The following is a 72089-nucleotide window of genomic DNA, read 5'->3' as shown; positions in this document are numbered from 1 at the left end:
GCCTGAGTTTTAGGTCACATGAATTGGGTCAAAGGTCATTTAGGGTCAATGAACTTAGACCATGTTGAGGGAATCAACATCAAAATCTTAACCTAAGGTTAAGTTTTTGAAATGTCATCATAACTTAGAAAATATATGGACCTAGTTCATGAAACTTGGACATACGGTTAATCAAGAATTACTGAACATCCTGCTTGAGTTTCACATCACATGACCAAGGTCAAAGGTCATTTAGGGTCAATGAACTTTGGTCGAATTGGGGGTATCCGTTGAATTACCATCATAACTTCGAAAATGTATGAATCTGATTCTTGAAACTTGGACATAAGGGTAATCAAGTATCACTGAATACCCTGTGTGAGTTTTAGGTCACATGACCAAGGTCAAAGGTCATTTAAGGTCAATGAACTTTGGCCATGTTGGGGGTATTTGTTAAATTACCATCATATCTCTGTAAGTGTATTGGTCTAGTTCATAAAACTTGGACATCAAGAGTAATCAAGTATCACTGAACATCCTTTTGCGAGTTTCAAGTCACATGACCAAGGGGTCATTCCATGCCAATTCACCTAATGAATGTGCAATTTTGCACCCGACCCTCTCAGAATTCGTTGTAATTTGGTACACATAAAATTCACCATGGCCCACGCACAAAACAAAAAAAATTAGTCCAATCGGTCGGTCGGTTCTCGTGCTACGGCCCGCCCTTTTCTCATTGTTTTGACAAAAATGGGCGTGACCTTCAACTTTCAATGGCCATTGCGCCGTAACGTGTTGACCAATTTTCACGAAACTGGTACCATTCAAAGGAAATTCAGAGAGGAATCCAAAACATGCGTCAAATAATGTATTGGAGCAATTTATAAGGTCATGACCTTTGACTTTTACTTTGACCTTGAGTTTGACCCCCGGACAAATAATTTTTTTACTTGATTTTCGTGTATGTTTATCATTAGTATGATATGAACAAAATATATTAAAACCAATGATGATATTTTATTTCTTCACATTTTAAAACTCTTCCAAAGATACCAATTATCTCATCTGAAATTTCACTCTAGTCACACATACTGATATTCATGTTAGTAAAGTGTTTACCAGTCCCATGATATATGATTTCTTCCCATTTTAAGTTACAGTATGCAAACAGATGAAAAGAAATTAAGCTTATCAGTTGATAAATGAAACATTAAACATTTATGCTCATGAATAGGTATTTTGATATTGGGCAATATATAATATTGGGCAATATATAACATATTGGGCAATATATAATAACTCATTATCTCAACCCAGACAAAATACACGAGAGGCGAGTAAATGCAGTTTCCGTGGAGTTTAATAAAAATTGTTTCTGAAAAGCATCTTCCAAATGATGTATACCGAAATGTAAAATGATGTGTTGTCAAATAAAGCCAACATAATATAATGCAACAATCAAAACATAATAATATAAACGTAAAGCCTCCTGAGATGTGTCATATGCGAAAAATTAAAGTTATTAAACCTATCTCCACATTCATGACAAAGACACCAGTTTGTCATGTTGGCCAAATGTGGGCAACGTAAAATTCCATCTGCAAAGCTACGAAGCAAAGATTCCCGTTTGCAACACGAGCTTATGCAGGAAAACTTTTAAAACAGAAACTAGTGCTCAGAAGCCCCACCAACGGCCCTGAACTAGAATGTGAACGAGGCAACGTTAATGTTCGGTCCGAAATGGAATTCGCTGGTGGCCTCATCCAAATCGGGTGACGAACCAAGCCCCGTTCACATTATAACCTGAGGAGTGGAATATACGAAATTGGTCTAAATAAATGAAAAATATTATCTCAAGAAGCCCAAAATAAGTGAAGAATCATAATGTGTTGTGGCAAAAAATGGAATGCCGCCAAACGGGATGACTCATCGTCAGCCCGCCGCCACAACGCAATATGATGCCAATAGTTCAAACCATGCTGTATTCACAAGGTCCACGCTAAGAAGCTGGGAAAAGGGGGGGGGTGCATAAAACGAACAGGGACGCCCAATTAAACCATCTAGGAGGATTCATGCTCATTCAGTCCACTTGCGAAGAGCCCTAAGATAAAGGAGAGGCGGGGGGGGGGGGGGGGGGGCGGGGCTTAGTAACTAAATAGTGAAGTTTGTAGTAAGGACTTGAGATCTGATGATACCACGTGTGAGTTCTGGATAAGGTATTCAGGTCATAACATCTGCTCATAAAAAAGTTCCAACCGTTCGCGACGTCCGAGCCAGCGAGTGCTCGACGGAGGTAAAACAGCTGTTACTCTAGTGATTTCGCTCCGCGACAAAGAAATCAAGTGTCCTCCTGTTCGCGGATGTATTGAGTTTTAGGACCCGGCCACGTGCCGAGTAGTGAGGGCCCGCCCCCAACTAATGCGGGACTGCCCGCGTCAGCGAAACGTGAATTGTCCACTTCCTCTCGTACGATTCCGTGGAATGCTGACACAACCCACGTTGAGACTCCAAATAACTGCACATGGAAGAGAGAAAAGGAAAGAAACAGCGGCACCAATTGTACATTCTAAAGGGGGGGTACATAGTTACCATAAACACGATGAGTGTAGCAAAGACCACAATCTACTAACAGTGGGCGAGCAAGTCTGCCTGCGCCCATGGAACTATTAACGGGTAAGATAACCATCGCCGTCACCATGGCAACAAGCGAGAGAGAGAGAGAGACGAAAAAAGGCAGAGCCGACCGAGCTCCGCAGAGCGAGGTAATCATTTACAGCGCGAAGTGGGCATAAATACGAAACAACATTCTGTGGAATTAAAATCGTGCATCCACGTCCAGTTTGATCTGTTTTAGACTTCGCAATCACAATGCGCAATTTTGCTTGATTACCCATCCCTTGAATAATAACATCTTTTTCTGATAAAGGAACGGGTTCATGCCTAGATCGAGACGTGAACTCTCCTACTCGAAGAAAACCAAAGAAAGCGATTAGAAAGGCAGCCCGAAACAATGCCAAATCATACGTATTAACGCATGAATTTAGGATGGATTTGAGAATAGGCAGGGTTATGGGACACCGGGTATCACGGCGAGCATTTTTCCGCCTGCACCCGTCTACCAGCCGCCGGATTACAAACGCGTCAGTCACATCAGGCCAACCCAATGTTTGCATCGTAAAAGCCAGGCCTGATATATATGTATTTATTGTTGCCCCCGCATACCCATTCCAGGATAGATAAGCAATAAATTGAGCGACCTGCTCAATGTCAGGACGTATACATGTACTTATATCATAATGATATTGCAGCCGAAACTGCTTAAACACAGACCAAGCGTTCCTATAAGTATGATGAGTGCCGGGCGCCCGCGAAGAAAACAACAGATGCTCTCTCTCTCTATGAAGCTGCTCCAAAGATGGGCGGGAAGCTTGCTGCCAGCCAGATCTGCGCCTGGTGCTAACCTGTGAAACCTGTCCATCTGAAAACGAGAGAGGGCATCAGCCTTTTCATTGCGAGAGCCCGGCACGTAACGTGCTTTGAACATAATATTATGTTCCAAACAAAGAACTACAAGCAAACGAACAAGTTTCATTACACTAGGACATTTCGAAGTTAAGGAATTAACAACATGAACAACTGTTTGATTATCTGACCAAAATAAGACCTTAGAATTAGCTAGAAGAGCCCCCCACATACGTATACCGACTACTATTGGGAAAAGCTCTAGAAAAGCGATGGAATAATTTTTCTCCAGTATTTCAGCTGGCCATCTCCCTTGAGCCCACTTATCCTGGAAGGATATACCAAAGCCATTGCTACCCGCAGCGTCAGTAAAGAACTGAAAATAGTTACCCATGTTGAGTGTGAAAACATAACTGTGACAGAAACGTAAGCCAGGCCTGCATTGCATGTCCTCTTTCGCGCCACGTGAAAGCCTTATCCGGTGGTTTGGGGTGCGGACCCCTTTAGTAAGATCGATAAGTCTCCTTAGGAAGGCTCTTCCGGGAGCCACGGCTTTACACACGAAATCAAGGCTGCCAATTAGCGACTGCAACTGCCGCAACGAGAGCTTATCTTTCTTAAAATCAATGAGCATTGCCTGTAACACGTCTACTTTCTCCTTGGGTACCCGAACTCTCTGCTCAGCCGCGTCGATTTCAAGCCCTAAAAATATGATAGTGGGAACGGGCCCCTCAGTCTTCTCCTCCGCTATCGGGACGCCAAAAATCTCGCACATTGCCTTAAAATGATACATCAAGGAACGACATTCCTGCCGTGTTGCGCCAACGAAAAAGAAATCATCCAAATAATGCAAAATTTGCTCTGAATTCGCAATTTCACGGCAACATGACTCAAGAAAAGTGCTAAAACGCTCAAAATGGGCACATGAAATTGAGCAGCCCATTGGCAAGCATTTATCAAAGTAATACGCGCCATCAATGCAAAACCCCAGAAGGTCAAAATCGGAAGGATTCACTGGTAGTAAGCGAAAAGCGGATTTTATATCGGTTTTTCCCATGAGAGCACAAGCGAGCAACGAGATCAACCGCCTTGTTAAATGAAGTGTAATTCACGGAACATAAATCGGAATCAATGTGATCATTAACCGAAGCCCCCCGAGGAGAAGATAGATGCTGAATTAGACGGAATTCTCCCGGATTTTGCTTGGGGACGAGCCCTACCGGGGAGCAGCGAAAGTTATCGAAAGGCGGGTCTTGGAAAGGACCTGACATTCTCCCTAAACTAACTTCCTTACCAACTTTCTCCAACAGCATGTCCCTATGCTCCCGAGCAGATTTCAAATTACGCGAGAACACAGAGCGACGCTCGCCTGTGAAACCCAATGAAAAACCAAACCTAAAACCAGAAATCAGAAAAGCTGCATTATGTTGATTATGGTGCCGTCTAAGAAATGGGAGCATGCTGCCAAGTTTAATTGGAGTTGGAGCTAGGCTTCTGTTTGGCAATTGCAGCGGCAGAGTTGCAGGCGTGTGAGCCATGCGCTGCTGAGGAGCATTTTCCGCACCGGTGAGCATAACGGCAGGCGGTGCGTTGGCATGACCCAGCATTAAAGGCGAAACAGACTGGTGAGGAGCGGAATGGGGCAGGCGCGGCGCCAGGGGCCCGAATTGCCCCTTGTCTATTGGCATATCCTGAGGATGGGAAACTACCTCGCCGAAACGACCGGTCGTATGGCCGAAAGGGCTGGTTACCCCCAAAAGACGAAAACGCTGCTCGACCGGGCGTCGAAGCTACTGTCAGCCATAGCTCGGTGTCTATGACAGCCCAGGAACGATGTGGATGACGGGCCTGACGTTACCGAAATTGAATGTCATAGGCCCGCCAATTGAAACCCCCAAAACGCACAATAGAGCGAACGATATCCATATACTTGAGGAGCTCGCGCGCACGCATACAGTGTCGCTCCAAGTATATAGACGCGTAAATAAGGAACGCAGATGTCCACTGTTCTATGCTGGCGATCACCGGAGCCTTGCTTTGGGGGCGAAGCATTGAAGCGGACCCGGTGGCACAAAGGCTGAAGGCCTGCAACTGGGAACTTTCCTCACTTAAGCTTTCCCTTTTTAGTAATCCACCTAACTCTACAAATTCACCTTTCCAAATCTTCTCCTTAACACTGGAAGGCACCTCCCCACCCAAATCATCACACACGCAGCTAAGCATATCTGGCCCCTCAACTACAGGGGCAGGAGGGATAGAAGAGGGAGCTTGATATTGAATTTGGGGAATGACCTTGTGGAGAAGTCACAAGAGGCCAGGAGCCCCCCATTGTCCCGAACTCACCGTTGGTTGTCGACGCCGAACTTCCAGCAGCTGGGCTCTGCGTAGAACTAAAAACTTGGCCGACGTCTGTCTCGAGGTCGACAGGAGAAGGCTGGCTGGCGGCATCTCCGACCGAACGACGAGTAGACTTCCTCTGACTTAACTTTTTGCCTGGCTTAACCTTGGGCATGATTGAATAATGCAGGGGTGGCGAAATTGAAAAGTCCTTAGAGCAAACTATGACTCCTAACAGCTCAAAAGTCCAACAAACGGATATAAACACAAATATACAGGTATGTTCCCAGATAAAAAGAATAAATTCTCAACTGCGAAGCGTTCTTTAAGATATATGAATGGGTTAGAATGACAATTAGAAGGATCACAACTAAAGAGTTCAACGAACGGATAACAAAAATACAGGAAGTATGTTGCACAAGACAGGTGAATTGAGATGAAAGATGCTTTCCAATCGACTCCACGAAGAAGAATGCTAACTTGTTAGAAATTGGCTTTTGCCCCCTCCCGAAATTACCACGTCAGCTAAAGCGACATTTTTAGCCACGCCTCCTTGTAATGTCCGAAAAATTATTAGAAAACTGCTGGGAACTGCAATATCCTGCTTTCTAGTCAGCTGTACTCCCCCAAAGTGGATACATCCTTCAGATCCTTGAAGCATCATACATTCTTGATGATGATGGTGTTAGAGATGGATGATCGATTGGAGAGATAATATTGTTTCTAACTATCCAGCAGTTACATTTATCCATCTTTACACTGCACCCCTATGGAAAAACGCAGTGTCTGACTTTTTTTTCATTTTTTTTTCAGAAGAGTAGACAGTTAGCCACTTTTTTCACATGACACATCCAGTTTTCCTAATTGCTTTCTGAATAGCAACGTTTAAGTAATCGGCAAAATGCAGTATCTACATTTTGCACAAGATAAGATATTATTATTAACATTTTTATAAGTCACTGCATACTATTTTATTTCTCAATTATTCCTTTATCATCAAATTGTAGAATGCCTATTTCAGGCCAAACATACAAGTGTTGTCTTTATGATTTGAGATATTTGTGTAAATGTACATGTAGATTTGAAGCAAATACTCAGTTTCCCATGGAAAAATGCAGTACCCACAGATGAAGAACATGTTAATTAAACTCATTTTTATCAGGGTGCCCTCAGTGTGTCTAAGGTATTATTTTCCCCTTTAAATACACAATGACAAATTATTTCATGGTTAATGAAGCAAGTGATAATAAAACTGAATGGAATTTTGGTCCATCTGTAGATACATGTACTGCATCTTTCCATGGAGAAACCGAGCATTCGCTTCGACTTTCCAAGAGTAGGCCTATCTACGGTACATTTCTTCAATATCTAAAAAAAAAAAAAAAGGGAGCCTTAAATAGGCATATACTCAACAATTTGATGATTAAAGAATACTAAGAAATAAAATAGTATTGAGCAGCTTTGGAAAACACAAAATGCTTAATATCTCAACTTATGCAAAATGTAGATACTGTCTTTTTTTCAATGGGGAGGCAGTGAAAAAGGATACCTGCTGGGTAGCTAGATACAATACTATCTGTCCAATTGATCATCCATCTCTAGCATCATCATTATAACGAATGTATCCAATGCTGATGCTTCAAGGATCTCAAGGATGTTTTCACTTTGGGGAGTACAGCTGACTAGAAAGCAGGATATTGCAGTTCCCAGCAGATTTTGAGTTATTATATATTGCCTATATATATCAATATCAAAATACCTAAACAGGTACCTACATGTATTCATAAGCATAAATGTTTAATGTTTCATTTATCAACTGATAAGCTTAATTTCTTTTCATCTGTTTGCATACTGTAACTTAAGATTGGAAGAAATCATATATCATGGTACTGAAAACACTTTACTAACATGAATATCAGAATGTGGGACTAGAGTGAAATTTCAGATCAGATAATTGGTATCTTTGGAAGAGTTTTAAAATGTGAAGAAATAAAATATCATCATTGGTTTTAATATATTTTGTTAATATTACTAATGATTAACATACACGAAAATCAAGTATAAAAATTATTTGTCCGGGGGTCAAACTCAAGGTCAAAGTAAAGGTCAAAGGTCATGACCTTATAAATCGCTCCAATACATTATTTAACGCATGTTTTGGATTCCTCTCTGAATTTCCTTTTGAATGGTACCAGTTTCGTGAAAATTGGTCAACACGTTACGACGCAATGGCCATTGAAAGTTGAAGGTCGCGCCCATTTTTGTCAAAACAATGAGAAAAGGGCGGGCCGTAGCACGAAAACCGACGGACCGATTGAACTAATTTTTTTGTTTTATGCGTGGGCCATGGTGAATTTTATGTGTACCAATTTACAACAAAAACTGAAAGGGTCGGGTGCAACCACTGGGTGAATCCAGTTGGAATGACCCCAAGGTCAAAAGTAATTTGGGGTCAACAACAAAATCTTAACCAAGGTTAAGTTTTTGAAATATCATAACTTTGAAAGTATATGGATCTAGTTCATGAAACTTGGGACATAAGAGTAATCAAGTATCAGTAAACATCCTTCTGAGTTTTAGATCATGTTACTAAGGTCAAAGTTCATTTATGGTCAGTGAACTCTGGCCATGTTGAGGGAATTTTTTAATTGCCATCATTACTTGAACATTTATTGATCTAGTTCATGAAATGTGGATTCGAGTGTAATCAAATGTCACATCATCTTGCACAAGTCTTATGTCACATGATCAAGGTCAAATGAAATAATAATTCAATAGTTGTTTTCAAAGTCAGCACTGCTGCTATATTGAATCACTTGATGCAGGCCAGACTGCCAGAGGCGGTCAACTTGTGTATGACATAAAATAAATTGGTGATTCTTTCTCTGCACTGGCAGAAAGCAGCAGGGAATGAAGATGCTAGTCAGCTCCAACACCCACGGTCATCACAAGGCTTTCTAGATGATCCTCAACGATTTGGACCTGTACCACACCATGACCAACATGATAATAACAGAAGGAATCCAAGGAACTGGGGAGGACCTACTATGGATGATGTCAGATCTAACATTACAAGAAGTAGAGGCAGGCCTCCTAGGAGACAGCAGGTAAACAACCTATTTAGCTTTGGAAATAAACTAAAGCAATCAGTTAAACAACCTCTTTAGTATTGGAAATAAACTAGAGCAATCAGTTAATCAACCTCTGTAGCATTGGAAATGAACTAGAGCAATAAGTTAAACAACCTCTTCAGTATTGGAAATAAACTAAATCAATCAGTTAAGTGTAAGACAACAACAAGTAAACAACTTCTTTGGCATTGGAAATAAAAAAGAGCAATCACTTAAGTGTAATGAGACAAGTAAGCAACCTCTTGAGCATTGGAAATTAATTAAAGCAATCAGTTAAGTGTAAGGAGACAACAGGTAACATCTTTAGCATTGGAAATAGAATAGAGCAATCACTAAGTGTAAGGAGACAAGTATGCAACCTCTTGAGCATTGGAAATTAATTAAAGCAATCAGTTAAGTGTAAGGAGACAACAGGTAAACAACATCTTTAGCATTGGAAATAAAATAGAGCAATCACTTAAGTGTAAGGAGACAACAAGTAAACACCCTCTATAGAATTGGAAATAAGATAGAGCAATCAGTTAAGTGTAACGAGACAACAAATAAACATCCTCTTTAGAATTGGAAATAAAATAGAGCAATCACTTAAGTGTAAGGAGACAAGTAAGCAACCTCTTGAGCATTGGAAATTAATTAAAGCAATCAGTTAAGTGTAAGGAGACAACAGGTAAACAACATCTTTAGCATTGGAAATAAAATAGAGCAATCACTTAAGTGTAAGGAGACAACAAGTAAACACCCTCTTTAGAATGGAAATAAAATAGAGCAATCAGTTAAGTGTAACGAGACAACAAATAAACATCCTCTTTAGAATAGGAAATAAAATAGAGCAATCAGTTAAGTGTAACGAGACAACAAATAAACATCCTCTTTAGAATAGGAAATAAAATAGAGCAATCAGTTAAGTGTAACGAGACAAAAAAACATCCTCTTTAGAATTGGAATAAACTAGAGCAATCACTTAAGTGTGAGGAGACAAATAAAAACATGCTCTTTAGCATTGAAAATAAATTAAAGCAATCAGCAAGTGTATTTTCAAAGATATTAGAGGTTTACTTGGTAGTTTGCTTCGAAGGCCTTATAACATAAAGCTTTATAATTCTTGATCATAGCTTGATTAGATTGATCATTATATGTGATCATTTGCTCAGATTGTGTAACAAACACCACTTTAACATCGATTTGGAACATTTCCTTTCAATAGCAAAATATAAAATTGTATGTTCTGTTTCAATTTTTATTGCACTGATGGCGCATGTTTTTTTAAATACATAGATCCACACATTTGGTTTTCATGTTTGTGTACAGTGAGGAAGAAAAGTCATGTGTAGAATAGCTACCTATCACTAACAGAAACTATATCTACTTCGAAACTGACATGGAAGCAGAATGTATAATGTAATATCTGAAAAGTTTCTGACTCTTTTCAAGACTGCATTAATTTGTACAGGACTGGGAAACTGAAATGAGGAGAAAGAAAAAGCATCCTATCATGGCTCTTAATGTCATATTGAATGTTTGATGAATAATATACATGTACATTAGTTTCAATAAGAATAGAAGTTGGTTATTAGTGTATAGTTAGGTTATGCTATGGCTACACGAGTGTACAAAAAGTGTAATGTCCACAACGTTTCTCTTATATTACATTTTTGGATATTCAAAGTCGAAATTTGAAATGCAATGTTATTTATAGATCAGTTTTCGATTACAGACATAAATAATTATTTTTTCTTCCAGTAAAATAGAAAAATCAGTAATCTAAGAAAGTGCCAGTTTACACCTAAAAAATTCCTCAAATTGGCAATCCCTAAAATAGAAAATAAATCATAATGCTTTGGCAACATTTTTTTATGTGAATTATTTACAATTCAGGTAAAATGAATACAAAATATTTCCACTAACATGTGATCCCCACCACTTAAAGAAAGTGGACAAATTTGTCTGTAATGTCCGTAATGCTTTTTTTTTTAATTCCAACATGCCTGTCACTCATTAAAATATAATATCTAGGAAGAGGGAAGGGTTTGTGCATATAGTTCATAAAGATGTGCATAAATTTATAAATGATTCATACATGTATATGCAATGCCAAAATGCATGGTCAATAGTAATTCTGATTTTCAAAGAAGTATGACTGTCCTTCTGTTTGTGGAAAATACTTTGCTTTGCACTATCAGCTGCATTATGTTGATCAACATAATCATGATTAGATGTGATTTAAAATGAATTCGATAAACCCACCTGGCTTGATGTAACCCATCATTCATAAAGACATGCATAACTTTAACATAATTTTAATGAAACGATCCCTTGGTAGAATTGATTCTTTGACTGCACAAAATGCTACACTTCTTGAGTTAAAGCCAGTAGAAAAATATACTAAGTCTTTTGAAAAGGCAAAGGGCTATAGCTTAAAATATGATATTTGTTACATTAGAATGATATGTTGATGTAATTATATCTCCTTTTAAAATTTTTTTGTTCAGTATGGTCCGCCCAGAAGCAAAATGGAGATGTCAATGGCTATGTCCGGCAAGGAAAGGAGGGATTATGAAGTATGGAGGAAAGAGAGAGATGAAGTAGAACAGCAGAGGATGTCAAGACAGAAAGAATCATCTGGAGAATGGAGGAGAGAGTGGGATAGAGAGAAGATACCTGGGTAAGTACCACTAATACTATCAGAAGATGGAGGAGAGAGTAGGTTAGGGAGAATGTACTGGGATAAATACTACTGATACTATCAGAAGATGGAGGAGAGAGTGGGATAGAGAGAATGTACTGGGGTTAATACCACTGATACTATCAGAAGATGGAGGAGAGAGTGGGATAGAGAGAATGTACTGGGGTTAATACCACTGATACTATCAGAAGATGGAGGAGAGAGTGGGATAGAGAGAATGTACTGGGGTTAATACCACTGATACTATCAGAAGATGGAGGAGAGAGTGGGATAGAGAGAATGTACCTGGGTAAGTACCACTGATACTATCAGAAGATGGAGGAGAGAGTGGGATAGAGAGAAGGTACCTGGGTAAGTACCACTGATACTATCAGAAGATGGAGGAGAGAGTGGGATAGAGAGAATGTACTGGGGTTAATACCACTGATACTATCAGAAGATGGAGGAGAGAGTGGGATAGAGAGAAGGTACCTGGGTAAGTACCACTGATACTATCAGAAGATGGAGGAGAGAGTGGGATAGAGAGAATGTACTGGGGTTAATACCACTGATACTATCAGAAGATGGAGGAGAGAGTGGGATAGAGAGAATGTAATGGGGTTAATACCACTGATACTATCAGAAGATGGAGGAGAGAGTGGGATAGAGAGAAGGTACCTGGGTAAGTACATGTACCACTGATACTATCAGGAGATGGAGGAGAGAGTGGGATAGAGAGAATGTACTGGGGTTAAACTGTCAGAAGAATGGACGAGATAGTGGGATAGAGATAATGTACTGGGGTAAATACCACTGATACTATCAGAAGAATAGAGGAGGGAGTGGGATAGAGAGAATGCACTGGGGTTAATACCACCGACACTAACAGAAGAATGGAGGAGATAGTGGGATAGAGAGAAGGTACTGGGGTAAAAATTACTGATACTATCAGAAGAAAGAGGAGGGAGTGGGATAGAGAGAAGGTACTGGGGTAAATACCATTGATACTATCAGAAGAATGGAGGAGAGAGTGGGATAGAGAGAAGGTACTGGGGTAAATACTACTGATACTATCAGAAGAAAGAGGAGAGAGTGGGATAGAGAGAATGTACTGGGGTAAATACCATTGATACTATCAGAAGAATGGAGGAGAGAGTGGGATAGAGAGAAGGTACTGGGGGGCATTTTCACCACAGATGGACACAGAGGCAAAAAAACTCAAATAGATATTCATGTCAAATGCTTTATGTTTTTCAATAATACAAGACCCGAAACTCTGGCAGCCATTTTTTATTTCAAAATGGATACAAATTAGTGTTGAAAATGGTATATTGATACATATTTTGTTTTGACAGATTTTTAAGAACAGGTTTGATCATGATGTTTTCCCCTGTGATTTAGCTTGCTATTATGACACTTTATAAAATCCCGTAGAATGAAACACCATTCATTCAAAAAAATATTTCATTTAATTTCATTTCATTTATTCAATACTTTCATTAAAAAACATATAACAATGTAGATATATACACACATATAAAGGAGTATAAAGAAAACATATAAAACAAATAATACAAATGTACAAATGAAAGTATTAGGAGAGGCAGAAAGGCAGAGCCTTATATTAAAAGCCAATCTCCATACAGATCAGAAGATTTAAAAATTGAATTGTTGATTAAAAGTTGCAAAGTAAAATTAATTGAAAATAGTACATTTAAATCAAACACCCATACATCAACATCAACACACATACACCATTCGTAATCAAACACCCGCAAACACACAGACATACATTTCTTATTTAAAATATCAAACTGTTACATTTTAGAGGTACTTATGTAATAGTAAAGATTTCATTTTTCTTTTAAAAGTATTCAGCGTTGGACTCTGTCTTATTGTAATTGGTAATTTATTCCAAATTAATGGACCTTTATAAAAAATTGTATTTTGGTAGGTTGAAGTTTTTGTTAAAGGAAAGTGAAAATTATTGGAATGCCTAGTTTAATATTCATGAATATTTCTGTTCAGTTGGAAATATGAAATAATAGATGTTGGTAATAATTTGTGGATACATAAATACATGAATATTGCACATTGGTATACATATATATCAGGCATTTTCAGAGTCTTTAGGTTAAAGATTTTACGATGATACCCCTGCTCTTTGCCTTATCAGCTGGGGGTTTCCCTACACGGTGGCTGCGATCTATGTCACTTGCATCGAGATCTACTCCGATTTGTTGTGCAACATCACAAACAATTTTATCAGTATTCTCTCCATTCGTTTCCTTGACTCCAAAAATCCTCACACAATTTCGACGCGAATACTGTTCCAAAGAATTCATACTGCGTTTGAGGTCACCGACTTCCTGATTTCGGTTTTGAAGCTCTTTCTTCACATATTCAAGCTGCTGCTCCCGTTGGTCTCTACCATTCTGGACATCCATCATCTCACTTTCCATCTTATCAAATCTCGTTTCCAAATTACTCAGTTTCAACTCAAGGTCACGTATCTTGACATCCCTCACTTTACAACGCGATTCCAATTCAGCAATACAAGTTTCTTGTTGAGTAAGCCTGTCTAAAATAGTACCAAGTTTTTTCTCCACACCATCTGAGATTGCCTGGAAAAACTCTTCTTTTTCAAAAAGCTCAGCCATTACAGCCTTGACTGTTTTAGTAGACATAGTCAATTTGCAAGAAGAGGCAGTAATAGTAAGTTAATCAAGGTAAAACGAATCACGAATTGAGTTCTGGCATAGATCTAGGCCCCAGCCAGTTCATTCACACATAACCAGGCAAGCTCATAACATCAAATGGTATAGATGGGACTGTAGAAATCAAAGCACTTACTCACACAGAGCAATCATCTGTAATGTTGATTTTAAACACTTGAAAGCTGTCACATTTGGCTCCTAGTTCTGGCTGTTAGAATCTGAAGAAGTTACATATCAATAATATGCAGATCTATGCAGTTTCCAGAAAATGTCGTCAAAACAAATACGGTTTAATGCAGCTGGGGAAGAGTCCTGTACATCATTGTCTCGGCCAAATTCGCTGTTGTATGAAGTATGTGATATATATGGTATGTAACGTCAGTAACAAAAAACATGAACTTTTTTTTTCTCATTTCCCAGAAAAGAGGATATATTATATGAAACTTGGTAGATTTCCTCCTTAGGTAACACCCTTCCCTTCTACACCAAAATTAAAGATAATCAATTAACAATCAAGCCATAGGGTACCTTTAAACATGTGTAACGTCAGTTACCAATTGGAAAATGTAATGTCAGTTACCCAGATTTAATGTCAGTTACCATGATAAAACGTTGATTACCAATAGTGAAATGCAAATGTAGTCAATTATATGGTGAAGAAATATTGTATACATGTACTTGTTATTCAAGTCTTTTACTCAGTTAAATCACACCAGAAGGAGCTTGCTATTGACTTTTAAAAGGTATAGTTCACAAGGAATAGGGGAGACCGGGGTTAGTTGGAACATTTTTGACAAAAATGGCTGTAAAATCCAAATAGATTTTATTCGAGAAACAATCAATATATCAGCTTGAAGCATATATCTAAGGGCTTCAAATGTACCCCATAAAATTTTTAACTCTATTATGGTTACTGAAAAAATCCACCTTGAACAAGACTATCGCAAACGTTCCAACTTACCCCCATATCGGGGTAAGTTGGAACATGGTATGGGGTAAGTTGGAACACTGCATGGTCAATTAAGAATTATACTAAAACTAAAAACTGTAATATTACATGGTTTTAGCCTATTTGCTTTATCTTATTCAAGTTCAAAATATTAAAGTGTGGATTCGTTGAACTTTATGTAAGAATTATACTAAAACTACTTAAAACTGTAATATTACATGGTTTTAGCCTATTTGCTTGATCTAATTCAAGTTCAAAATATTACAGTGTGGATTCGTTGAACTTTATGTAAGAATTATACTAAAACTACTTAAAACTGTAATATTACATGGTTTTAGCCTATTTGCTTTATCTTATTCAAGTTCAAAATATTAAAGTGTGGATTCGTTGAACTTTATGTTTTCTATTATACAGCCACTCACGCAAGCAGACTGTGTAGTAGAATTCCGCATATTTGGGTGCGTTTGAGTTTACATGCAATTAAGTGTACTATCAGCAATTTCATGTACTTCTGCATCAAAATATAAGACAAAAATTGATTGTTTTTATTTTTTTTCATAATTGATTATAAAATTTTCCAGAAATTTGTTTTTTTTGTATGTTTTTGCCTTTAACTCTATTTATTAAGCTAATAGAATTTTTGGTGAGAGTATCAATTTTCACATTTATAACAAATATCCACCAAAAAATGCAAAAAATATAATTTCTTATGTATTTTTTTTTTTCGAACTTTGTTTTTTCCGATGGACTTTGTCAGGAGTCTTTTGCGATCATAAATAGCATAAAATGAATCTATTTGAACCAGCAAAAGTAAAAAATAATCCTACATTTATGACTTTTGGTTGAAAAACACAATTTGCATTGACCTTGTACATGGAATCACCTTTTTGAACAATTTTGGGTCCGAACATGCACATACAATTTGTTGCGTAATTTTGAAACCGCGCACACAGGCATCACAAATTTGGTCTCAAATGATGCGCAAGACTTGAAAGTAAAAAGTCAGCTAGCAGTGTAATCAAAAAAATTTGTGCGACGGCGTATTGACAAAATTTCTTGAGGGGGGCTCAAATTGACCCCCCCCCCCCCTTTGATAAGGGTTAACATTGCATTAGGTGCCTACAATAGGCCTTAAATGCACACTCAGACCTAACTGATAAACAAAACAAGCATGGTATACAATACATGTTCAGAAGAGTGTGAAATACTTTTTTTTTTTCTCATATCCAATATTTTCATTCATAATAATGTTTGGGGTAAGTTGGAACATGTTCCAACTAACCCCTTCAATTTTGTTCCAACTAACCCCGGAGGCTCATTTGACGTTTATAAGCTTACAGCACAAAAAAGGGACTTCACCATGGCATATTAATAACCTCATTTTGTAGCTTGGTATAAGTGTCTATTATACCCCTAAACTGGCCAACTTGATCTGTAAACTTCTCTGAGATAATCAAACATTTCTGAATGAGAAAAAATTTACTCAGAAGGTCAAAAAACAAAAATTTGTTTCTAACTTCACCAGGCTTGTTGCACATGTGTTGTCTGTAATATGGTGGATGGCCGTTGATAATGACAATAACTTGAGGGCAGTATTGCAGAAATTTATTTAAAGACGTTAAAGAAAAATACAATGTTTCAACTTACCCCATGTTCCGACTAACCCCGGTCTCCCCTACTATATGAAATTATAAAGGAAGTTGCATTCCAATCATGCAAACAAAATTCCTGTGAATTTTTTTTGCATATGTACATGTACTTACCAAGTACCTAATTGTTTGTATTATCAGACAAAATTTTTATTTTTTTATTTTTCATTTTTCGGCGGAAGGGGTACTTTTCCCAACCTATTGCCTAAAATCTGCAACATTTGATAAGCTTAACATTGCAATGAATGGGGGTTTGCAGGGTCCCTTTTATGGTTTCTAGGATTCTTTTGAGCATTGCCGGGCTAAAAGTAAATTCCTGGTTTTTATACCTGCTAGTAGTGTAGATATGTGATACAATTTTTGTTTTGGGTTTACAAGTATAGATGAAAAGTGAAATTTGACAGTTCTGATCAATGTTGCATGGATGTACTAAAACTACAGATGTATGTCTTTTTTTGTAATTTACAAATAGTTCACTTTCAGTTTAAAAGCTTGAGTTTATTTTTTGTTGACGGCTTTGAAAAAAAATTAGCAATCAAAATGATTAAACAAATTATGAAGAAAATTGAAATCCGACAGATATGAACAAGCCTTGCTTGCACTGACCAGAATATGAATCAATAAAACTACATGGCTGCATGAGATTTGGGGGAGGGGTAGCCTAGGGGAGGAGTACCCTTATCCCTTTTGCCTTATTGAGGGGAGGGGGAGGTTGGAGAAGGAAAAGGTTTAAAAAGTCAACATAAAACTGATGAATATATGTAAATGGGTGTATAATGAGAAAAATCCATGTGTACAGTCAATGCAATATTAAATTACTATAGGAATACATGGAGCTGCTATGACCCCCCCCCCCCCCCCGGAGTAAGTAAAACATACATTTCTTATCTTTTGATAATTTAAAATGTGAAGTATTATGAAACTTTTATGATTTTAAAAAGCCTTACATATAATTACCAAGAAAATTATGCCTTTGAAAATCATATCTGCACTGGTAAATGTTAATGTGTAATGTCAGTTACCAACAGGTAATAATAAAATGTTCAAATCAAAGAAAAGGAATTAAGAAAAAGAAAAAGTTTTTCATTAAAATGTTCCTAGAAACTCAGGTATACTTCCACGTCAAGCTCACTTTCATTTGAAGCCCTGCACAGAAGATACAATACAATGATTCCACACATTTGACTTCCATGTGTTATCTCTACGGCAAATTAAGTGTAAAGTCAGTTACCGTAATGTCAGTTACCAGCATGGTCGTGGAAAAATTATCATAGCCCCCAAAAGACAAAAACAAATTATTTAGTATTTTGACACATCTTAACCTAGTAACGAAGGTATATTTACATATTCAAATTATTATTATAACCTCGATCCTCTTCTTTCTGACTCATTAGTATCCGAATGCTGTCCGCCGTGGACAATAGATAGTATCGAGGGTATTTGAATTCCAGTTCATCGTGGCTTAGCCGTGAACCAGAATAGCCTGGTGGTTAAGTCGCTGCCCGGAAAGTAGTAGATGGCAGGTTCGAATCCCATTGGTTCCAATTTTTTCTGACTTATGATTTTCATTACAGATCAAGCATACCGATCTTAAACAAATAGGAGTAATGCCGAAAATTTGTAAACAAATTATAATTTCCTCCTATTAAAGCCTCTGCATTTACTATTGTCCAATTACCGTCCCATTTCTATTTTACCTGTTTTTTCTAAATTAATTTAAAAATGTTTATATGATCAATAAGTGCAATAATATTTACCCATAGCCAATATGGGTTTAGAGCGGGGCACTCCACATCGTCAGCATTACTTGATTTTATTTTAGAAAGTTACAAATGAAATTGATAATAAGAGTATATTGATAGGTTTATTTATAGATTTGCGAAAAGCATTTGATTCATTAGATCATAATATTTTGTTACAAAAACTATATGCATATGGAATAAGAGGAATTACTTTAGACTTGTTAAAAGATTATCTATCTAATCGCTAACAATATGTATTATGTAATGGAATTAAATCAGAATTGAAATCTATACGATGTGGAGTGCCCCAAGGTTCGATACTTGGATCTCTTTTATTCCTTTTATATGATAATGACATGTGCAATGTGTCCAGTAAACTTAAATATATGTTATTCGCTAATGACACCAGTATATTCATGTCCCACAAAGATTTACAGACGTTACAAACAGAATTTAATGAGGAATAACAGAAGGTTACCGATTGGTTATACTTTAACAAATTATCCCTCAATGCTTCCAAAACTAACTTTATGATATTTACAATAAGAAAATAAATTCTAATGAAATTGATATAAAATTGTGTGATTCAATAATAAGTGAAGTTTTATTTTTGAAATTTCTTGGTGTCATAATTGACAATAACTTAATGTAGTTAAATCATATTGATGCCATCTGCAATAAGATATCTAAGAACATAGGCATATTGTACAAATTGCATAATTTCCACCAAATATTTTAAAGATACTGTATTATGCTATTATTTCACCATTTTTAAATTACGGCATTCTTGCTTGGGAAAGTACTGCGAATATTTATTTAGAGAGATTACATAAACTTCAAAAACGTGCAGTCAGAATTATAAGCAACTCCCCTTTTTACACCCATTCTTATCCTATTTTTCATTCACTTAAAATTTTAAATATTTTCGATATGTATAAGTATGAAATGGGACTTTTTATGTATAGATGTTCTAAAGGACTTTTCCCACCATTTTTACTGAACTGTTTAAATTAAATAATAATATTCATGAATACCCTACTCGAAATGCTGCAAACTTCCACTTTCCTAAAATAAGAACTTGCCTTTCTCATGAATCTATTTTCTTTCGTGGCCCACTACTTTGGAATTCTTTGCCGGTTAATTCAAAAACATCTTGTTCATTTAATATTGTCAATCGTAACTTCAGAAATTTCATAATTGATAATTAAACCTGTTTATAAATATTTTTTTTTATATATAATCTAATCTTACCACTTGTGTATCTATGCCTTTGTATTGTCTTCTAATCGTTTTTTTAAATATATTTTATTACTTTTGATATTGTCAATAAGTATTATTCTTTTTAAAGTAAGTTGGATCGGCCGTTTATAAGGATATTTTTTTCTTTTTGACTGCTTCCCTCTCAATGCTTTTTTTGTAAACTTTTATGTATTCGATGTTATGTAAACTTTGTTCCCATGTATTTTTTCCCCCACTCTTATGCACCAGTTTATTAAGCCTTTCTTTGTAACCTGTTTGACCCACCTCTCACTAATTCTCATGTTTTTCATCCCATTATCACTGTTTTGTTCCAGATCCTGTTTGATGTTGCCTGCCTCATTATTTTAATCCCTCTTGGCTTGAGGTCTTTTACTGGCCTTACTTACACTAACTTCCCTTTGTGTCTGCCTACTCCTTTTCTTTCATCCCCTTCACTAGCCTGATTGGTCTTCTCTACTCACTAATGCCCCTTTTGTCTCCTTGTTTCTAGTGTTGCTGTAGCTTGTTTGTGGTCTATATTATGGTTGTTCCACTTCATATGCCTCTTGTCGGTCCTGTTTGTTATTTACCGGAGTTATTAATTTTATTATCAATAATTTCTGAAAGGGATCTTGTTTTGTCACCTTTCTTGCCCACCCACCCCTCCGCCCCCTCTCTGTTTTCGACCCTCCTTTTGTTCTTTCAGGCTAAGAACTTACCAGGTAGATGAGCTCTTTCGACTCATCTCTTGATGACTCCAAACCTGCCGCTGGGAGAGAACCAGACATGGTATTTTGTTCCCGTGATCAGCGGCGGTGAGTATGAGGGCAAGAGAGTGAGACCCTTTGCAAAGGGCTCTATAAAGGGTGGAACCGTGGTTTGCGTCCACGTGCCCTGGAAAAAGGAGGGTGGAACCGTGGAGTTGGTCCACGTGCCCAAGAGGGTGGAACCGTGGAACCGCGCCCATGTGCCCGAGCGTTTTAGGGTGGAACGGGACCTGAACCGATTTTGGGGAGTGTTGTACTAGTATAGAAAACCTCACTCCTCCAGAGCTGCTCGACCCACCGGCTATCGGGTCCAACAAGTCCGGGTTAAGAGCGTGGGACTCTTTTCCCGGCACAGACTAGGCTCGATGCTTTGTCAGTCTCCGTCAGGGAGCATTAGCAAAGGGCTACCAGCCCCTAGTCGCTAGAGACACGTGAGCTCGACCCCGTCAATCTCACGATTATCTGATCAGGGTGGACCGTGGAATCGCGTCCACGTGCCCTTAAAGGTGGAACCGTGGAATTAGCGTTCATGTGCCTGAACGGCTTGATCAGATTTGGGTGACCTTTCTCATGCGAGATATCACGTTCTTCATGTCTCTTATGCCCTCTTTTGCCCCCTGGCGGGGGCCGCATAGAAGAGGAAGAAATTCTAGGTCGCTAACCCCGCTTCGCGGGCAGACCTTTCTTTCTGATTCTTGTGCCGATGGCCAGGCGTCGTAACTTCATGTTACAAAAGAACGCCCTCGAGCATCACGGATTTTTATCCTCATGCTCCCCGTCAGCTAAAACAGCCGTGTCTAGCACCGGGCAGGTCAAGCAGACATTCGCCATCTCACACCTCGGAGAGTCACCGGCAATTTCATGATTCGCCGGCTCACGCACCTGCAAGGGAAATCCCCGCTAATACACAGGTGTTACCGACATACGGGCAACGCCCCCCATTATGTCACCAGACTCCCGAAAATTGTGGGTCAGGCGTCGCAACACTCATGTTGCATTACATGCCCACGATCAGTGCGGGTAATTCCCCCATGCTTCATGTCAGCTTCAGCCGCCGTGCTAAGCACCGTGCGGTTCAAGCAGTCACCTGCCCTCTCATGCCAGGCTTTTATTGAAACGCTGCTCACCTACATGGTGACCCCGTTTCTATGCAGGTGCTTCTGACATACGGCTTTCAAGCCCCAACATGTCGGCAAGCTCTCCGTGACCGGCGGCTGGACGTTGCATCCTTACAGGTTGCATCAATACGTTCCCGAGCATTACAGGTTCTTACCCTCGTGTTCTCCGTCATTATAGACCGCCGCTACGCGACGGCCGGGCTTATCAGCAGCCTCGCACCAGCCGCCGGCCCTTTCACCGGCACGGGTGATTTCACGATATGTACAGGTGCTGCCGACATATGGGTCTCACCCAGCAAGTCGGCAAGCCCCCGAATGTCGCTGGTTGGACGCTGCAGCCGCTTTGCTGCTTTCTGTCGGTCTTATTGCCGGTGTCAGGCATTGAGCGGATTAAGATTTCTCCCGCCAGCCTGCACTCCGGGGAGCCGTCAGCGAGTTCACCTGCATGGGTATCCCCCATTAATATGCAGGTACTCCTGAATTTGGAATTCGCCCTCTACGTCAAGCTTCACAGTTTGACCGGGCATCGCTTAAGGCGACGGCTCTTTCAGCGGTAACTCTCTCCATTCTTTCCCCTAAGCGGGCCTGTAGATTGGAGGTAAGAATTTCTTACATACCGCATGCCTTCCTTCTCTCGTTAGAATGTTTGGCTGTTTTTGAGAGGGCAACCTATCACGCCCGCGGACCGTCCGCCCAGGCGACGGGACCGTCAGCTTTTGGCCTGAACCTCACTTTCTATACGAAAGTAAGGGTGCCTTGTCTTTACTTTTAACTCCTACTCTTCCTTGTAAGGTTAGAGTCAGGGCTAGTACAGACACCCGTTCTCCAGCGATCGCCGCTGTAGAGAGGGCGACTCCGATATTAGCACCATTACCGCTCAGCGGAATGTCTCACTATCTCGTAGCTCTGCCGAGCTTATGAGCATGAATATCGGATCTGAATGTCACGGCGATTAATAGTTCTCCAATACTTAGTAATCGCCAGACCTTCACCACCCGGTGCATTATGGTTTTGTTTAACCTGTTTGTCTCGTATTCGGGCGGCTCGTGCGAGCCCTGCCCAAGCTGCCATCATCGGTCGTCCCCCCCGGACCCCGCCGGCAGCACTCGCACCGAACATTTGTCAGCTGTGTACGTGCGTTCAGGCTTGTTTCAAGCCCCAGGCTTTTTCTGTCGGCATTTCTATGCCTACTTCCTGGGCGCACCCACCGTGCCGGGTCGGCGAGTTCACACCAAACTGTCCGCCGTCAGGCCATCGGTCGAGCTCAAACAATCTATCTGATAGACTGCCCTTTATGTGGGTCAAGCTTGCGGGCGTCTCCGCCGCTTCCTCGTGTGGAGTGGGTTACGGTCGATGCATTTACCATGCCCGTTTGTCGAGTTGTCTTCTTATTTAGAAGCTTTTTCACTCGGCACACTTGAGTCGCCTCGCAGGCTGCTTTCATCCTCTTTTCATGCTATGTATGTGGCCATGGTCACTGCGCGACCGGGGATGATGTGATCGTGGATAGATGTTTATGTGCATGCATATGTATATATATATATATATTTTGATATATATGTGTATATGTTTGCGTGTGTGTATGTATGCTTATGTCTGTCTACCCACGTTCACCGCGACCCGCTATCTCTCGGGCCGACTGTTGATGAGTCCCTCCATGAAAGTGATTCACTTCACTGGAGCTCTTCATTTTAGAAGCCTAGATTCTCATCCCCGCTGCTTAGGGCGTCAGGTTTTTTTTTTGGCCTTGTCTTACCGATATCGGACTGTTCCATGCTTTCACAACCGGCGCCGGCAGTGCTTGCCCTTGCGATCACCAGAGAAACCAGGCCTTGTGGCTGTTTTCGTAAACAACTGGTTCTCATCGCAGACTGAGGGAAATATTGGTGATTATTTTCCTCAAGTCGCCTTACTCCGCTTGTTTCTTCAAGCGAGGACTTAGACACTCTTAGCCAGTATCGGTCCCTAACCTTGATAGGACAGGGCCTTTGTTACCTCACTCGATTCCGTTGGAAACGTAACTGTTGAGGTATCATGTCTGGCGATGTCTGTTGGTTCAGAGCATCTCCTTGACCGACATCTCTTGATTGTCGTTTACACGTGAGATCATGACAGAGGCATTTTTTCGCCAGCTCACCTCTGGCGTACGCTTGCTGCGGCTAGGGATTGCTCCGCTCAGCGGACATCCATCGCAGCCTAGCCTTATGGGCCCTCACGCCGTTGGTGGCTTCAGTCAAGCCACCTCTCCCGCCGTTGCAGTTTCTTTATTAACAGGATGGCACTCAGTCGTTTTTCTCGACACATTGACTGCCTTTCGAGTGGTTTACTTCAACCTTACTCTCTGCCGTTCCATGTTCTTATCGGACCGCTGGAAACGTCCTTCCACAGCTCTCTATCAGAATTCTGCAGATGTTCTGCCCTCACGCATTTGAGACAGAGATCGACTTCTGGGCGCTTTCCCCCACGCGGGGGCTTCTGAGATATCTCGCATTCCTTACGTTTGCATTGTTGCGGCTTGGCTTAATTTATTAAGCCGGTGACCCGACCGTGGCTTTTATTAGCCCCGCTTTTGACTTCTCGGATTGATTGATTGATCACTTACTAAACCGTACAAGTTTCAGTCTTCCGATCACGATTCTTGTCGAATTTTTCAACAAAGTCAGATTCTTTTTTTATCATTGGCGATTATCATCCCTCCGGTTACAGATGATTAATACCTTCAATCCGAATCTTACAAACTCTTGAGTTTCTTCTCAAACGTTGAGCTTGTATGGTTTAGTCCGTCATGGAGCTTGTCGGTCGTTCTTGACGCTTGACTAACTCCTTCTTGGGTCGGTATTCAGGATATCTTTCGTCTGTCTATCAGTCGAGATCCCTCTTGTATCCGTTTATCTGTAACCATTTACAGTACGTAGCTTTGCATACTTATGCATCGCTCCCGGACATTTGCCGGGATTGGCGTAGATTAGGCGTGACTTCTAACCCTTGTCTTGTTTGCCATTCTTCAGACAATTCCCAACTCTGTTCAGTTGGTTGTATTGTTGCGCGAGCCGTTTGCGGCAGCTTCTCAAGACATCATTTCACACTGGATTGTTGAAACGATCAAGTCAGTTGGTGATGATGTTCTCCTTCTGACACTAGGCTGAGGGTCCATGATACTAAAGTATCGTTTCTTCTTGGGCTCTTTTCAATGGAATCGTCATAGAAGACATCTTGAGGACTGCCTTTTGCACTCTTCTAATTCCTTCACTTCCTTGTTCTTAAGGACTTTACTTCGTATGAGGCCTTATTTGCCTCCTCTGTCCTTAAGGCAGCGGCCTTCGTGTCTTCATCTCCCTATTTTGTACGCACTTTCTTAGTCTAGACATGCCTCCCTTCACGTTGAATCCTCGTTGGTCTGGCAAATCAAATGAGTATATCCCAGTTATTGATAGTAAATTATGAAAATACTTACCATGATTTTCTTATTTACAAGATAACTGGATACACTCATTTGAACCCTCCCACCTACCCCTCGCCTTGCATGGCAACATGTCTTGCGTGCTGGCTCATGAGAGGTAATGGACGCCAATTTGTGCGATGATCTTGGGATAGTGCATTCATAGGGAGATGCAGCGCGCGCGCAGAAAAATTGTGTTCTTTTTATTCGGCGTGCAAGTTAATCGTAATGAACTAGCAAATCAAATGAGTATATCCAGTTATCTCGTAAATAAGAAAATCATGGTAAGTATTTTCATATTTGAAATCAATATGTGGTAAATTGATAAGACAACTTGTGAGATCTGTGAGTTGAGTCAGCTGACTTCATTTTCCATGTATTCAATGTGTTCTTTCTAAGACCTTCATACCTTATGAATGGTAACTTTTGAGACAGAGATCAATACTTAGACATTACTGCCCAAGACTTGAGGAAAGAAGATCTATCTAGATCAGAAACTACCATGCTCTGATTATTACCATAACATTATTTTGTACATTTACTTAAACTCAAGACAATACTGCAACAAATAACAATGAAAATTTAGCTTTAAATTTGATTTCCTTTTTTTTTATTACAGGAAATAGATCAATCATACAGTAGACACAACAAAAATAATAATCTTACATATCTTGAAGTGTCAGTTTTGATTATTTTATATGTAGTTGGCTGACAAAGGCTCCTTAAATTAATGTCCACAATAAATTGACGTTGAAACACGATGAATAATTAGAGTCACTGTAACGAGCTGAAATGTCTGTGAAGACGATGTTGATGATGATTAACAGTCAATTTTAGCAATCCGTGGGTTAAAAAGCGTTCATTTAAACAGGTTGATGATCTCGATGAGAACTGAGAATTCTTCTCTCAAAGTAACTGCAAACATTTCATTGATGGCATGCAAATAATTTCACAGAAGATAAATGTTGTATTCCAGTTGGAAATAAACTATGCTCTGACATAAAGTCTGGTGTGGAACTCTGAGTTCTGATCTGATTATGATGAAGAAACTGCCAGCTTATATACTTATATAAATTTCCACTATTCTGGAAGCTTCTAGTATTGTCTTTAAAAAGAACATTCTCCTTTCTAGAGCAGTTCAATTCTAGAAGACTCTTGAATGACCTCAGTGAAATTAACAATGTAAACAACATAGCTAATCCTATTGTCCTTTTCCACTGCCATTAGGAGTCTCTATTGTGTAGCAGTATATATTGTTTATCTTAGTACATTCCAGAAATAACAATGGATAGGCATGCCTAACAAAGCTTTACTGAGACATTCTGGAATATTCTTAATCACTATATGCTATGAATATCCTTACAGAGGAAATAACTAAATAGATATAATTGCTCTTACAATTCTTATATATAACATATTGCCATACAAGGTATGATATATTTGATGGATGGAGACTAAGAATCAAGAAATTTATGTATTGAGATCTCAAGATATGTTTTGAAACTGAGCCAAGTTTTGAGATTTTGAATCATGTTTCCTATACCACATAGACTTACTATAAAAATATAAGTAGGGCTCAATAGCCAGTAAGATTTCCAGGGTAGCTACCATTGGCACAATTTCCATAATTTGGATGAGTTCATTATGAAACAGGCCCCCAGTCAATTACAAGTGATGCATGACCAAACACACGACTTGGAGATGACCTTGGTGCAAAATCAGATTGTCAATTAATTTTATTACTAGCTAAAGTTGAAAAATGATCTTTGTGGATGTCCTATTTTTGACCAGTATTTCATTGCAAAGTACTAATTTGTCAAAAGTTTATTAGTTACATGTAGACTTTAGAAAATATCTGTATGCACTGCTAGACTGCCTTTTCCTGCCAGGGGGTGCTACTGAACTATATCGTTGTACATGCATGTATTAATATTATCATGGTTTTAAAACACCCCTGAACTTGAATTATCCCTTTGTCAATTAATAACCTATTCATTTTCATTTGCTTTCATTTTACATTTTATTCCCCAACAAGTGCAAACCCATAATTAAACAAGTCCCTTTTTGAAAGAGGGGAAGTCCCATAAGAAAGTTGGGTTGCATAAAAAGAGAATTTAAACAAGCATTACCATTGAAAATTATCTATATCTGATGTACTTTCAAGTTTCGCAAATTTCACTTAAACAGTTATATGTGCATCCTGGTCGGCATGCAAATTAGGAACTCATGATGTCACGCGCTTACATTTTTTTAAAACCAAAAATATGAAATTTCTAAATTTTTCCATGTATGACACTTTTCAGGGCAATATGGTATCTCCCTCAAAGCCAGTCAATATTTTAAGGTGTGACATGATCATTGAATCTTTCCCTTGGATATCACTGTGATGTGTTATATAACTGTTTTAGGAAAAATAAGCAACGTTTTTAAATGTCTTAACTTTCTTAAATTCTGCATCCAATTTTTATGAGATTTTCAGCATTTTGCTTCTTTAATTTTCCTCTTTTTATTGATATGAACTTTTTATTGGGGTGAATTTGCTCTTTAACAATACTGAAAAACACTAATAAAGGGGGAAGATGTATCCTTACCAAAGTGACTAAACTAAATGATTTTTGAAAATGAAATTTAAGCTATGTCCAATAATGTTTGAGAATGTCATAGGAAACCATTTATTTCTGGGTTGGGCCCTGTGGTTAATAACCAAACTTTGTGATACTAATCATAGAAAAAAAGACAATCATCTAGAGTATGCAGCTCCAAAATGAGTTTTTAAAAATGCTTTAGGCTTTAAGATTTACAGAGTTAACTGCATTTGTAGTTGTGTCATATATGTTGAAAACTAGAAGCAGATTTATTTTTTATATTCAAGTGAACTCAAAATCATCAAATTTTTCTACAATTGTTATAACCGTCTTTTGATTTGGGGTTTAATTAACATTTTGTGTAAAATAGCTGTGTTGTATAGTGTCAGAATAAATTTGAAAATTTATTTAATTTAGTTTCCTTTTAACCACAGTTTTAAACTAGAGATCATTTGCTAATAATTCTTTTTCCTAATTTGAGTAATATGCTAATAAGGGTGTGGTTGGATATTGTAGGACTGAAGGTTCTAATTGCCATTTATTCTAATGTATTTTATCGCCACTTAGTCCAATTGCATTTGGACTAAACCTAGTTCGTCTACTTGTCGGTTAGTCTAATACTAGTTAGTCTAATACCAGATCTTCTAGATCTAATCCTCACTTGGTCTTTTATTCATGTGCTCTTTATTGCATTTGGTCTAACATGCAGTTGGTCTAATTTCCAATTTGTCTATTACCACTTTGTCTATTTTCCATTTAATCTAATAGCCATTTAGTCTAATTGCCACTTGATCTGAATATGACTTTGTTTAATCATTTAGTCTAATTTCCACTTGGGCTAATGGCCTGCTAATATTCCCACTAAGCCTTTATACCCACAGTTTATTTATGTTATTGTTTTTCATTTTTGACCCTTAATATGTACTGTAAAAATTTAATTTTGCATTGCGTGTTGTACGTTCTAATGTTAGGCTAGGTCTTCATATCCACAGTTTATTTCTGTTATTGTTTTATAATTTTTCCCCTTCATATTGTAAAAATTTAATTTTGCAAATATTTAAGTTTGCATTGCGTGTTGGACATTCTAATGTTAGGCTTTATATTGTCCATTTTCTTTACATGTATGTAAATGAGAAATGAGAGGGGAGGGGGGAAAGAATAGATGCTTACTCTAATTGATTTAGTAATTAATGCTTTAATATATAACAAGCCATGAAAATGAAAATTTGTATAAGAACAAGCAAACAAAACCAAGACATAAGAGCAAATGAGAATGATATAGATTGAAAAAGGAGAGACGTTTTCCTACATAAGAAAAGGTTGTGGAAGAAAAAAAGGACACAATGAAGAATGACTGCTCCCAAACTACATGTTTAGGGTTACTCAAGTATCGCCCATATAAATGTGTGGAGTCTCCTAGATGACTAAAATAAAATTATACCTTTATGTTTCTCCATAATCCATTACCAGGGGTGGCAGAACGTAGTTGATGGGGGGGGGGGGGCAAAAGGGCATGATGTATTAAATCACTATGTATGATTTATATTAGACTAAATGGACATTAGACCTGATGTGAACCATGTCATTAGATCATATTTATACTAAATAAGTAGCCCAACTGGTTATTAGACCAAATTATTGACGGTCATCGGAACCGTCGTATCACACATATGACGTGCATACCCATTTCAGAGAAAATCGACTTCAGAGTTTACTATAATTTTCAGACTTAGTTCCCCAGCCTTACAACATATTCATTGCTTGAAAAATACATGGTTTAAAAGACCATGAAAATTGTTTGACATTGGCATCTTTATTTTTAGCTCATCCGGCCTGAGCTTATGCCGTGTCGTCTGTCGTCCGTCCACAATTTCAAAATGCTTCTTCTTCGCCATTTCAAGTCCGATTTCAATTCCGTTTGCTTTATATGATAGCACTAGGTGGGGGATTCAAAACTTCTACACAGAATTTTGAAACTCATTAAATATGCTAGTTTATGCACATTTTTCAAAATTCACAAAATATGCTTCTTTATTTGTTGACCGATTTTGAATGTTTTGCTTCCATCTGGTAGAGCTTCATGAGGTTCACCAAACTTCTACACAGAATTTATAAATTTGGAGTAGAAAATTATTTATGCTAATTTATGCGAAATTCATAAATCACAGAAAATGCATCTTTATTTGTTGATTGAATTTCAAAATGCTTCTTCTTCATCATTTCAAGTATGATTTCAATTCTTTTTGCTTGATATGATAGCATTAGGTGGGGATTCAAAAGTTCTACACAGAATTTTGAAACTCATTAAATATGCTAATTTATGCATATGTTTGAAAATTCACATAAAATGCTTCTTCTTTAATTGTTGACCGATTTTGATTTTTTTTCTTCCATCTGGTAGAACTTCATGAGGTTCACCAAATTTCTACACAGAATTTTGAAATTTTGTCTAGAAAATTATTTATGCTAATTTATGCAAAATTTATTCATAAATCACAAAAAATTGTTTTTTTTTCTTAATTTTGTTGATCAATTTCAATTTTGTTTGCTTTATATGATAGCTCGAGGTGGTGATACAAAATTTCCACACATAATTTTGAAAGTCATTAAATATGCTAATTTATTCATATATTTTCAAAACTCACAAAAAATACTTATTTATTTGTTGATTGATTTTGATTATTTTTGTTCTATCTGAGAGCTACATGAGGTTCACCAAGGTTCTACACAGAGTTGAAAAATTTTGACTAGAAAATTATTTATGCTTAATTTATATGAAATTCATTCATAGATCACAGAAAATGCTTTTATGTCATTTCTTCATCAATTTCAATTTTATATCCTCAATTTATGGCACCAATATAATTCGCTACAGTGTCAACTGGGCTAAAATTAAAATTGTGTTAAATTTCGTTGCGAGATGCCGGATGAGCTCCACATCATTGATGTGCTCCACATCATTGATGTGCTAGTTACATAAAAGTAAGGATCCTAGAAAATCTGACAAAAGAGCTACATGCTTGTAAGTTTGGTTTGAGCGACTTAGATTTTCCCTACATGCCATAGGGAAAAAGTGATATGACGTTTTGACTGACTCGATTTCTATGCGCGTGATCAGTCAAAACTTTGTATCGCTTTTTATGTGCAAAGTCAGTGCAGTGACCAGTGCCGATGCGACGGTTTGGTTGACCGCGCGCATTTAAATTGCGGTCAGTCAAAACGTTGTATCACTCTGTTACAGTACACATTTCCAATGGGATTTGCGCATTTTATTAAAAATTTGTACGGCATCGCCATGAAAATCCTCTCATATCTCAGAAAATAAAAAATAAATTGATGCCTAAAAAATAAAATTTAGTTGCGAATAGAGTAGGACTTGTACTTAGCTCATTTTCTGCAAAAATCTCAAAATCTATTTTTTTTTTTGGACCAAAATTGACTGATACGACAGTTTGGATGACTGCCGACGAAATGACAATTAGACTAAGTGTATACTTACGTTGTCCATATGATATTAGCCGAATTGGGTGTCTACCGCCTGAATGAATATTAGATCAAGTGGCATGTAGACAAAATGAATGTTAGACTATCTGGAAATTAGACTAAGTGGTGTCAGACCAACTGGGAATTAGACTAAATGGTTTTATCCCAACTGGTCATTAAAAAAATTCAATATTAGACCAAGTGGGAATTAGACGAAATGGATAATAGATGAACTGGTTGTAGAATATGGTAGTAGAAAATGGGTTTAGACCCCTGAAGTTGGACAAACTGAGAATTAGACAAAATGGTAATAGACCAACCGATAATTCACCGTAAAAGTAACTAGGGTGAGTGTGATGGTGATATTAATCAAGACAGGCAAAGAGAATGAAAAAGATGAAGACAGATGTTATCATGAAATAAATGAGGCAATGTGAATGATAATCAAATGATGATGATTATGAATTTTATAATTTTTTGTATAGTTTTCATTTCTCACATGACAAAGTGAATTTTTATAATAAAATGAAAGATATTGTCGAAGATTCAAGAGGAACACATCTGTTTCAAAGAGTGAACAAATGGCTGTATAGCACATTACGTTACAAGATTATGTGATTGTTAAATTGGGATACAACAAACAGCAGTGCTATGCAAGAGGTGGTAGAATATAGAAAGTATTTGTATTAAATGCAGATTTAGTGGTTATGACTTTAAAAAAGGATATGTTATATCTACAAAACACAAAATATCAATTATCAAATACTAATATTTTGATATTTTCATGGCTCAGGCACCTAACGCCGAATTCATCATGCGCTAGCAAATAATCTTACGTAAAAATGCAAGGGGATTATGTAGTTTTATCTTCTGTATTACTGATCTATCAAATAATAAATAGATAAAAGTTATATTTACATGTATATGTGTATTACATTAACTTTCAATATGATTGAACAGCCTTATACTAGAGACACTTGCCATCGTTTGTGAACTAATTGACCTAATGTATACATACACCATTGGGAATCTGTTTCACCTTGATGGTTTCTTACTGTGATTATTCAGTTGGAACAGCTCATCATCTGTTAAGGGCTGGCAGGATTTCTGCTAATGTTGAAAATAGAAAATTTGTACCATGTGACAATGTCAATATTGTTGAAAATACCATCTCATGCTCAATCTATACACAACAAAAAAAGTAAGTCCCCCCTAAATCAAATTGATGTAACTTTTGAACGGAATTATTTAGAGATATGAAATTTCGTAGGTAATTGTTAACACTCATTAAGCAACTCCTGGATAAAAATGAGATTGATCAGTTGAGTCATGCATGAGTAATTAAAGATTGAATTAAAAATGACAATTTTTGAAAGTCACAAGAGTCGTTTTTCAGATTGTGCAAATACAAAGTTGGGCAAAAGTTGTTTTTAGGTGAATTTTATGGTGTTAATGCTGTTTTACTATCCATCATTTAGCCACTCCACACACAATTTTGATTTCGTATGTTCATGGTTGAGTGAGCACAATATTGCAGGGGCCGCGGGGGTGGGGGAGCTGGGTGGGGGGAGGCTCAGCCTCCCATTTTTTTCCAAAAGCATGTACAAAAATGTAAAAATGACCATACGATTGTGATTTTTTGCATGTTCAGCCCCCCCCCCCCACTTTTGGCTCAGCCCCTCCCCCACACTTTGAAAACCGTTCCGCAGCCCCTGTATTGTGACGTATCATCATAGGGGTTTTTGGTAGTATCCTCTACAACTTGTTAGGTCATGTTAAAATTTGAAAATGTTGGTGGCTCCCCTGATTATAGGCCCCTCCCCCATTTTAAAATTCTGGATCCACCAGTGATTTGTCCATAAATTAAACTGATCATGAGAAATTGTTAGGAAAAGAATACATTTATGCAGTATAAAGAGTATTCATTCCTAAGTTTTCGAATGTGCTCGCTCAACCATGAAAATGTTAAAAGTTCGGAAAGTGTGTGGTGATAGAAATGATGGATGATACAAACAACAGCAATTAAAGTCACATTTGAAACCGAATTTGCCCCCAATATTCACTTTATTGCCCTTTAAAACGAGTCTGTGACATTGAAAATACAAATTTTCCGACTTTGATGCGTGCTCACTCATCCATAAATAAACAAATCGATTTCATTTTTGCACAGAATTCTGCCCATAGGTTGATAAAGATTACTGCCAAAAAGCATTGCTAAAGACAGTCTTGAAAAAAAGATCCACCATATTGAATAAGGGGTTACTTATTCTTCAACATATGCACCCATAATGTACACAAGTCTATGAGAGAGGAAGTCCCAATTTTAACAAATATGAAATGAGGGTTTGTTTTATGGACGGTTTTTGTTACTTCTGCCAACAGTTATTACATGAAACTTTGCACATGGCTTCAGAGTAACACTATCCAAAAGGCGCGCACACCAAAATAAGTTAACCATTCGGTACGGCACAGAGTGGGGCGAAGACCTTGAACTTTCTTCTCATTTGCATAATTTTCGAATATTGTGTGCTCATTGATGCATTAAACATCGAGATTTTCATAAAAATCAAATCAAATGAACCATGCAAGGAGGTTTTTGACAGATATCCATAGTTACGAATTGCATTTTTTCCAATAACGTAGAAAAGGGCTAATCACATTCCACATGTTCATTCAAGCGTGAATGTTTAATTAAACGCCTTTTAATCATTGAAGCATGTTAATTGGTCATGAACATAACGAAAAAGTTGATAAAAGATCAGTTTCAGTCACCAAAATGAAACAATACTTGCCTCTGATATTTGAAAATCGTATTTTTTGTTTTCAATAAATGTTCATTGAATCGTGAAATGATTAATATTGTTGAAGATACTCTTCCTAAAAATAACTGTCATTATATTTTATCATTTTTATTGATAAAAATGGGTAAAAAATCCAATTATAGCAAATTTGGACTTGTGTTTATTTAACCGTGAAATTTGACCAAAAAGTTGTATTGTCTTTTAGAAAGTACCTTTTACAAGCCTTCTGACTATTTTTCATGATGAGAATGTGGAATTACTTCCAATGAAATGAACTCAAAGTCATGATATTTGGGTTGTGACTTTGAAAAGTGACATTTTTGCCTTTTGACGGTGCTCACTGAAGCATGACGTAAAACACGTCCATAGCATTTACTCAGAGGGTAGCTTATAAAATTACCTACACGCTCATGTAAAAATATATTAAAAACTCGCATTGGTTCGGAAATTATTGATGTTTGTTTAAGGGGGGACTTACTTTTTTTGTTGTGTATATTTGCAGATTCAAAATACATATATTTATTTATTTATTATTTATTCACACATATTTAAACAGGTTCACAAGATCAGAGATAAAATTACTGTTTTGCATCTTGGTCCTGGTGCATAAAAAACATGATAAAATGGTAATGACAATAATAGGCATATATCGAAAAACAGGGTAAGACATAAAAATATCAGCGTAATACAAAAACATGGAAACACTATTGATCACCATATTATTAATGGTAAAAAAAATACATAGGCCTACATGAAAGAAGGGTAGGTATACGTATAACCTTATCAACTACAGTATATAAATAAACAATTGCAAAACAAGTAGGGGCTAAAAGTTGTGAATAATGATAGACAGAATAAAATTGTAATGTCAATTACTGAAAATATATAAGTTCAGGGATGGGATTATTATGACATATTAGATTTTGATTTTTTGTATAGAGACTTAAATATATCTAAGGATTGAGCATTTTGAAAATTTGTGGGTAATTTATTCCATACTTTGGCACCGGCATATTTAAAAGATTGACAAAAGAGTTGAATATTAGGTTTTGGTGGTACAACATTAAGGGAGTTAGCATTACGAGTGTTCAATCCATGCCTGTCGAAGTACATTTCTATTTCATTGCATAATAGGGATGGGGCAAGACCGTGAACACATTGGTACATTAGGGTTGATAGAAAGTAATCACGGCGATCATCAATCGTTTGCCAGGAAAGTTTGGTCATTAAGTGAAGACCTGAATTTGTATTGTAATCACAGTTAGAGGTTACATGACGGGCCGCTCTTTTTTGGAGTCTCAATAAGGGTAATTTCAGTTTGTTGTGGCAGTTGCCCCATACTGAGACACCATAATCAAGGCATGGTTGTATAGACGATATATATAAAGCATTAAGTAAAGTTTTGTTTAAAAATTTTGCTAATTTGCCAAGGTAGTAAATCTTGTAAGCAGTTGATTTGCATAAGTGTCTTAAATAGTCATTCCACTTTAAATTTTCATGTATAATAATGCCCAAATACCTGATAGAATGAACTTGCTCTAGAGTTCATTATCAATATAGATATTAAGACATTCTGTTGACTTTGTAGAAATTAACATTGACTTCGTTTTACTAACATTTATCTTCAGACGATTTCTCTTATACCATTTGTCTAGTGTGTTTACCGTATTTTGTTAATTTAGAGTAACATTATGTAAATTATCGCCAGTAACATAGATAACTACATCATCAGCATAAATAGAACATACAGCATTATTAAGGCCTTCTGATATATGCTTAATAAATAATAAAAATAGAACAGGAGCAAGTACACTGCCCTGTGGTACCCCTACTGGTAATTCCTTTATAGAGGAGTTTTTACCTTTTGAAGAAACAAGTTTTCTTTCAGTAATAAAGTTAGAAAACCATTTTAATTCTTTGTCATAAATACCATATTTCTCTAGTTTAAGCAAGAGTAATTCATGATTAACACAGTCGAAACATTTAGAAATGTCAAGAAAGCATGAGCCAATTAATTCTTTATTTTTAAGAGCCTCGTGAAAATCATCAATTACCCTGTGAAGGCAGGTGATAGTAGAATGGTGAGGGAGAAATGCATATTGATCGACATTGATCATATCGTTCTCTTTAAGATAGTTTAATAATTGCAATTGAACTTCTTTTTCTATCAATTTAGATACGTGGCATACTACAGATATAGGGCGATAGTTTGTAATGTCATCTTTGTTCCCCTTGCCCCTGTATACAGGGGTAGTGCGGGCAATCTTCCAATCACAGGGTATTTCACCTGTGAACAGACTAGCATTAAAAATAGAGCATAGAGATTCATATATATAGGGAGCAGCAAGTGTTAGTAACTTAGTATCGAAATCCAGTATGTCGAGATGACTGCTAGTATCAAGACAACTCAAATAGTTTAGTATTTTTTTAGATTTAATTTGTTCAATTTCAAAAGTTCGAATACATTTGGGGTGTTTCCAATCTAGAATGTATGAATTATCAAAACTCTTAGATATTTCTTTGCCTATATTAGTGAAATGATAATTTATAACATTGCAGTCAATATTACAACTTTCTGAGTTAACATTTTTATTTGTAACTTATTGCAATTCTTTCCAAAGTGTTTTTGAGTCTGACTTATATTTATGAGTGATATCATTAAAATGCTTCTGTTTATTTTTTCTAATGAGATCAGTAATACGATTTCTCATTATACGATATTCTTTATTAATTTCATTAGAATATTGTAAATTAGATTTATTTTTTAAGTAATCTCTTTTATAAATCATCTTCACAATATCAGGTGTGATCCAAGGGCATGTTTTATTCTTTATGCGAATTGTCTTGATAAGAGCATACTCATTACAAATATTGATAAATTCAACCTTCCATTCGTGCCATGCATCAGTTACAGATTGACTCTGATATTCCTTTTTACTAAGAACATCCGAATTTTGAATGGCTGAAATAAATTTTTCTTCATCGAAGTGTTTATAATTACGAGAACGTTTGGTTTTGTGTTCATTAATGGTAGACTTAAAACTAATACAAGTAAATACAAGATAATGATCACTTACACTTATTTTGGCAACATCACTAATGACATGTTTTTCAGGCATGGAGGATAAGATGTGATCGATACATTTGGATGATGAAGACGTCACCCGAGTAGGTTTGTCTATCATTTGAGTAAGAGCAAAAAGATCTTCAATGAGATAAATAGGGTTAACACTGTCATTGATATCATGTGTGGTAGGATCTATAGTCAATATTTAGATCTCCAAGTATTAAAATTTCTTTCGATTCAGATGAAGCCTTTTCAAATGTATCGATCATTCTTTCAAAATAATCATTATTTGCATCTGGAGGTCTGTATAAACAAAGTATGTTTTCAGATGATGGTGCTTTTAAGTTCACCCAAACACTTTCAACAGTACAATCATTTAAATCATTTCTTTCGTCGATTGACAATGAGTTTTTGGTGAAAATACACACACCCCCTCCACGGCGACCATCAGCGCGGTCACGGCGGAATATGGAGTACCCATTTATCAAAATTGAACTGTTTGCAATAAACGGAGTTAACCAAGTTTCAGATATACAAAATACATCAAGATTCAGTTTGTTGATTAAAAATTTCAGTTCATCCATTTTATCAAACAAGCTGCAGGCATTTAGATGGGCGATTCTCAATCCTTTAGTTTGATTTAAGAGAACAGCACAACGATCATACTCATTTTTGTAAGAGTCAGATGAAATATTAGGTGTACTTGTCTCTTGGGAGTCTAAACTTTGATCGGCAATGTCATCTTGGCCGATGTTCTATGTGTTATTCCATCTACATAACTTAGCTTTATGTCCAAGTTTATGACAGTTAAAGCATTCGATTTCTTGACCGAAGCGGCAATTTTCTTTCACCGCAGAAGTAGCACCCAGAGTATTCGCCATTATGTTGCATAGGGCGTTGTGTGCGTTGCCATGGTTCAGTGGATCGCTTGTCAAACTCAAGTGGGCGTGGCACATTAGGCAACGGTGGTATCCTAGAACGCATCCGATCGTTACTAGACAGAGGGTTTCCGATCGCAGCAATATCAGCGTAATTAGGTTGATGACGAATGGTAGTAGTATTTGAGATAGGATTAGCAGTAGAAGTTTTAACATGGGTGCTTTTCAGTGGTACTGTTATATCTGAAGATGAGATTCCATTGACATGCTGAGACAGATTTCCGGCAAATACAGAAGCACCTCTCGCATTTAGATGCACCCCATAGATACTTAAATGATTTGACTCATCAATATTCTCATTGTTGATGTAATTCCAACCATTATTTTCAGCTACTTTAAGTAGAAGACTATTTGCAAGGTTAACCTTTATCATAGTTTCACATTGATTTAGCCTTCTATTTATGATAGAGCTGATGGTAATTGTGGTAACCATTGGGCATTTCGAAAGTATTTGTGAACCCAAAGAGCTTAGCTCCACTAATAGTTTTAAAGATGACCTTTATGGAACTGGACAAGTTTGATGGTTTGATTGGTTTTAGCATTGAGTCACCGATAATTAGTGTGTTGGCTTTCATTCTCTCCTTGTTTTCTTCGATGTGCTTTAATCGTAGACATTCTTTCTGATGCTTTTCTCTGTAGTCAGATAGTTGATCTGATTGGGACTTTGTACTAACAACCAAGAGATCATCTCCATTGTCCTCTAAGAGTGGATGAAAGGGGTTATTGACATCTCCACTGGGTACATAGGTAGGAGATTTGATGGGATCTTGATTTTGATTGTCTTTATCAGTGTCGTCGATGTTGTTAATATGATCATTGTCAAGAGATGAATGAGCAGATAATAATGAGTCAATACATGAAGACAGGGATTTAACTTGACTTTGTAATTCTCTCAGCTTCATATTTAGTTCAGAGCAATGACAAACTCTATTGAGAGTAGATATATCATTATCTGGTCGTTCCAAAGCATTTTCAGATGATTCAACATGGCGGCTCTCAATCTCATGCTTTGCGAAATGATGACATATGTCTTTATTCAAATGTGGAAATGTAGAACACAAAGTTTCATAAATGAAATTCCCCTCCCCTCTGCTATATTATATACAACTTACAGGAATATGGGAATAAAAAAAAGATCAGTTATTTGTTGCTGTATTTTTGCTTTGTCCTGCTTGTAGCTCAGTTTGGATGTTTTGCTGCCAGTGCAGCTAGTAACATAATATATTGGATATTGCCCCACTACCGGCACCACTATTTTTTCTCATGAAGTAAACATGAAGAAAAAAAAATGGAAAGTTAGTATTACAAATGAGTATTACATGATATAGGCCTATTCCATTTACATAAATTTTTGTGTCCTTTTGTCATGTAAGAATTAGGGCTGTCAGTTTACTTAAAAATTCTGATTGTATTTTGCAAAGCTGGAGTGAATATGCTATGATTCCTAATTCTAAGTTTATTTTCATTACATTAAAGTGTGATAATTTTTGAAATGTTATGATGTCATTATAGCCATTGAAATACATATGATGGAAAAGCATAGAATATTTGCTATTAGGAATAGAGTACAATTCCTTTATGGCCATGCATTTTGAGTTGGGCCAGTTTTGTGTGACATGCGTTCGTGACATGAAAATTGCATCCTTTTTCATTTGAACCTCTGTAACTTTGACATACTTCACCCATTGTACATAAAATTATACATTTTCTGATAGGAAATTAACTGAGGATTCCAAAAATGCACTTTAAAAAATGGCATAAAGTTTATGCATTAGAAGTTATGGAACAATACCAAATAATCTTGGCCAAAAATACCAAACTTTGACCCAAGGAAAAAGTATTTTTTGTGTACCCAACAACTTGAAAAGTGCATTTTTAGAATTCCTCTCAATCAGTGCTTTTTATAATAACATTATAGGGTCTAAGGTAATTATAATTATTTTGCGCAAGCCTCTTTAGACAAAGTTTTCACGATGGAGTATTTTTAGATATGATCTGAGAATGTATCATTTTGTACCAATATGCATTTTAAAACACTCAAAACCATACAAATTTAAGCCAACTATCAACACATTAATTTATAAAAGATAAATCTTTAAAACATAAATAATGCATCATCTGGCACCAAACTAGTACCATATTTAACGTGACCCATCTGAATCTAGCTGTGATCAAAATGATTGTGTCAGGACATCGATGTAATCAAACAAAACAACAGAACAATTTTGTGTTAATCATCAATCAAGTAGACTAACATAAATGGTTATTGAGGGTGTGATCTCCATGCTGTGCAGAGTGAATAGTCCAGGTTATATGAAAGTCATAAGGCAATTGTACACATTACATGTATGTCTTCATGACCCTATTTTTCGCGAACGTAAAAGTTATCTTTCCTGCGAAAATCTATTTTGTAAGTTTGTTTGAGGTAAAATTCATGTACATGTAGCCCCTTCCATGTTTTTTGTACAGCAAGCCACCTCTTGAATCTCTATGGTAGTTCAAATGCTGTATTGTAATTCCATAAAGAATAGTTACACCAACATATTTCTTGGTAATTCCAAAGCTAAGACAAGAAAAGAGGGATCTGTTGGGGACTTCCATGTTATAAGCATCTCATTGCTGAATGAAGTCTCTAATGAATGAATTAATAACCCTATAATTTGAAGCACAATTGTTTCATCAGATTTGATATTCAGTGTGTAAAAGTTAGTATTTTTTTCAAATTCACAAAGACCTATTAAAGATCGCTTTGTCCTTTCTCCCTTTACATTGTTTATACTGTTTTACTTAAGAATAGTGACTAATGAATCCTTTCTGAAAACTTTATATATCTTCCTGTAACTTACATGTAAGTTACCATAACTGAAGTGTTTACATGTAATGCATATTGCTTATTAGGAAAGGACACTTTGCTTGCGCGATCATACAGCCAGCTATATTGGTCTTCAATAAGATTGATTAGTAACAATCAATTGATAATAAAGCTTAATTACACTTATTATTAGTTAGTTACAATTAATCTAAACTACCTATCATTATTATGAATTATCAATATAAGTCAACAATAACATGATAGGTGGTGGGTGTAGTCCATTAGTGTGCTGCAAGGAGAATTTGCTCCTCCTGATCATCCTCTACCCCGCACATGTTGCTAATTAACCCTTAATTAAAAGGGGAATTACTTTACTTTTACAATCTTTTTGGTATGACTGTATTGCTCTTATCATAAGCTTTATTTTGACACCAAGTACAACATCATATCTTGTATATCAGCAGAGAAAATTAAAGTAATATACCCAAAATTGTCGCGCAGATGTCACAACTCCACCTATTTTATACCTGCCCAATTCAAAACGCATGGCCTTATATAAGGACTTTATATGGTTTGATTTTGTTGTCCAACACTATTGTCTTTCAAAATTTGATACTGATAGAGCTTTGCCATTAATAGTGTACACGTTACAAGTGCATTACCAGTCTAAGCCACGACACTGCTGTATCTATCATAATTTAATCCATGGTATTACGATGTAAATGAATGTGGAATAGGATTATAGTGTCCTTAAATTGAACATGCATCATCTGCCGATATCTTGATGCATGTCTTGATCAGTGAGCCATGACTACATGTCATCTCTGATGACTTTTTTAGCCCCGGAACCAGCAGGCTGGAAACTCAAATGAAGTGTTCATACTGTTCTGTTTAAGAATCATTTCTGAGGGAGTTTCTTAGCCCCGGAACCAGCAGGCTGGAAACTCAAGTGAAGTGTTCATACCGTTCTGTTTAAGAATCATCTCTGAGGGAGTTTCTTAGCCCCAGAACCAGCAGCCTGGAAACTCAAATGAAGTGTTCATACAGTTCTGTTTAAGAATCGTCTCTGAGGGAGTTTCTTAGCCCAGGAACCAGCAGGCTGGAAACTCAAATGAAGTGTTCATACTATTCTGTTTAAGAATCGTCTCTGGGGGAGTTTCTTATCCCCGGAACCAGCAGGCTGGAAACTCAAATGAAGTGTTCATACTGTTCTGTTTAAGAATCGTCTCTGAGGGAGTTTTTTAGCCCAGGAACCAGCAGGCTGGAAACTCAAATGAAGTGTTCATACTATTCTGTTTAAGAATCGTCTCTGGGGGAGTTTCTTATCCCCGGAACCAGCAGGCTGGAAACTCAAATGAAGTGTTCATACTGTTCTGTTTAAGAATCGTCTCTGAGGGAGTTTCTTAGCCCAGGAACCAGCAGGCTGGAAACTCAAATGAAGTGTTCATACTATTCTGTTTAAGAATCGTCTCTGGGGGAGTTTCTTATCCCCGGAACCAGCAGGCTGGAAACTCAAATGAAGTGTTCATACTGTTCTGTTTAAGAATCGTCTCTGAGGGAGTTTCTTAGCCCAGGAACCAGCAGGCTGGAAACTCAAATGAAGTGTCCATATTATTCTGTTTAAGATTCGTCTCTGAGGGAGTTTCTTAGCCCTGGAACTAGCAGACTAGAAACTTGGGTGACATGTTCACACTATTCATGAATCATACAAGAAAACATAAATATATCATTGTACAAGGAAAAGTTTATTGATTATTTCACACATCCTACATCTAAAGTGCTGAGAATCATTCAGAAGAAAGTTGATTTTTAGGGATATTCGGACCATTAGTGAAAGAAGATTTTGTATTGACTATTAAACTGCCTTGATCGCCTATACAAATATGCAATATTATTATTTATAGAATTCTTTCCCAACACCTCAATGCATCTTTTATTTTAAGTATTTTAGAGCCATGAACACAAACTACTGCCACTTGCTATATTGGGATTCCAGCTCACAGGTTGTTTGATTTGTTCACAAACTGATTTTGAACTATTTTACATGTGTAATTAGTGTAACTGCTACCCTAAAACACATTTATTGAATCAGCTACCTGCTTTTCAATGGAGAAGTGCAATTATCGGCCAATCGGCTATTTTATTATAGATCTGTATTAATACTTTGTACTAATAATTGTTATTTCAAAAGATAATTTTAAGGCTTGCTATTTATAACACCTAGTCAATGAGAGACAACTCAAATACTGGTCAGTTTCTCCCCCTTGAACTCCACCGAAGTTTAATAAAGAGTCTAGAAAGTTCAATGCATGTATAGCTGCACTACACACATCATGCAACCCTGGATTTAGCTTCTAAAATGTGACCAGCATAATTTGACATGAAACTGATAGAGCTAAACATTAATTAATCAAGATGAATTTTATATCTTTGAAAAGCTTACATATTATATATTCTTTTCTGGGAACGAGGATTTCCGAATCTGACGCAAAACGCACTGCTGCCAGGTTGAACATCGTCATACTAAATGACATTTGAGCGCAGTGCGACCGATCAATGGAAATTATGCACAAACAGCACAAAAAATGTTAATTGGATCGTAAAGTTTAACCTAAAAGTGATAGAGGTTTTTCTTTTCAAGTAAGGGCATGATTTAAATGGAATGGAAAGGAAATGTTCCCTTCTTTTATCTAGAATGAGGATATTGTACCCCCTTTCAATTTTTAATGGTAGAGGAAAGTGTAAAAAGATGTCGAGAATTTTACAAAATGCCATGTAATGTAAAAATGCGTTCAGCTACATAATCTCTGAAAAGGAGTGCTAAGGAATTGATATGTTTTGAAAATGACCAACATTTCTTGAAAATTGCCAACCTTTCTTGAAAATTGCAGAAAATTCCTAAAATTCCTGTTTATTCCTTTGGAAAGTTTCCACCGTGAAAATGCCCCTGTAAGACTAAGGCCGTGTTTATGTTTCCACTTTTCTGGCCAGAATCAGCGTTTCCAAACGTGATTAGTCCAAAACACGGTTGAGTCCATGCTTACTTTCATTCAAACGCTGTTTCAAAACGCCGATCGTAAACTCACAAAAAGGTGCGTTTGTAAACGTCGTTTGACCAGAATCAGGCTTTCTGGGGAAGTTTAAACAGAACTACGATCGTAAACGTGTTTAAATGACGTCATTTGGTACATGCTTCCGGTGAGATGAAAATCCCCGGCCAAATAATCGCATTGCCCCACATGGGCGCATGTTACCTCCACGGAATTACCTCTCATCTTCCCTTGTTTTGCATGTGTAGTACTATTACTAGTATTACTCTTCCAATTTGTCATCACAATGAATGTTGAGGGATTTACACCGAAAAACCCCAGGAACATGAGTTATCATGAGGATACATCGCCAGATGCCCCAATAGCATAATCAAATAGATATTTTATTATTTTGTACACTTAATATTCTTTATTTGTTCTTACTATTATCCTCACCATGGTGGAAATTATATGGCTATATCAAGAAGCTCCATGCAATGACTAAAATATTGGAAATTGTTCGATGTTTATATAACAGTCAACGTACCTTCATCATAACAACACTCGGAAAAAAAAAACTTTCAAAAAAGGGCGTGCCCATTAAATTTGACCTCGCTTTCCTGCTCAACGAAAATTACGATGCGAAGCCAGCTGGAGATCGTGAAAAGTTAAGCATAAACAGCACTCCCAGAACCACGTTTACGATCGGCGTTTTGAATCGACGTTTGAAAACGCTGATTCTGTCCTCGCAATGGAGCATAAACACACCCTAAGTACTTATTGGTGGATGGGCTATCCTGACAAAAGATAAACTTCTTATGTGAATATGATCCCATATGTTTCATTTTTCTGTTTTTATTGAAACCAACTAAACATTAGGTAGCACTACGTCTTTTAAAGTGTAGGCTATTGATTTACTTAATTCAAAACTTCATTAGTAAAGAAATAAGAGCTCTTTGCAGCCCTGACACTTGATTATCTATAAGTATACTGCGGTGCTTGTGTATTGGTTGCCTTGTTTCCAATTTAAGGAATGAAGAGGAAAGATTCATCTGATTGATTGCCTTTAAGAGCTTTTATTAGTTTTCCGTTCTCCTTCTCTCCAGTTTCAGACACTGGATACGACCCAATTCTATTTCTGACTTACGTTTGTTTCCAATGGTATTCTTGCCTTCTCTATCTCCTGTCATTCATTCTCTCTGTTTCTCATTTTGTTCCTCTCATAACGTCCTCCATCTTTCTATCTCTGTTCTCCCATCTTTCCTTCAATTATTATCTCTCTATCTATATATCTAAAGTAGCTATCTATCTTATCTTACTCATATTCTTCTCTCCCCCTCTCTCTCTCCATCCCTCTTTGTAGTTTGTACTTCTCTCCCTGGCTTTCTTATTCATCTTGTTACTGAAGCATTCCCAGTGCTCATTTGCATTGATTATCTCCCAGATTGGATGCAATTCTCTTTTCCCTAAACTTCGAGCATGTCCATCACTACCCAACAACATGTAATGTCTTGGTCACATCTTTACATATACCATTTTTGTACTCATTGCTGTGCTTCAAGTATGTAGGTGATCTCAGAAATGTGCAGCAATATTTTAGGGTAGCAGTAGCACTGTTGCATCTACCTAATAATTGGCTCGCGTAAGTAACAAACTATGCGCGAACGTGAATTACAATGTATAGTGAGTGGCAGTATTGCTTTCGGGGCTGTGAGCACACTGTAAGCACTGCGCGAGCAACAATGCCTACATGCAATCATTCAAATGAGAATGAGCGCAGGCAAAGTTATTCATGCACAAGGCAGAGTGCTGCGAGGTCTATAAAGATGTAAACTTAAACTATCACAGACCTTTGCATGTTGGTTCATAGTAAGACAGTCTTTGGGTATTCCTGTGTATGTCTTTAATTAGGCTATGGTGTGACTGTAGTATGACATCCAACCATTCAGGTTCACTGGCTTTTCTTCTTGATAAGTACTGCTTTCAAGAAAAGGAACAATTATGGGAAAATATAGAACTAATTCTTGTGAGCTGTCATCCTATCACCCATAGATATGAAGATATTTGGAGATACAAGCCGGATAAAATGCACATGAAATTTTGAAATTATAAAATGTACACCATTGTCGGTGACCTTGTGGGGGCTAACAGAGAGTCAATTTTACATTCTTATATTTTTCATATCTGGCAAATAGTTTTAAGTTATTTATATATTATTATAGGTAATGGGCAATTGTTATTAATGCTGGCTACAATAAAAATGCATTCATTCCTTTATTGCTTGCTATGTCAGGCTTCAACATCGCGGCAAATTCACCTTGGGCTGTGTTCAAAATAATTTTTCATTTGAGCCATAACCTGGAGTATAAAATGCAATTTTAAGGGGAAAGTCACCCGGATAAAATTTTTATTGTAAACATGGCAGGAAAATAGTAAAAAATATTGGTGAATTTTGAGGAAAATCCATGAGAGATTGAAAAAGTTGTTAGAAGGTAAATATTTTGATTTGTGACGTCTTTGCGAGAAGCTTTCCATGTATCGACAATTCAAAAAAATTAATGAAATGTAATTTTCTATAAAAAAAGATTTTTTTTTCATTGTACCTTCAGAATATCAACAGACAAATCATGTCACACCTGATCCTGAAAGAAAAGATATCACCATGAACCATTAAAAAAATGTGCATTTTATATTCCATGACATATGGTGGGGGGGGGGGGGCAGCTGCCCATATATGATGTCACAAATCAAAAACTTAATATTTTAATTACTGTCGTAGTCTTTGGATTTTCTTCAAACCTTTTAAATTAAATTCAACTGAATTGAATTTGATATTTTTAAAGTTATTTTTTAGTTATTTTTACAAAAAACTTTTTGTCATGGTAAACTTCCCCTTTAAAGATAATCAAAAGGAATGCGCTACCTCACACAACAATATTGTGCACCGTCAAGGATCAATGGCAGAGGGATATGAACTTAAACAACAAATTAACAGTGTTTTGTACATAAGTGTGTGTCAGTCTAGCTGTGTATGGGTGAGTGCTCGCGCATGTTTGTCTTTATGCGTGCACATAAGATATAAGTTCTTTCACAATTTGTTTTTTCTTCATCCAGCCACTTGGCGCAACTGAGATTTTACGAATTTCTGGAGATTGTCTCATAGTCAGTCCTGCATGCAAAGACCCATAAGAAAATAGTGTCAGAATATGCATGGAGGAAAACTCTCCCAGGACATACTGTATGAAAAATAAATATCCAAACACATTATTTTTTTGGTGGATGAAATAAAATAACAAAACAAAACAAATGTTTGGTTGTCATTGAGAAGAAGGTAGTAATAATCAAAACTGACGAATTTTCCCAAAACACTATCAATCAACCAACAAACTAACTAACCAATTCAATCACTTACTTTCATACCTACAAAACCTTTACCTTTAAAAGCATGTGTTATCTCAAAATCTGTTTCTGCTCTCTGAGAATTTTCATGAAAATGGGGGACAATTTTGTGCGATAGTTGTAGCTAGGTGATAATAAATGTATCCTGTCTTTTCCCTTTCTCTCATATGTAATTTAAAATTTTCATTAAAAATAGTGTTTAGAATTGTGTGAACAAACCTTAATAGTATTTCATTTGCACTGATCATAAATGGTGAATTTCCCCTTTAATATATGATCCTCTGATGAATGCTTCATCTATCCCTTTTAATGATGCACTCTCTGCTTGCCTGATAAACATCAACTGCCAAGTCTGCCAACGGTAATTTGGTCACAATTTTCATTAGTCTAATAGGTCTGCTGTGCAGCCAGGCTATCTGGTCAGAATTTGCCTCATTTAACATAGATAGAGGTTCTTGCTTGCACTCAGACCTTCTATTAGTGAAGTACATGTAGTATTAGTATTCAGACTGTTCAGTTCAACATGGCCTGAATTATCATTTTTCATTTTCTTATGATATTTTAAAGTTAATTTTTATCTGTTGAAATAAGAAATGAGAGATAAAATAGGCTTTTTAAGGATCTGAGCAAATAATGCTCATGAGGTATGAGGTATTTCATCAGGTATGTTTTTTATTCCATGAAAAAAAAATGTATTTCTGTTTTGATGGGAGATTGGTTTCACTTTGTAAACTACATAATTTTGTTTTAGTAAATTTTTTGCATATTTTCTTTTGCTTTGTCCTCTTATTCCATTTTTTAATCTTTCTATTTTCTTTACCTGCTCTCCTTTTCTGTACTTTCCTTCCTTTGTTTCTTAACCCTTAATCTCCCTTTTCCTTTGTTCTATTTATCTTTGTTTCTTACTTTATTTCTGTCTCTGTCTTTCTCTCTTCTGCCTATGTTCCTCTTTGTGTTTCTTTGTCTCTGGCTCTCCCTCTGTCTCTCTCTATAACAGGGATTCATGGGATGATCATAGAGGAGGTAATCGGCAAGGAAGAGGTGAGTTCCATATTTCTTTGTTTTTATTCATTCCATGTCTTTTTTTTTGTTTCAACAAAAAGCATTGCCATTTCATGCTTTTTGGTTTTTAGGACCCCATTTCATTAAAAGTTGCTATGTTAGCAACTCTTGCTTAAATATCACCTTTCATTGAAAGAGTCAATCAAAAAGCAGAATTTCTTTGTCGTCTTGGTAGTTGACATTCCAGCAAGACTTGCTATTAAAGCAACTTCAATTGAAATTGGGCCCAAGGACTCTGTCCTAACTGGGTTTTAAAATGAATTAACAGTGGTAAATGATTTTTCATTAATATTCATTTGAATTACAGTATGGTACCCTTGGTGATCAATTTATAATCTTTGCAAAGACTTTGCAACTCAAATTTAAATGCATCATGTTACAGCTTGGCTGCCATGATGTATGATTTTTATCATATAAACCATTTATCTGTCTACAAGAAAGCTGTAATTTTTACTAGCAATTGTATGTACTTTACTTAAAGTTGTTCTACTTAAAAAGAATGTTCTCAACTTTTTTTCCTTTTTTGGTTTACATTAGGTTATTATAGAGGTGGCCTGCCGAGAGGATATAGGGGTCGTGGAAGGGGTCATGGAAGGGGCAGAGGTAGTGACTTCAATAACCCCAATGACAAAAGATCACCGGATTCGCAACCACAGGGATCACAGTCATCGCAGACATCACAGGCACAATCTAAAGAAGAGAAGAGGGTAGATCCGCTGTCTGGGCCAATAGGACAGTGGCAAGCCCCAGCTGTGGTGGATAACTGGGAAATGGAAATTTCTCCCAAAAGTAAAACAGAGAGCTGGCTGGCATCAACAGATTCGGACAAGCCAAGCGAGGCCTTGGGTGTAGCCATAGGACAATGGGAGCCTCCTACTCCTACAAGCTCTGATCAGGATGAGCTCCCCGTAGAAAATAAAGATATTCAGCCGGTTTTGACAGAGACTAGGCCACGGAAGATGGCTGATGGAGGTGTAGACCAGTGGCCTGCTTCAACAGGTCAGGTCTGGAATGGCACAAGTTCTCATACTGATAAACCATCTTCTAGGAAAGAGAATGAACTGAGGTTGAGCCATCTACCAGAGCCCTCTGGGTTCTCAAGCCCAACTTCACCAGGTAGTCTGTCAACGACAAGTCTTCCGACACCAACGCATATAGACTGGGCAACATGTGGAGCAGATAGCGGGGAAGCTGATTATGGCATGTGGAAGCCTCCTGAAGAAGAGTCAGCCTTTTCATATAATTATCACCCATCAGAAGCAGATTCATGTCAGCAAAGCAAACCTTGTAAAGCTGACTCTTCCATTCCACCAACAGCAGGATCAGGCTCTGAGGCAGACGGACAAACAAAGCAATCAGACAATGGACCCCAATTTGACTGTGAACCCTTGAATACAAGTGAAAGTGAGCTCATTGCTAAAAGCAGTTTAAATGATCAGTCTAACATTCAGGTGAGCAACCCTGTGGCACCTTCACAGGATGCGTCTCAAGATGAGTGTGAGGATACAGAGGCTGATCAGGCAGCAGAGAGTGGGTCTGGAGACATGGAAGGTACATCAGAAAGAACTCTTATTCCATCTGAGACTCCAGCAAAGGATGCTCCAGAAAGTGAATCAGCAGAAGGTGATGAATCTGATCAATGGACAGCTGAGAGTGCTGTAGCAGATTCCCATGATGCACCTGAAGCTGAAACTGCAGAGGATAACAAATCTTTACCTACAACTGACTCTGGCACAAAGGAGGAATAAGCAATGACTCACTGATGAGTCTGTAGTGTGCATTTGAAATTGTGAATGAAAAAAAAATTGTGTACTCCATGTGTTTTTGGTCTTCCAGAAAGAATCAAACGGAAACTTTGATGTGTTGAAGCATGACTTTTTGTTACCGGGATGTTGCATATGATTGAAACATAGGCACCTGCATGGTTTGCATGAATGCTTTTAATACAAAACTAACATAACTCCCGTGGCAAGTAAGCTTCATGTAAAAACTTTTTAGCCTGGAAAGCAATGTGTGTAAATAGATGTGTGTCCCGGCATAGCATCAAGATAAAGCATTGTATCAATGAAGATATAGAATGCAGGGAGTTATGTTGCCATAGCAGCTAAAACAAAACGAGTATCTGGAGTGCTGAAGGGATTTGTCATCTTATTGTGACAAAGATTGTCCACCATTTCAATGGAGAGCTAGCAAACTTTGAGTACATGTGCATTTTTTTAAAATTTATGTTGTTATAATTTCATGCTACTTCGTTCCTGAATGAAGTTCGGCAGAGACCTCGTAATCACTTTTCCTGTTGGTCTGTTAGTCCATTTGAGAAATATTAAAGTTTTTGTCTCACCTGCATAGCAGAGTGAGACTATAGGCGCCGCTTTTCCGACGGCGACGGCGGCGGCGGCGTCAACACCAAATCTTAACCTGAGGTTAAGTTTTTGAAATGACAGCATAACTTAGAAAGTATATGGACCTAGTTAATGAAACTTGGCCATAAGGTTAATCAAGTATTACTGAACATCCTGCCTGAGTTTCATGTCACATGACCAAGGTCAAAGGTCATTTAGGGTCAATGAACTTAGACCATGTTGGGGGAATCAACATCAAAATCTTAACCTAAGGTTAAGTTTTTGAAATGTCATCATAACTTAGAAAATATATGGACCTAGTTCATGAAACTTATACATAAGGTTAATCAAGTATCACTGAACATCCTGCATGAGTTTCACATCACATGACCAAGGTCAAAGGTCATTTAGGGTCAACGAACTTTGGCCGAATTGGGGGTATCTGTTGAATTACCATCATAACTTTTAAAGTTTATGGATCTGATTCATGAAACTTGGACATAATAGTAATCAAGTATTACTGAACATCCTGTGCAAGTTTCAGGTCACATGATCAAGGTCAAAGGTCATTTAGGGTCAATGAACTTTGGCCAAATTGGGGTATTTGTTGAATTACAGCCATAAATTTGAAAGTGTGTTGGTCTAGTTCATAAAACTTGGACATAATAGTAATCAAGTTTCACTGAACATCCTGTGCGAGTTTCAGGTCACATGATCAAGGTCAAAGGTCATGTAAGGTCAAAGAACTTTGGCCACGTTGGGGGTATTTGTTGAATTGCCATCATATCTCTATAAGTGTATTGGTCTAGTTCATAAAACGTGGAAATAAGAGTAACCAAGTATCACTGAACATCTTGTGCGAGTTATAGTAGTTTTCAAAATCAGCACTGCTGCTATATTGAATCGCGTGATGCAGGTGAGACGGCCAGAGGCATTCCACTTGTTGTTCAAATAGCTCTTTTTTCTTCATTTTTGCCTCAATTATGTTCATACTTGGTACATATCATCCTTGGGTGATACCACATGTGACCCTATGAGAATGATTGGTTCAGAGGTCATCTGGGGGTCAAAAGATCAAATGATAGGTCATGTTCATCCTTTTTTATGCCCCGCAGACAAAGTCCGTAGGGGGCATTAAGCCCCCGTCCGTCCGTCCCCCCACTTCGTTTCCGCGCAATAACTCAAAAAATGTTTGATGGATTTTAAAAATACAGGCTAAGTTCAAATTCAGAGTCCGCAGGTCAAAGGCCACAGCTCATTAAATATGCGAGTGTCACAGCTCATTAAATATGTGAGTTGGTTTCCACATGATAACTTGAAAAAAAAAATTGGGTGTGTAGGTAGATGACGCCAAAATACAGGCGAAGTTTGAATTCGGAGTACGTAGGTCAAAGGTCACAGCTCATTAAATATGCGAGTTGGTTTCTGCATGATAATTTATGAAATATTCAACAGATTTTAAAAACGTTTGGTCAACTTTGGTGTGTAGGTAGACGACACCAAAATACAGGCTAAGTTATAATTTGGAGTCCGCAGTTCAAAGATCAAAGGTCACAGCTCATTAAATATGCAAGTTAGTTTCTGCATGATAACTTATGAAATATTCAACAGATGTAAAAAAAATTTGGGTGTGTAGGTAGATGACACCAAAAGACAGGCAAGGTTCGAATTCGGAGTCCGCAGGTTAAAGGTCACAGCTCATTAAATATGCAAGTTGGTTTCCGCACGATAACTTATGAAATATTCAACAGATTTAAGAAATTATGTATGCGAGTTGGTTTAATGGTCTAAATTTGTTCATTATATATATATATGCATATTGGTTTCTGCATGATATTAAGTTCAATCATATTGAATTAATTTCTGATCGCGTTAAGCGAGGGCATCTGTGTCCGTCAAATTTCTAGTTGAAATTTTTGTTGGGTAATACCACATGTGTGTTGCTGAGGATGGTGGGGTCAAAAGGTTGAGTATTTGTTCAACTTGGTCTCAATTCTTTATTTCTCCATCAATTATGTTTCCACTTGGAACATATGATCACTGGGTAATACTACATGTGTGTCCATGAGGATAATGGGGACAAAGGTCATCTAGGGGTCAAAAAGACAAATGATATGAGGTCATGTCCATCCTTTTTTCAACTTTTTGTTCAACTTGCTCTCATTCTTTTATATCTGCATCAGTTGTGGTCATACTCTGTACAAATGATCTTTAGGTAATACCGCATTTGTGTTCTTGAGGATCATAAGGTCAAAGGTCATCTCGGGGTCAAAAGATCATATTGCATCTTTTATTGAGACTCGTTCGTGAACCACCTTTAATTTTAGGGAAATTGGTTTTGCTTTTTATTTTTTACTGTATCACATTGGAGTCATTTGTTGTAGCATTGAACATTACAGAGGAATGATTTTCTTATCAATGAAAAATGTATTGTTTATACCTACAGAAAGAAAATCATGTCATATTATTTGATTTTTGATATTTTGATGTGAGTACTCAAAACACTTTTTAGAGCATTTGATGTTGCATGTATTTTGATGAATGTAAATGCTTCCTAGTTTGATATTTCAATGATGTGCATGCAGTCATAAATAGTTTTTTTCAGTATTGCATGGCTTAACAACCCCCCCCCCCCCCGATGCAAGTATTTCTATTTCGTAAAGATTTGTATACCTACTAAATATATTGTGCCTATCTCATGTGCATACAGACATACATGTATATATGAATTTTATCAAATATTTGGATTCTCACAATCTTTAAATTTTTCTCATTTGAATTTTGAATATGAAATTGAATTTAATTTTATTGCAATTTATTGATGTAAGTGGTATATTAGAAGTGTACATTTGACCTGAAAATTATTTTATATTATTGCTGTTGATGAGAGATTTCTTAGTGATTTGATTTTAGCTTTGTCTATATATGAGGGTGAGGGGTAGAATTATTTATGTATATGCTATGTGAAGTGATAATAGTGGCTGGGGTGTTCCATAAAACTGTTCTCAATTCCAACTTTTGAGAAGACATTGGCTGTGAAAAGCCAAATAGGGTCCGAATCATCATAAACTGCTCAAATTAAATTTGAAGTTTGGAAATGGGGACAAAGAGATACATGTAATGATTTGCAACTGATCTTACTACATTGTCTAGTTGAAAAAAAGTAGGCAAGAGTTTCATGAATCACTCCATTGTCTGAATTGAATTAAATAGTATTATGTTTCCTCCAAGACTGGCATGTTAAAATGGGTGAAGAAATAGTGTTGTATGATGAAGGAAAAAAATAATATATCTTCAAACTTCACATATCTTCAGTTATTTCATGTCAATTGAAAAATAAGCCTTATAATATTGTACTCTAATTATATCTGAAAATGGATAAAAGTTGTGAAAGTGAATGTCTAAGTTTGCATTTATTGTATAAGGGATAAGTAATACTCTTAACTTACATGAGTTGTTTCTCTATACATGTCAGCAGGACACAATCTGGAAGTCCATCAACCTTGAGGATTGTGGTGCTTTCCAAACTCTGCAATGTCATTGTAAAATGCAAGCAGTTTAGAAAACACATTTGTAGATCCAATCTGCAATGGGCATGATAAAGGTCAAATTGATCAGCATTAGAAATCCTTGAGACAAATGCTTGATATGTATTCTTATAGTATCAGCATTCATGTTCACACAAGATATATTTTATGCATAGTATGTACTCAAATGTGCATACATAAAAACATCTCTATCAGTTTGAAAGCTGTTACTTTAATTGCTAGGAATTGGCAATACAATCTGAATATTCTGGATCATTATGAAGAATTCTAAATGTAAATTGGTTCTTTAAAAAGGATATTATTCAAGCTATTTCTGTTTTGCAGAGGAATATTGAAGATGAATAGATGACACTTAAATTAGAATTGTAATGTCCATCATTTACTTTTTGTTATTGAGCTTATTGTTAACACCTCTTTGAAACACGGCAATGCTTATTTCTTTTTCCTTGTTTTTGTTTATTATGAAGAATGTTATTTGTAAAAAAAAATTATTTTATAAAAAAATGATGTTCATACTGTACAAAGGTGTTATTTGTCTCTATTTGAATGAAAGATGATATATTTTTGATGTATATGACTCATTTCAGTAATGCATTTAAGATAATTGACAAAGTCTAATCTTGAGTGTATTTTTCTAATATGAAAATAATGAATACAGATGGATTGATTATGTTTATTGGACATTTCCTAGCAAACTTTACAAAAAGGAAAAAAAAAACATTAAAAAAGTTTCAAACCTCCTGATGAAAAAAGTGATAAGAATGATTTTTTTTCAACATTTTTATGAAATATTACAATTGTGAAAGTATTTTAGAATGAGTTGTCAGTTAGCTATGTATGTGAGTTTGAATTTATTTGACTTCTTTGTCATTATAATTACCTGAAAGCTCTTACCTTTTGTCCCAACAAAAAAAAAAGAAAAAAAAGGATCAATGTGGTTATTCCTTTAAACAGCCTGTCTGCAGCATTAATAATCTTGAAAACCATATTATGTCCTAATGAATGCATATCTATAGATGTTTACTTTCAAACTGTAAAAACCCAATAAAAGTTACTGAAGAGCTGCTAACAATGAATGAAAGGGCTAATTACTGGAATTCCCTATTACTGAAGAGCTGCTAACGATGAATGAAAGGGCTAATTACTGGAATTCACTAAAAAAGACAAAGTTGTGTAATGGGTATATTGTTATGAATATTTTTTTCATTGATAACATGAAACTATTTCTGCAAATAAAGCATATCTCTATTGATGATTTACTGCAGAAAAGTATAGAATGTTCAAATGTCACAAAGGATGTGTTATTTCAATACGTAATTCGTTATTTGCTGTGTTTCTTTTTCTACTGTAACATGTCAATGGTTTATAATTAATTGATTTGCATTTGTAGAATGTGAAATCACACTTGTAAGACAAAATGTATGTGCAGAAAGATAGACGAATAAATATCTTATCTTATAATCTTGTCTCTTTATGGTATTAAAGTATCAAAGAAAGAGCATATGATATGGAGAAGTAAAATATGCATTGATTATATCGAGTTTTAAGAGATGGAGAACCATCCAACGCATTCCCTCTTAAGCCATTCTAATGCTGCAAGGAAAAGACATGTTCTTCATTGGATTTGTAAATTGTAAACAAAAGATTCCTCCTTAACTACAGACTTTTCGGCCAGGTACAACAGGAAATATGCTTTTGTAATGAAAATTACTTTTCGATGCCTCTGGTCGAATACTCGTAGCAGACACATGGCTAATGTTTATGGGGGAATCAAAAAATCATATATTTAATATAACTCGACTGGCTGGAATTGTAATACATAACTTCACAAATAGATATATTCCCTGAAACTAATCTTAATTTTTGTCTCGAAGTTCGGAAGAGACTTAAAGGACAAGTCCACCCCAACAAAAACTTGTTTTGAATAAAAAGAGAAAAATTCAACAAGCATAACACTGAAAATTTCATCAAAATCGGATGTAAAATAAGAAAGTTATGACATTTTAAAGTTTCGCTTCATTTCACAAAACAGTTATATGCACATCTCGGTCGGTATGCAAATGAGGGAACTGATGACATCACTCACTCACTATTTCTTTTGTATTTTATTATATGAAATATGAAATATTTTTATTTTCTCGTCATTGTCATGTGAAATGAAGTTTCATTCCTCCCTGAACACGTGGAATTCCATTATTTTAACATTTTGTGCTTCAGGCAAGGAGGTCCTAATCATCAAATTCGTAAAAATTGAAATATTGTATAATCCAAACAATAAAAAACAAAAGAAATAGTGAGTGAGTGACATCATCGACTCTCTCATTTGGATATAACTGGCTCGTTCATATAACTATTTTGTTAAAAATAAGCGAAACTTTGAAATGTCATAACTTTCTTATTTTACATCCGATTTTGATAAAATTTTCAGCATTGTGCTTGTCTGATTTTTCTCTATTGATTCAAATTAACATTTTTCTGAGGTGGACTTGACCTTTAAGTATAGTAATAACTTTTCCTATTGGTCTGGTATTCTGTCAGTCTTTTCAAAAATGTTAAAGTTTTTGTTTAACCTGCTCTTATTTCTTCATTTCTGCATCAATTTTGATCACACTTGCTTAAAATGATACTTGGGTAATACCACATATGCGTTGTTGAGGATGGTGGGGTCAAAGGTCATTAAGAATGATGGGTCAAAGGTCATCTAGGGGTCAAAAGGTAAACTGATACAAGGTCATGTACATCCTTTTTTTGGACAACATGCCCTCATTTCTTTATGTTAGCACTTGGTACAAGTGATCCTTGGGTAATACACTGTACCACATATATATTGTTGAGAATGATGTGGACAAAGGTCATCTAGGGTCAAAAGGTCTTTTTTTTTCAAACTGCTCTCATTTCTTTATTTCTGCATCAGTTATGTTTACACTTGGTACAAGTGATCTTTGGGTAATACCACATGTGTGAATATACCAGAAGATATATTATATCAAAGTTCTTGAATGCCAAAACACATTTTCTCATTAATTTATTGCTTAGAATCATGAGTTGAAAATTTAATTTGTGAAAAAGATGCACACTATTACACAGCACTTCAATTTCATGATGTATATGACGTGAACAATTCAAATATGTTTTTGTGTTACATATGAAATCAAAAGCATCTTGAGCCAACAAAATACGAGCTCTAAAAATAGATTTCCCCAATCTCTGGCTACCTATTGGTTTACTATGCAGTATGCATACTTATTCATCAGTAATGAATGACTCATCTTTGATTTAATTTCTTTTGACATAAAAGGAATATTATTAAGTTTGAAAATATTGACTTAAATCTATAAGATTTACCCTTTAGGGTGGCTTAAATCCACTTGAAGTATAATACAAGAGAGTACAAAATTTGGTATGCCTCATTGTGTTTATTGGTAGGTACGATCTTGGTGGCATATGCTTATTTAGGCTTAATTATGATACTTATGGATATTTAAAGCATACACTGCTTTAAACTTTCATTATGAATTTAGACCATGACTGTTACAAAGATACAAAGTTTAATAAATCTCTTGTGTTAAGCTTGATTTTGGATGATGTTTGAAGGTTTTATGGTGGTATGTACAGTCGCGGAAGTGGTTTATGGTACACCTTGTGTAAAGTCATGGAAAGGACTAAGAGACGTGGATAGAGGTTGAAGTGAAATTGAGTGCCGAGAAAGTGTAGATTAGAAATAAGAATATATTTTGGGAATGAGTGAAGTCATTAACAGGACTGTAAACCAGAAAGAGAAGAAAAGCCTGAGTATAGTCGGTAAGATTAGAGGCTTGGGTTGGAGAGGTGAGAGAAGGCTGGCTTGAGTCGACGAGTGGGGAGTTATTGAGCAGGAGCAGGATAGAAGACTCGACGTTTTGGGCAGGTTGACTGTTCGCCTTCAGGATATCCTTTCTCTGACTTATATGCGTTGCAAGAAATTGAATTTATCATAAATATCACTTACAAACTTGCCATTGCAGATCTATTTTAATTTTATAGTCAACGTTAATTTATGCATGATATAATCACACTGGCTACCAATTGCTTATTTGCAGTTTATTGCAAGACTTATTATTGTTGAGGATTTTACTGTTTAAAATAGTTTACACTGCACAGAATTATTGGACGTCCACAGCGTAAACGCATTTGCATGAGAGATGCATTTAATTTGATATATTTGCACAAAGGTAAACTATTATGTAATTACTCTTTTTAGTCGAGAAACTGTTAATACTTCACAAGTTTTTGTCTCGCCTGCATATAGAAGTGCGAGACTTTAGGCGCCGCTTTTCCGATGGTGGCGGTGGCGTCGTCAACATTGAAATCTTTAAAAAAGTTGAGTTTTTGAAATGATATCTTTGCAAGTATATGGTTCTTGTTCATGGAAATTCGACACAAGTATAATAAAGTATTACTGATTGTCTTGCACGAGTTTCATGTCACATAATTAGTACCAAAGGTCATTTAGGGTTACAGTCATAAAAGTTGGTTACAGGCTGATAGTCCGCGGGTTCGTTAGTCCGCGGAGTGTGTAAAATTATGATCTGGATAATATGGTTAAATCAAATTATCATCGAGAGGACAAAAGGTCAAATGGTAGGAGAACATGGAATTCTATAACAATAACTCAAAGGGCAATCGCCCCCTGACAACTACTTCAAGGAAAATATCATCCCCATATTTTTACCACAGGGGACTGTTACCCCCCCCCCCCCCGGAAATTTGCCCTCTCGACCATTTCCTCGGTTAATTACCTCTAGTACGGAGCCTTTATAATGCCATCGACTTGACATGGCGAGATACTTTATCTTGCCTTGTCGACTTAATAAACTTGATATTTCAAAATGGCGAGATAGGCCTACTTTATCCTGCCATTTCGATAATGCTATTAAGTCGACATGGCAAGATAAAATATCTCGCCATGTCGACAGAATAAGCTTATCAAGTCGACATGTCATCTTAAAGGCTCCGTACTAGGGGTAAATGTCCGGGGTAATTGTCTAGAGGGTAAATTTCCTGGGGTGGGGGTAACAGTCAGCGGTGGTAATAATATAGGTATAATATTTTCCTTGAAGTAGTTGTCAGGGGGCGATTGCCCTTTGGGTTATTATTGTTATAGAACCCCATGGTCTCGTATCATTTGACCTTTTGACCTCTCGATGATATTTGATCTTACTGTATCCTGATCATAATTTTACACACACCACGGACCCGCGGACTATCGGACCTGCGGACTATCGGGATGTCCCCTAAAAGTTGACCGTGTTGTGAGTATTTTTCGAAATGTTTTAATTTTAAAGGTTATGGGTATACAGTGCGTCCCAAAAAAACTATACACTTTTGAAATGGCTGCCAAATAGAAAAATATATCACTTTGGGGGAAAACACTTATATATTATGGAAGCCAATAAAATCAACTTTCAAATGACACCAAAAAGTTGGAATTAGCATTCCAATTTCTGTCAGTTTTTGAGAGGCAAATCTTTTGGAACTTGCATAGTTAAGGGCGTTGTGATAAATTAATGATCAACCGTGACCAGTTTTGGTTGTTTAAGCAAGTTTCATAAATTATTAAATTGAACTTTAATGCATGAGTGAACACAAATTACACTTTTGGGGGCAGCATTTTAACATTATCATGTGGATCTCAGCAATGTGTTCATGGGAGTCGGGAGAATAGGGGGTGAGATAGGACTTAAGTGGGAGAAGTAGGTTGACGGAATAAGGGTCAACAGAACATTTAGCCCCCCCCCTCCCTCTCTCCCCCTCCCCTCCTGTTGAGTGACTGAATGCTATTGTCATGTAAGAGTGAAGTCCAGAGCAGAATGATGATTTAATGATAAATTCTGAATTGGGGCATCAACTTTTTCCTATCAATCATAAATCAACAATTTATCAATAAATCAACAATTTCAATGTGCAATGTGATCAATCAAACATTCAGTTTTTCAATAAATAATTTCATAAATCATCATAATCGGTCAATTTCTTGGTAATCATTCAATGAAAAAAAGGACTATCAGCCGGTCACTTCAGTGGCAGTTAAGTTTTGAATAGGCTACAATCCAGGAAGTGAGACAGAGAGAAAAAGAGAGAGGGGGTGCTGGGAAATGGAGGTGGAGGGGGGATACATATGAATTTCAATTTGTAAAATGACAAAAAGAAGAGGAATGCCCTTTTAACAAAGTCTTACCATATCTCGCCCTCTTGCATGTATCAGGTACCATCACATTACTCTGACTCTCACGAGCACACTGCTGAGGTCCAATAATGATGAATATGCTACACTAAAATTACAATTCTTGTTCACTCATGCATTAAATTTCAATTTTCAATTCAATTTGCCTAAGAAACCAAAACTTATCTCATTCATTAATTTAGCATAACACCTTTAGTTTTGCAAGTTCCAAATGACTAACCACTCAAAAAAACTGTAAGGCTAATTCATGCCCAGCCTAGCCGAGTTTAGTCTCTCAGGAGGAGAGAAATGGGGGGGGGGTAGAGATGGAGGGAGGGGTTGCTAAATGTTCTGTTGACCTTTATCCCATCAACGTACTTCACCTACCTCAGTCCTATCTTACCCCATATTCTCCTGACTCTCATGAACACATTGCTGAGATCCACATGATAAAGTCAAAATGCTGCACTAAAAATTGCAATTCATGATCACTCATTCATTAAATTTCAATTTAATTACGCATGAAATTTTCTCAAACACCAAACTGATCACAATTGATCATTAATTCACCACAAAACCCTCAACTTTGCAAGTTCCAAACAAAAAAATGAAAGAAATTAGAAGGTCAATTCCAGCCCAGCCTAATTTTCATACCCTTTGTTTCAGTGGGCAGTGCTCGCTCAAGCATAACAAGTTTTCCAACTTTTTGGTGTCATTTGAAAGTTGACTTTATTTGCTTTCTATATATATATATATATAAGTCTTTCCCCCCAAAGTGATATATTTTTTATTTGGCAGCCATTTCAAAAGTGTATAATTTTTTTTTGGGACGCACTGTGCCACTGAATCACGTGCCACTGATTGTCTTGCATGAGTTTCAGCTCACATGATAAGTCATAGTTCATTTAGGGTCAATGAATTTTGGTGGGTATAATCTTAACCAACGTTAAGTTGTTGAAATGTCATCATAACTTTGAATGTACATGGCCCTCTTTATGCAACTCGGATATAAGGGCAATCAGGTATCATTGATCATTATGTACGACTTTCAGGAAGCATGATAAAGGTCAACGGTAATTTAGGGTAAATTAATCTAGTAGGTCATTTTCATATGAATTGTGTTTTATGTGAATAATTATTCATCTTGGTTGTTTTCACAGTCAGCGTTGCTGCAATATTGGATAACCTAATGCAGGCGAGACTGTCAAACGAGTTCCACTTTTTTTTAATTGGTAGTTTTCATGAGGTTTTGGTTAGATCGGGGGTTAGATACGTGGACTCTCATTAATATGAATCATTATTAACCTTTCTTTACGATTACATGTATACCATTTTGTTCTTGCAAGTTGCAGCAAATAATTGCAAAAGCTTGTCTTTGTGAGTGAAACCTTGCAGAACCCTGGGAACGAGTTTTTCAGTAGGGGTGCTGAAATTTGCTAAAATCTCTCCTCAAAGGTGTGTGTGGGGGGGGGGGGGCAGAATTGAGTTTACCATTGTCCTTTTATATATACACACACACATGCAAGGACACCCCTCCCCCCACACACACAGACACTAACAATTGTTAGAATATAGAGTGCGCCCCGGAAAAATAACCAAAGCGAGAATTATCGATGATTAATCTTAATGTAATCACAAATAAACTTTGTAAAGCTTAGATCACATCTTTCACCTGTGAATAAAGGATATCTCAGTTTTAAAAAGATAATCACACCTCTCTCTTAAAAAAGTCAATATCTGCTCTTTAATTTGATACCTCAATATCAGAAATATTGTCAAGAAATAACAAAGCTCTTTATTTAAAATAATGCTTGATTCCAAAATTTTTATTACCATTTATTAACCGTGCGATAGCTTGCAAGGGAAGTGAGCGAGCAAAATTTACGACCTTTTTATTAGCAAAATCAAACTTTGTGTTAGATTTTGACAGAATGATATATTTCACCTTTTTTTCAATTCATTTAATTTATTTGACCATTTCAAATCAGCATAGTACATGAACATCATGAATAAATATCATACAATCATCCATTAACGAACAAAATAACAATTTTAAAATGGCCAGGACCCTTCTCTATTTTTTTCTCTTTTTTATTGGTGGTGAAAGCCCCCTCCCCCCCCCCCATCTTGGAATGAGCCGGGCAGGGGAGACCCTTCTCATGCTCTAATCTTTTTCTAGGTAGACACACATAGGCGGATCCAGTGGGGGGGGGGGTGGGGTCGAGGGGTCCGCCCCCCTATTGGCGTAGCAAAAAGGGGGAAGAAAGAAAAAAAATGAAGGGAAAAGAGAGGAGAAAAAAAAAGAAGATGAAGACGAGTAAATAAAATAATGTGACCTCTTCACCAAGGAAAGCACCCGAAAGCTGGAGCTGGTGCAGCGACGATATGTTAGATCCACCATGGGAGACCATCATCGCACTACTAGTGTCAACGGAAATGCTAAGTCAGCTACAGTGCAGGCGCGGATCCAGGATTTCGTGGGGAGGGGGGGGGGGCCCAAATATGACCTGATTTTGGCGCCCCTCTGTACTTTTCGAAAATTTGCGCCCCCTCCCTCCCCGCCAGGCAAACATAAGTGCCTTAAATGCATTTTGAATTATCTAATTACATAATCACATGTAAAAAAGGCAAATGAAGACCACTTTTTTAATGTGTTCATGAAGATAAAAACACATGAATATATGCAATATCACTTTAAAAAAATTAAATGCGAAGCGCGAGTGATTTTCTGTATTTAGCATTTGGGGGTTTCATTTTGGTTTAACTTCTCACCAGAGAAGGATCCACTGCCACTTCCAGTTTCAAAAGGGCTTTAGCTAATTTAAGGAAATGAATCACAAAGGGATGGGTTGGTGGGGGAGGGGTATCTCGCCTTAGTTTGGATTAAAAAAAAAATCCTTTACATAATTTTCCACCCATTATACCTGTATGCGTTATAAAATAGGGGTGTGACGTAATGATGACGGGTGTTTGGAAGGGTGTATGGTGTGTATATGTGTGAGTGTGCAGTGTTGTTATACAGGGTTTATTTCAATAATTCAAATTAATCAATTTATATTTATGTATCTGAGTAATATTTCACACTATAATAATGTTATATTTTCCGCATTATGCATTCATACTGAAGATAATCTGTATTTTTTCAACTTATCATTTGATTATAATTTGTAATTATTTGTATAAACTTACCTTTTTGTATCATCACCTGGTAAGAATTAAGATGATTATGTTTTATGTGTTATTCATGTGTATCAAGATTGGGTGCCTTTTACTTTGTACATTTTATTCACGGCACGGCACCAATGCAAATCAGACTCTTTATCTGTTTGGGTTTTTTTACCGTGTGAAAATAAAATTTATCTATTTACCTATCTAATGGGAAATTTTGATTAAGCCGCATTAATTTAACCTTTTTGGGCAGGGCATGTATTTCACTATAAATAGGCAATACGAGCAATGTTGCGCCCCCGAACATGAATTTGCATGGCGCCCCCAAAGTTTAAGATCAATTTGGCGCCCTCGGTTTAATATGAATTTTTGGCCCCCATGTGAAATATGACTTCCCCTTCCCCTCAGTCATGAACAACCGCGTAGCCAGGATTTCATTTTGGAGGGGCGGTAAATGCACGCGAAGCGTGCCAACACTTACAGAGCGCGCGAAGCGCGCTCCCTAGGGGGTGGGTGCAGGGAGGGGGAGTTTCCCCTCGCCGCGCGCGAAATTATTTTTCCCACCGAGTTCTGGACCAACATATGAATATTCATGACTTGCGTCTTCGGATTGAGAGTACGCATGCGCGTGGACTTGGTCTCGACCAGTGCCGATCGTAAGCATTCACGTTGCTCAGAATGAATTAGCATCGTCAAATTACCGGTACCCTTACATAGTTACATAGGCCTTATAGGCTTAGATCTATATATATATATATACATCCAATTCTTAAACACTTATCAAACTAGCTGCCATTAATGGCAAGACATGTGCTAGGGTAGGGCTAGCTTAGGCTAGCGCATTAACTTTACCTCAATTCTGGACCTGTCTAATGCCTAATACTATTAGGAATAGCCGACTAATGCCATGGTTAACTTCGAACTTGTTAATTCCGAACTTTACGTTTGATTAGGTTTGGACCAATATTAGCTTATTTACCATGGTTTAATATGTCTAGTCCGTATACAGAACCAGTCCTAGATCTAAAATAAATATCTTAGTTCTAGTCTAGTCTCTAGATCTAGACTCTGATCTACGCGCTAGCAGCATGGAACCACTAGTGTACCAAAGGGGGGGGGGGGCAGACTGCCCCCCTGACGAGTCACAACTGATCCAGGGGACGTGCCCCCCCCCCTTGAGAAGCCAAATTAATAATTTGTAATGTCAAAATGCAACGAAAAAAGACGTATGTCCCCTCTTTTGAACGTGAAGATCTTTTTTTTTTCTTGTCAAATTTTTTTCAGCTACGAAATCCTTAATCCTCCTCCTGTCTAATTAATGCCTAGTACTAATCAGTGTTGTAGTGCCTTGATGCTCGGCCTTGGCCTTAAGGTGCCTTAATGCCTAGCTACTTTTTCAAAGCCTTGGCCTTGAGGATTTTGAGCCTTGAAATTTTAAGGCATTTTCAAGGCTTTTTTCAAGGCATTTTGTATTTTGTACTTTCATTTGTTTTAAATAAGTAATTATGTTTCAATTGTTTTTTTTATATATATATATTTAATAACACTAATGGTCAATACTACCAATCACCAGTAACAGTAGCAGCAGCAGTAGTAAGTGTACTAGCAGTGCCATCAATTGTAATTGTCACCGTTATCATGAAATTCAAACAAAGAATACATCAGTTGTGAAAAATAGCATTATGTATTGGTAATGTGTTGTAATCATATGATGATAATGACAGTAAATAATAATGGTCATGATCAAGATAATAGTGCTTTGATGACAAGAATAATTTTTACATCTGACTGCAATTTTGACAACAATTTTCATACTTTAAACATAGCTAACTCTAAAGAACGATAACAAGGTTGATTTCTATTCCATTAGGATTTTCCTTGTATTATTTTCTTTGGCCAACAAGAATGTTTTAAGTCTTAATGATATTCTGAAAAGATTTGGTAAACTTGAACACAGTCTCCAATTTTGTCATATCCAAATGGGTTATGTCAATGGCATGATGAGCCAGAAACTTTGAGGGGCCAAGCATGGCATATATAGAGCAAAATTTCTGTCAAAAAAAAGAAGAAAGCGATTGAAGCGAGCGAGTGAACAAAATTTGTCCCCCTCTTTCTATAAGAAAAGCTAATTTTGCAATAGATTGTTTAAAAAATAATATCACATTTACTCCATCTTTTCCTTTCCCTTTCCCCCCTTGTCTAAGTTTATTCTTGGTGGTGGGACTTCTTCTTCTCTCTATCTCTCTTCTAAATTTTATATTTGTTTTGGGTCAGATTGACAAAACAAAGGGGAAATTTTTTTAACTTCTTTTTAATCATATATCGTTCAACATTGAATCTCATTTCTCTACAGTTTCAAGGAAATAAACAACGTATTTGTTTTTGTGTCAATATGGTTTCAAGAAATAATAATTTAATAATCAATAATTATTAATATTCAATATTCATAATCTCATTTTGAAAATACATGTATCTGTTTGCACCAAAAAACTCATTTTGATAAATGGGTGCCTTTTTGGCGTTGACCCCCCCCCCCATAATAATTTTCTGCTGCCCCTGTCCCAGGGAGTGGAGAAAAACATACGTTGAGAATGCCAGGATCAGATGACCGTGGTAATAATAATTATTGCAATGTAAATCGCTTATAGAAAAATTATGGATTATGTGTACACAGGTAACTATATCATTATTTTAATATGTCTCTATCATGAAATTATTTTTGTTTTAAATGTACAAAGGTTAGTTTTTTTTCTCGCTCCGTCCCCTCGCTCACATACATTTTACCATGTGTGATGTCTGCCGCCTAAGCAGTGGCGTAGACAGGTTCGTACACCTGGGGGGGATGACTGGGCTGCCAACGCTAGTGAGGGCGCGAAGCACCCGAGCGAGGGAGCGAAGCGACCGAGCGGGGGGAGGGTGTGGGAGGGAGGTGTCCCCCCTCCCACGGTAGGGAGCTTTTGCAATTTTGAACTTGAAATCGTGCAATCTGATGCATACTTAATGAGGTAAAATAACACACACAAGCGCGCACGCACACACACACATACTCACCCCCCCACACACACACACACGGGTGCGCGCACCACACACATACTACGCCTTGAATGGACAGACATACATCGACAAGATCTGCACACCGTGGCACACGAATACAGAATGGACTGACACATAGTATTGCATATTGAACCACACTACGTATTTATTTATCTCTGTGAATTTTGCTGTTACACCTCTTCAGAAAAAAACCAATGTCAACTGTGTACACGCAGGTATAGTCTTTGTTGTCTTGATATGGGTATGTGGTTATGAATGAAAACAGCCTCTGTGGCCATTTGTGAATAGAACACATAAACAACAAACAAATAACAATATGTCTGTTCATTATAAAGCATAATGAATACGTACATACTATGCTTTTTTTTACCTCAAAGAAACAGGCATAGTATCCATAGATGGATATTGGCTGGCGGCTCATTAACATACAGATACAAAAAACATAAACAGTATCACTATGATCCATGGAGTAACAATACTGCTCTGTAAGTTTGTGAAGAAATCGGAACCATAACGGCATTGCATCGTTTCAAATTAGGGCATTATTTACTTCTATTTGATCTCAGTCTTATAATAGTAATAATAATAATAATAATAATAATAATAATAATAATAATAATAATAATAATAATAATACAAATAAAAAATAATACTAATACAAATAATAATGCTAATACTAATAGGTTCCTTTTATCTCGCATTTCAAGACAGGGTAAATTCACACTGCGCTTTACATGAAACAAACTTCTTTAAACATTTCAAACTTATGTCTTCATGCATCAATCAACATACTTTAAATGAATACAAAACAAAGTGCATCTTAAATAAAACAAAAATAAATAAATAGTTAACAATACAGAAAAGATGTAGCTGCTGCAAGCTTAACAACAAACTAATGTATACCAGTCAGTCCTGATATCAGTATTAGTGTAACAATAGTCATATAGTGGGAGCATGAAGTTGAACAATTCATGATTATACATAATTATATATGTTTGTTTGAATAATACTTGTTATAAAGATAGTAGTATGGTACTCTCTGTCACGAATTATTATGTATACTGTTGTATCACATTCATTTTCTATTCTGTTTTAGATTGCGCTGATGCATTTTGCACACAATGTATAATGCCTATAACACGAGTGGGCCAGACCACACATGTATTTCAATAAAAACCGACTTGAGAAAATAACGTGTATATAAATATATAAATATATAAATAAATAAATAAATAAATAAATGCATATAATGTATATATATATGTATAAATATCATATACCTGTAATATAATCTGATATAAACTAATAAATAAATAAATAAATATAATACATATCATATATGAGAAGGTATTGCTAGTACTCGGTTCGTGCCTGAAAAGTAGTCTCGATGAAAAGAAAAAAGTTGTTGCTTCATTCCCATACCAAAAACAGCTTGATTAACAGTTGCTAATCAGATAATAGAGACATGCGGTAAGTTGGTAAACTTACTTAAGGAGCATTCATGGCTCAACAAACAAACATATCGGTCTCTTAGTCAGTTTTACTTTTGTAGTCTTGCAAATTTGTGTCTTAGAAACCAAATATCTTGCGCCTCTTTTCGTTCCTGCCCAGTAAATACTTGTAAGATTTTCTTTTTTTTTACCGTCTGAATTGGCTTTCACCGTGTGAATGCGGCTAATAACAATAAACACAATTACAATAATGATGAGGATTATTATTATCATCATCATAATTATTATTATTATTAATATTATAATTGTTATCATTATTATTATTACTATTATTATCATCATTATGACTTATTAAGTAACCAAATATCATTCCCCAAAACCTGGGGGGGGGGGGATGATTGTACATGCCATCCCCCCACCTTGTGAGGTGGGGGGGATGCATCCCCCTCACCCCCCCCCCCGTTGTCTACGCCCCTGCGCCTAAGTATTGTTAGTTCATTGTTCTGTATATCGTAAGTTTGAAATGCCTTGGCCTTGAGGTTTTCAGGCCTTGGCCTTGGGTTTCCATGCCTTGGCCTTGGCCTTTGGTATTGAAGCCTTGGCCTTGGGTATTAAAGCCTTGGCCTTGGAGGTTTGAGCCTTGACTACAACACTGAATAGCCGACTAATGCCATGGTTAACTTCGAACTGGTTAATTCCGAACTTCACGTTTAATTAGGTTTAGACAAATATTAGCTTATTTGCACTGGTTTAATATGTCTAGTCCGTATACAAAACCAGTCCTAGATCTAAAAAAAAATTATCTTAGTTCTAGTCTAGTCTCTATATCTAGACTCTGAATCTAAAAAAAAAATTATCTTAGTTCTAGTCTAGTCTCTATATCTAGACTCTGATCTACGCTGTATCAGCATGGAACCACTAGTGTACCAAGGGGGGGGGGGGGAGACTGTCCCTCTGACGAGTCACAACTGATTCAGGGGACGTGCCCCCTTTGAGAAGCCAAATTAATAATTTGTAATGTAAAAATGCAATGAAATAGACGTATGTCCCCTTTTTTGAACGTGAAGATCATTTTTTCTTTTTTTTTTTGCTTGTCAATTTTTTTTTCAGCTAAGAAATCCATAATTTGGGGTGAAGACCCTTTTTTTTGGGGGGAGGGGCTTGCCACATTTTTTCGCGGACGAAATATCCTCTAAAAAATTTGCCCCCCTTTTGGAAAATCCTAGGTACACCAGTGCGTGCATGGAACGTATTCTAACGTCAGGCACAAATTAACGTCAGTGATCTTGATCCCCGTCTTCACCCAAAATTAAGGATTTCGTAGCTGAAAAAAATTTGACAAGAAAAAAAAAAGATCTTCACGTTCAAAAGAGGGGACATACGTCTTTTTTCGTTGCATCTTGACATTACAAATTATTAATTTGGCTTCTCAAGGGGGGGCACATCCCCTGGATCAGTTGTGACTCGTCAGGGGGGCAGTCTGCCCCCCCCCTTTGGTACACTAGTGGTTCCATGCTGCTAGCGCGTAGATCAGAGTCTAGATCTAGAGACTAGACTAGAACTAAGATATTTATTTTAGATCTAGGACTGGTTCTGTATACGGACTAGACATATTAAACCATGGTAAATAAGCTAATATTGGTCCAAACCTAATCAAACGTAAAGTTCGGAATTAACAAGTTCGAAGTTAACCATGGCATTAGTCGGCTATTCCTAATAGTATTAGGCATTAGACAGGTCCAGATTTGAGGTAAAGTTAATGCGCTAGCCTAAGCTAGCCCTACCCTAGCACATGTCTTGCCATTAATGGCAGCTAGTTTGATAAGTGTTTAAGAATTGGATGTATATATATATATAGATCTAAGCCTATAAGGCCTATGTAACTATGTAAGGGTACCGGTAATTTGACGATGCTAATTCATTCTGAGCAACGTGAATGCTTACGATCGGCACTGGTCGAGACCAAGTCCACGCGCATGCGTACTCTCAATCCGAAGACGCAAGTCATGAATATTCATATGTCGGTCCAGAACTCGGTGGGAAAAATAATTTCGCCTCCCGCGCAAAGCGCGAAGCTTTTGGTGTTTCATAAATGAAAATGAAAAGGAGCCGTCTCTCTTGTCTCTAGGACCTATATCAGCTCCAATTCAGTTGACTGTATTGTGATTTTGAACCTTGTTTTCATGAACCTTGTTTTCAAAAGTGATTGTGAACGCACAAAAAAGGAATGCAATGGAGGAAATTAATATAATAATAACCCCGCGTGAAGCGCGGAAGCTGAAGCGTTTTATCAAATTTTTTTGCCATGAAAAGGGTCCCGAGAAAAGGGTATTCTCAATGATATATTGAATACTTCCCTTGGAAAGATCAGATTCGATTACAAACACTTTAGCGACAGTGCATATCTTTAACTCGCAAAACAAAGGAGAAGAAGTGTATATGCCGGGAGGAAGATATTCCTTCCCGCGCTGAGCAACTCTGGAATTTCAAAGAGCGGACGTTTCATCAAATGCAGATATCTCTAATACCCCATCGGCTCTAATTCAATTGATTTTTCTAAGATCATTGAACTTCATTACAAGGAAAATAGTGCGCAAAATGTTGACACTTCTGTGATTTATTGAAATTATATAAAAAAGGATGCCTAATTTCTTTGACTTATCCTGAAGCGCTTCATTTGGAATTATAAAGAAACTTAAGTGTCATTCAAAATTTCAAACTGAGGGCGCAAAACAGGACAGGAGATGAATGTGCAGGGAAATGACATGAAGTTTAATAGAATTAGATAAAAAATATTGTACTCTTTTATTCAATACGACACGAATTTTATACCTTCCTCTTTTAAAATTAGGAACCTGTTTGCCCCAAAATTATGGTTGTTTAGTAATGAGCTGAAAAGCGGGAGAAGTTGACTTTATGGAGGTGACGGCAGAAATTGATATAAAGATTTTACCCGCCTGGAGCCGACCCGACCAGAAGTTGCGCGATCAAAAAAAAAAAAAAGATAACTTCATATACTTCGGCCTACTCTAATTCCATGCCCTAATGTATACATTTGAACTTTAACTGGCAAGAAACACACATAGCTGAGGTGGAAAAACAGGGTTGGGAAACAATGGAGAACTTCAGTATTGTCATTTAACCGCGCGCAGCGCGGAAGCAAAATTTATATATGAATTTAGAGCAAGAGTGAAGGAGTTTCTCTTTTGAGAAAAAAAGAATAAAAAGAACAAAAAAACACAAAGCTACCTTTCTTCCCTTTCCCTTTTCCCTCTCTTTTTTTCCTTCTTTTTTTCTTTTTGGGGACGTTTTTTTGGGGGGCGACCGCCCCCACCGCCCCCCTGGCTACGCGCCTGGTCTGAAACATGAATTTGTCTCCTCTCGTCAAATATCAAATTGGCGCTCCCTTAGTTCGAACGTTCGAACATCAAATTTGGCGCCACACCATTTCGAACATCAATTCGACGCCCCCCCCCTAGTTCAAACATCAATTCGGCCTCACCTCCTAGTTCAAACATCAATTTGGCACCCCTTGTTTAAATATCAATTTGGCGCCCCCTATTTCGAGCATCAATTTGTTCATGGTTGAGTGAGCACAATGTATTACAGGGGCCGCGGAAGCGAGGGGGGGGGGGGGTGGGCGGGGAGCTTCAGTCCCCCCCCCCACTTTTTTCCAAAAGCATGTACAAAAATGTAAAAATTACCATAGGATTATGATTTTTTGCATGGTCAGCCCCCCCCCCCCCCACTTTGAAAACCCTTCCCCGGCCCCTGTATTGTGACGTATCATCATAGGGGGGTTTATGATAGTATCCTCTACAACTTGTTAGATCATGTTAAAATTTGAAAATGTTGGTGGCTACCCCGATTATAGGCCCCTCCCCCATTTTAAAATTCTGGACCCACCACTGATTTGTCCATAAATTAAACTGATCATGAGAAATTGTTAGGAAAAGA

The 72089-nt window shown here is 36.9% G+C and overlaps 1 protein-coding gene across 1 annotated transcript; it reads left to right on the top strand.

Annotated features, from left to right (window-relative positions):
- Positions 1 to 47951: 47951 nt before the first annotated feature.
- Positions 47952 to 55718, top strand: LOC129265192 (uncharacterized). The gene is made up of 3 exons (XM_054903205.2): positions 47952 to 47968; positions 48303 to 48346; positions 48905 to 55718. The coding sequence occupies exons 1-3, from the start codon at positions 47952 to 47954 to the stop codon at positions 50113 to 50115; spliced, it is 1272 nt and encodes a 423-aa protein (XP_054759180.2). The 3' UTR covers positions 50116 to 55718.
- The last annotated feature ends 16371 nt before the right edge of the window (positions 55719 to 72089 follow it).

Source organism: Lytechinus pictus, chromosome 7, assembly GCF_037042905.1.
Source record: "Lytechinus pictus isolate F3 Inbred chromosome 7, Lp3.0, whole genome shotgun sequence".
NCBI lineage: Eukaryota > Metazoa > Echinodermata > Echinoidea > Temnopleuroida > Toxopneustidae > Lytechinus > Lytechinus pictus.
The sequence above is the reverse complement of the archived record's forward strand: the minus strand, read 5'-3'. Positions and strand labels throughout refer to the sequence as shown.

Excerpts from the sequence above, each read along its gene's own strand:
- LOC129265192 (XM_054903205.2), top strand. Across the intron at positions 48,347-48,904 it reads AGGTAATCGGCAAGGAAGAG|GTTATTATAGAGGTGGCCTG; the intron begins GTGAGTTCCATA and ends GGTTTACATTAG.